General features: G+C 35.8%; 6 protein-coding genes and 1 non-coding gene across 7 annotated transcripts; 6 read left to right on the forward strand and 1 right to left on the reverse strand.

Annotated features, from left to right (window-relative positions):
• Positions 1-21,851: 21,851 nt before the first annotated feature.
• Positions 21,852-27,211, forward strand: LOC137837535 (protein SGT1 homolog A-like). Its single transcript, XM_068646554.1, has 10 exons — positions 21,852-22,213; positions 22,519-22,588; positions 23,539-23,663; positions 23,857-23,983; positions 24,849-24,945; positions 25,075-25,140; positions 25,421-25,559; positions 26,525-26,607; positions 26,676-26,780; positions 26,893-27,211. The coding sequence occupies exons 1-10, from the start codon at positions 22,054-22,056 to the stop codon at positions 26,998-27,000; spliced, it is 1,080 nt and encodes a 359-aa protein (XP_068502655.1). The 5' UTR covers positions 21,852-22,053; the 3' UTR covers positions 27,001-27,211.
• A 699-nt stretch (positions 27,212-27,910) lies between these two features.
• LOC137836478 (uncharacterized) lies at positions 27,911-33,442 on the forward strand. Its single transcript, XM_068645171.1, has 12 exons — positions 27,911-28,202; positions 30,502-30,567; positions 30,659-31,288; positions 31,381-31,506; positions 31,592-31,968; positions 32,065-32,146; positions 32,223-32,312; positions 32,387-32,500; positions 32,589-32,717; positions 32,813-32,916; positions 33,001-33,091; positions 33,174-33,442. The coding sequence occupies exons 2-12, from the start codon at positions 30,520-30,522 to the stop codon at positions 33,282-33,284; spliced, it is 1,902 nt and encodes a 633-aa protein (XP_068501272.1). The 5' UTR covers positions 27,911-28,202; positions 30,502-30,519; the 3' UTR covers positions 33,285-33,442.
• A 2,714-nt stretch (positions 33,443-36,156) lies between these two features.
• LOC137838669 (uncharacterized) lies at positions 36,157-37,233 on the reverse strand. The gene is made up of 6 exons (XM_068647901.1): positions 36,990-37,233; positions 36,778-36,914; positions 36,615-36,698; positions 36,458-36,523; positions 36,307-36,388; positions 36,157-36,212 (listed from the first exon to the last, which is right to left on the reverse strand). The coding sequence occupies exons 1-6, from the start codon at positions 37,231-37,233 to the stop codon at positions 36,157-36,159; spliced, it is 669 nt and encodes a 222-aa protein (XP_068504002.1).
• A 1,163-nt stretch (positions 37,234-38,396) lies between these two features.
• On the forward strand, positions 38,397-39,686 carry LOC137838670 (protein FAR-RED IMPAIRED RESPONSE 1-like). The gene has a single exon (XM_068647903.1). It carries the CDS (start codon positions 38,397-38,399, stop codon positions 39,684-39,686), a length of 1,290 nt encoding a protein of 429 aa, XP_068504004.1.
• On the forward strand, positions 39,221-41,130 carry LOC137838671 (protein FAR1-RELATED SEQUENCE 2-like). The gene is made up of 4 exons (XM_068647904.1): positions 39,221-40,596; positions 40,741-40,851; positions 40,931-41,028; positions 41,124-41,130. The coding sequence occupies exons 1-4, from the start codon at positions 39,769-39,771 to the stop codon at positions 41,128-41,130; spliced, it is 1,044 nt and encodes a 347-aa protein (XP_068504005.1). The 5' UTR covers positions 39,221-39,768.
• Positions 41,131-50,837: 9,707 nt separating this feature from the next.
• LOC137838672 (cation/H(+) antiporter 3-like) lies at positions 50,838-53,836 on the forward strand. The gene is made up of 3 exons (XM_068647905.1): positions 50,838-51,059; positions 51,429-52,454; positions 52,709-53,836. The coding sequence occupies exons 1-3, from the start codon at positions 50,838-50,840 to the stop codon at positions 53,834-53,836; spliced, it is 2,376 nt and encodes a 791-aa protein (XP_068504006.1).
• A 2,594-nt stretch (positions 53,837-56,430) lies between these two features.
• On the forward strand, positions 56,431-56,503 carry TRNAR-ACG (transfer RNA arginine (anticodon ACG)). Its single transcript has one exon. It is a non-coding gene; the product is annotated as a tRNA-Arg (tRNA).
• Positions 56,504-69,917: the final 13,414 nt, after the last annotated feature.

Raw genomic sequence — 69,917 nt, forward strand, 5'->3', positions numbered from 1 at the left:
TCATTATAAATTATATATAATGTATCACAGAGAGAGAGAGAGAGTCACATCACATAAATTTTTTAATTCATATAATGCAATTTTCACTCCAAATTTTATTTTCAAGTTTCAATCACAGTGTGATTATAACATTCAGTACTATAGGAGTGATTTACCTTCAAACGTTATGGATATGCCTCTTTCATCATGATGGTTTTATGGCAATATAGATATTTATTGGTTGGTCATTATATTTCACTAACTATTATTTTTGCGAATTCATTCCTGATCTGTTTGAGTATATTGAGAATCTTTTATTATTTTCCATTCCTTTAGCTTTGAAAGACTTTCTTTACATTTTATAATCTAGTGTTTATGTTGATTTTGGCTTAATCCCAAGTTCCACATCGGTGGGTTCATTGTTTGGGAAGGAGGTTTGAGGGTTATAAATTAAACTCTCCTCCTTCACTGTTATATATCCCAATTTGTAATATCTTCTCCCATAAGAATAAAAGGAGTTGTTTTTACTGTGTTCGGAGATTAGACTAATTTGACCGAACTCTGTTAACAATTTTCTGGTGTGTTTTTTTCTCTTTATCTCTTTTATTATTCCGCTTTATTTATTCAATATTATTTGTCGGGTAGCTCTGTTAGGGTTTTGTTTTAGGGGGAAAATTACCCGTTTTTCCCAACAAGTGGTATCAAGAGCCGAAGGTTCGTCCTTGGGTTGTTTGAAATTATTTGTAATATTGAATATTATATTGTGAGTCTGTAATGGCAAATAAAGATCAAGAAGGGAAGGCTCTGCAAGATGCAAATGTTGCAGAAAGCAAAAGTGATGTGTTGATTGTCTCGCTTTCAGCATCATTGCATCCAGATGAGTAGATATTGGATTCAGGTTGTACCTATCATATGTGTCCCATTCGGGAATGGTTCTTTGATTTTCAAGAACTCGATGGCGGGGTTGTTTACATGGGTAATGATAATCCATGTAAGACAGTCGGGATAGGTTCAATCAAGCTGCGGAATCATGATGGATCCACCATAATTTTGCGGGATGTACGGTACGTGCCAAAGTTGAAGAAGAATCTCATCTCATTGGGGGCTTTAGAATCTAAAGGCCTAGTTGTGACGATGCGAGATGGAATTCTTAAAGCAACTTCAGGAGCACTGGTGATGATGAAAGGTGTGAGGAAGAACAATTTGTATTACTACCAAGGTAGTACAGTGGTGGGGACAGTAGTGGCAACAACTTCTAGCACTAAGAAGGATGCTGAGGCAACGAAGCTGTGGCATATGAGGTTGGGACATGCTGGAGAGAAATCCTTGCAAATTCTTGCCAAGCATGGACTGTTGAAAGGTACGAAGACTTGCAAACTTGAATTTTGTGAGCATTGTGTTTTGGGAAAACTACGAAGAGTGAAGTTTGGCACTGCAATTCACAATACCAAGGGTATTTTGGATTATGTGCATTCAGATGTGTGGGGACCTGCCAAGACTCCGTCAATTGGAGGTAGGCATTATTTTGTCACTTTTGTTGATGATTTTTCCAGGAGAGTTTGGGTGTTTACCATGGAGAAGAAAGATGAGGTGTTTGGAATTTTTCTTAAGTGGAAAACTCAAGTTGAAAACCAGACAGGAAGGAAGATCAAGGTTCTCATAACAGACAATGGTGGAGAATACAAGAGTGATCCGTTCATGAAGGTATGCCAAGATTGTGGCATAGTTCGGCACTTCACTGTCAGGAAAACACCACAGCAGAATGGGGTGTCAGAGCGTATGAACAAGACACTTGTAGAGAAAGTTCGTTGTATGTTGTCTAATGCTGAGTTAGGCAGAAAGTTTTGGGCTGAGGCTGTGACATACGCTCAACATCTCGTTAATCGTTTGCCATCATCTGCTATAGATGGCAAAACCCCGTTAGAGGTATGGTCTAGAAAACCTGCAACTGATTATGATTCTTTGCATGTTTTTGGTTCTATTGCATATTATCATGTGATTGAATCAAAGTTGGATCCACGGGCAAAGAAGGCTCTTTTCATGGGCTTTAGTCCTGGAGTGAAGGGATACCGTTTGTGGTGTCTAGAGGCAAAGAAGACGATTATCAGCAGGGATGTTACCTTTGATGAATCTTCCATGTTAAAGAAGGTAAATCCAGAAGGAGCTGATAGTACTCTGCAACAGGTGGAGTGTGTTCGGAAGCAGGTGGAGTTTGAGCAGACAGTGGTGATCCCAACACGAGATACTACAAGTGACTCTTTTATGGCAGAAGAAGAGTCAGATGATGAAGAGGTTCCTACCCAAGAATCTCAACAGCAATCAGCGCCAATTACAGTTAGAAGACAGAGACGGGATATTCAGAAGCCTGCTCGTTTCATGGATATGGTTGCCTATGCACTTCCAGTTGTTGATGACATTCCATCCACTTACCCAGAAGCCATTCTGAGTTCAGAGAGTGGTAATTGGGCAGGTGCGATGGAAGAGGAGATGCAGTCTTTGAAGAAGAACAAGACGTGGAAGCTGGCACAATTACCAAAAGGTAATAAGGCAATTGGGTGCAAATGGGTATTTGCAAAGAAAGAAGGATTTCCTAATAAAGAAGATGTTCGCTACAAGGCAAGGTTGGTTGCTAAAGGCTTTGCTCAGAGGGAGGGAATTGATTATAATGAGGTATTTTCTCCAGTTGTTAAACATTCCTCCATTCGAATTTTGTTGGCCTTGGTAGCACAGTTGAATTTGGAGCTTGCTCAACTTGATGTAAAGACCGCGTTCCTACTCGGTGATTTGAAGGAGGAAATCTATATGACTCAACCAGAAGGATACAAGGTTGATGGTAGCACAGTTGAATTTGGAGCTTGCTCAACTTGATGTAAAGACCGCGTTCCTACTCGGTGATTTGAAGGAGGAAATCTATATGACTCAACCAGAAGGATACAAGGTTGATGGTAAAGAAGATTGGGTTTGTAAACTTAGCAAATCGTTGTACGGACTGAAACAATCTCCGAGACAGTGGTACAAACGATTTGATAAGTTCATGAAGGATCAGAAGTACAAGAGAAGCAAATATGATCACTGTGTGTATTTGCGCAGACTTGAAGATGGTTCCTACATTTACTTACTCTTATATGTTGATGATATACTGATTGCAGCAAAGAGCCAAGTTGAGATTGATAGGCTAAAGGCTCAGTTGAGTAAAGAGTTCGAGATGAAGGATTTGGGGGAAGCCAAGAAGATTCTCGGCATGGAGATAAACAGGGACAGAGAGAGGGGAAAACTTTGGCTGTCACAGAAGCAGTATTTGCAGAAGGTACTACAACGTTTTGGTATACACAAAGATACAAAACCTGTAAGTACCCCACTTGCTCCTCATTTGAAATTGAGTAGCCGTTTATCTCCAACGACTGATGAAGAACGAGAATACATGGCGAAAGTCCCATATGCAAATGCAGTTGGAAGCTTGATGTATGCAATGGTGTGTACAAGACTAGATATTTCACAAGTTGTGAGTGTTGTTAGCAGGTACATGCATAATCCGGGCAAGGGACATTGGCAAGCTGTGAGATGGATTCTACGGTACCTCCAAAATACCTTAGATGTTGGATTGACATTTGAGCAAGATGAATCACTTGGTCAATGCATAGTTGGATATTGTGATTCTGATTATGCAGGTGATTTGGATAAGCGACGGTCTACAACTGGCTATTTGTTCACTTTAGCAAAAGCGCCAGTTAGTTGGAAGTCTACCTTGCAGTCTACGGTGGCTTTGTCTACGACAGAGGCAGAGTATATGGCGATTACAGAGGCTGTGAAGGAAGTAATTTGGCTTCATGGGTTGCTTAAAGACTTGGGAGTTGGTCAGAAACAACTTGAGTTATATTCTGACAGTCAGAGTGTTATTCATTTAGCAAAGAATCAAGTCTTTCATGCACGAACGAAGCACATTGATGTTCGTTATCACTTTGTGCGTGAGATTCTCGAAGAAGAGGAGATTGTTCTCCAGAAGATTCACACTACGGAGAATCCTGCAGATATGCTCACCAAGGTGGTTACAAGGACCAAGTTTGAACACTGTTTAGACTTAGTTAATATCTTGCACATTTGAAGTTGGCGCCCGGAGGCGCAAATTTGAAGCACTGTAAAGTTTGTTTTTGTTATGTTTTGAGAAGATTTGTTTTAGGTGGGACTTGAAATTAAGCCAAGGTGGAGATTTGTTGATTTTGGCTTAATCCCAAGTCCCACATCGGTGAGTTCATTGTTTGGGAAGGAGGTTTGAGGGTTATAAATTAAACTCTCCTCCTTCACTGTTATATATCCCAATTTGTAATATCTTCTCCCATAATAATAAAAGGAGTTGTTTTTGCTGCGCTCGGAGATTAGGCTAATTTGGCCGAACTCCGTTAACAATTTTCTGGTGTGTTTTTTTCTCTTTATCTCTTTTATTATTCCGCTTTATTTATTCAATATTATTTGTCGGGTAGCTCTGTTAGGGTTTTGTTTTAGTGGGAAAATTACCCGTTTTTCCCAACAATATATACATATCACCAAAACAAAATATTGAAAGAAACAAAAGAAAAAATTCATTATTTTTACTTTAGAGTCTCATAACTTGCAACATCATATGTTCACGTGCAACACACGATCATTGCAAAACGAGATTCATAAATCAATAGACAATGTCATTATTTAAATAATAAGAAAGTTAATATGGACATTTTCCTAACACTATGGTTCATTTGTCGTGTTGAAGAGGCTTGCATAGTTTAATCTGTGCAATCTCTAGTGTGCGTCTAGTGCTTGTAAACATGTGCATCTGCATTGTGTTTCTCTATAGTGTATCCAAAGCTTCGTCTAATATGAACTTTTCTCATATGTTCTTCTTGTATATGCACAATATTCTTTTTTCCAATGTTCTCTTTGAATATATTATCCGCTTAGAGAATAGACATGAAGGTTTGATCGTGTGCCATTGTTTAGTCTAACAACTTTTGTTGTATCATCTAGTGAGTCTTGTTCGTCTAGTCTTCTTGTTTCATCTTAACTTTTATTGCACATTACTAAGCTTTATCATATCACAATACACCTTATAATATTTGTTATCATTAAAACATATAGACGCTAATATCATGAGATTGTCCGATGGGTATTGAATTGTTTGCTGACTTAACAAAGTAAGTTATCCATGTTAAGACTATAGACGATTCAGTCAATCTTAGATGATCTCGTGAAAAAGATTCCAAGCATGTTTTGATGACAACAAAAATCTATAGAAGATAATCTATAATGATAAGTTGCACAAGTTGCCAAAATACTTCAAATGATGCAATGAATACAGATACAAGATGATTAACTCAACAAAGTGAAAGATGATGTTACACAATTCATAAGACGATGTCAAACATTGTGTAACAGACGATGAAAAGAGAAAATACAGTACTAGCTAGAAATGTTAGACGATGTCTCAAGGATCTTGCTAGATGATGGTCAATCTATAAAGGAGTTATACAAAGGTCTCATAAAGACGGTAGACGATGTCTACAAAAGAACTCAATGGACCAAGCTCAATATACAGTGTTAGAGAAAGCTAACACTATGGACAGAGGACGAAAGCTTCAGTAACGCGTTAGACGAAGATCAAGTCATAGTGAGATAAATGATGGTGCACATTGGACACTAATTGGACAAGGAGGTTTCCAAACTTAATATTTCCATTCTACATATGTTATATGTTATCTATACTCGTTTAGAAATAAAAAAAATTCATTAAGAACATTTTAAATCAAAAATCAATAGTTAAAACTGAGAATATAAGTGTTTACTAAAATGATACATGGCACGATTGTTTTATGAAAATACTAAGTGTTTATAAATTAATTTCTAATATAATTGTCTTTTATTGATCTTATTGAAAGATTGTATAAGAAAGATTTTTAAAAATAGAGCCTATAACTAATTATGTGTTAAAGATTTTTTCGAAATATATTCACAAAGATATAAGACCAAATTAAATGTAATGGCGCTCACATGTTTTAATTTAAGTTAATCCAAATTAATATACGAAAATAAAACGACTTGGAATATATTAGAATATATTATTCTAGTGATACCCATGTTTTAATATAAAGAATATATTGATTACTGAGATTCACAAAAGGTTTCTAAATATGTACTAGAAACATCAAGATGCATCCAAGTCAATGTCCAGAGTTTCCATACTAGCGTCTTGTTAGAATGTGTGGCCAAAACAAGAGCGGGGTGAATTGTTTTCACAAGATTTTCGCAAAGATTAGAAGTAGAGTGAAAAATTCTGAAAAATCAACCAATTGATTTTCTGTTCAACTGGATAAAATTTCAATTTTATAGTTCTTTATAAAAAAATCAACCAGTTGTTTTCTAGAAACAACAAGTTGTTTATACCCATTAAACAAATGAAAAGATTGCAACGCAGTGTATAAGAGAAGGGATAGAGAGAATCACACAAATAGGTTTATACTAGTTCACTTTTAACCAAGAGCTACATCTAATCCTCAGCTAACCATTGAGAATTCACTATGCAATCAAAACTAGATTATAAAACACACTGAGGATGTTGATCTTGAACCCCTCAACAACACACAACACTTCTTAGCCAAAACCACACCAAGAATGTTGATCTTAAACCCCTCAGGAACACACAACATCACAGTTCCCAAAAACCCTTTCTGAAACTGACTTACACATAATTACAGTATTTAAAGAAGAAAATATAATACACATAGGCTTTTCAAAGCAGTAATACAAATGGGTAGAAAACCTAGTTCCTATTTCAAACACAAGTTATGATCCAAAGGCTCTTGATTCTTTTGAAAACATTTTTAATAAGCTCTCCTTCTTAGGTACTTGAAAAGATCATAAAACAGACTTTGTATAGACTCAGAGAAGTGGTTAAAATTGTTAGATCATTAATCAAAAGCAGTTAGAAATATTTAAAATCAGTTTAGAATTCATAAAAGAATTCTATTAAAAAAACAACTAATTGATTTGAAAAACAACTAATTGATTTATTTTTCTGTTAAGGATTTCACATTAAACAACCAGTTGTTTTATCAAAATAATCGATTGTTTCAGTTTGGCAAAAAAGACAAAGTAAAGCAAAGCTTTTTCAAAACCTTTTGAAAATCACTAAATGTCAAACAATCAGTTGTTTCGACAAATCAACTAGATAAAAAACTTGTTGTAGTCATAAGACCTTGAGCAACAGCTTTTTCAACAAATTGATTTGAAAAACAACTAACTAAATTTTCACAGTTTTTTAGAAAACACTTCTTTTAAAAGAGATACATAATTAAGTGAGATTGGATCAATCCGAGATGTGAATTGACAGTTCAAAAGCTACTAAACAACATACACATAGCAACAGGTTTTTCAAGTCTTCAAATCAAATTTGGAAGCATCAAAGTACCTTGTTCAACACGTCTGACTGAAGAAGTCAAGAAGACTGATGAACAAGAATTGGGCATATCAAGCATTAAAGTGTCATCCAAACAGTGCTTAGAGGAAGCACTTGCAACAAATTATTTCCAAGAGTAAACATGTGGCAAAGAAGTATTCAAAGCTTGTATCAAGACATTCCTAATCTAGTGTCTGCTACAATGAAGATACAATTTCAAACATATCAAGGACAATGTTCTTATTCAGTTAGTTAACCAAAGTATTTTAAAAGAAGCAGTACAAGATGAAGAAATGGAGAACATGATTCAAGTCTTCACAAATATATCTTCAATGTTCACACAACCACAAGTATAAAAAGAAACTCAATGTGCAAAGATGTGCATATATCAATAAAGTTAAAGTTTCTTTATCAAGCGTCTATTGCATTTATGAAGACACAACGTGACAGAGATGATTGAAGAATTAGTCATAAAGTATTAAAAGGTTAATTTTCACATCAAAGATCTAAAAGGAAATAATTCAAATTGTTTCACATGCTCAAAGATGTGCAGAATCAAATTAAAGCAAAAGTTGCTATATTCAACATTTGATAAGAAGAAGATGACGAAAAGTAAACACCAATGAAGCATACATTCAAGATACTCAAATCACAATATTGAAGTATCAACTTTCACATTTGGAATTGTTCTCGTTGGTTGACCTCAATTGGATTGAACGGAGAGCTCCCCTTTTGGTTTGTCTCCTCTTGGTGCACTAGAACAACGCTTCGATGGGACAGAATGGGTTTTATCTGTTGATCACACTTCAACGATTAAGTCAGTGAGAGCATACAAAATAATAATCAGTTTCAGTCTCATGTATTCAGAAACAGCGTACATTTTCTGAGGGTCTCAAGCCCCTTTTATAGTTATCCCTTTAATAGCTTTCACTCACGAGAATATAATCTCAAATGAGCATATATAACAGAAAGATATTCTATCTACGGGCACCTTTACTCACGGTGCTAACAACATAAGAGAATCTCGTGCACCTTTATTCACGTGTGCTTGTAACTTAATTAACAGCTTTATTAACATATATATTCAATTAACAACTTATATATTCATTAATATATATTCAACTAACAACTTTATATTCACATATATATATATATATTTAACTAACGTATGCAGTATAATAACATATGACCAAACTTAATATTTTATGTTCTTTAATTATTCTTTACCGAGCTTACCATTAAAACTAGGTCGAGCCCATGACCCGCCTTTTGGGTCCAAAGCCGATCTGACCATAGCCAAATGCTTGGACCGAGGTCCCGATCATTCCTTCCCAATACACAAGCCCCCACAGTCTCGAGTTGAGCTTGACTAGGTGAAGAGGCTTACAAGCATTTGGCGGCTGACATTACTTTTCCCCCAGCAGATAGGTGAGGCGTGGTTGCCGAAGCGTTTCTGATGAGACGTCTCACCATACTTGACGATCCTTGGTATGATTACTATATTGATGTCACGATGCCCTACCTCGTCGAGTGCCTACCCATGTAGTTGCCTTTGTCTCAAGCTCGGCCATCATCTTTATGCTTATCAAGTAATTTTATCTGTACAAGGTATCCATACTCAAACGACCTTATTCATCATATGCAAAGTTACTTTAGCGTATGCCAAACTACATAACTTAACAAATAATTTGTCTCCCATGGCGCCTATGCTCGGGTAGTCGTATTTACACCGAGCTAGGTCGACTTACCATATACCAAAACTAACAAACTTACCATCACAGGGCGCCTACACTCGAGTGACTCTACTCACTCCGGGCTAGGACGTCTTACCTTGTAAGAATGACTCTATTCATAACAAACCAATTCGCATAGCGCCTATACTCGATAGACGTTCTTACGCCGAATTAGGTCGTCACACTTTTACATCGAATCAAACATTTTACTCACAACAAATCAATTTCCAAAGTGCCTATACTCAGATTTTCGTTCTTACACAGAGTTAGGGCGTCTTACCTTGCAAAATACTTCCTATACATCAATTTTACGCACAAGGCGTCTATACTTGGGTAGTCGTACTAACACTGAGCTAGGTTGTCTTACCTGACACTAGATAACCATTTCACACACAAAGCGTCTATACTCGGGTAGTCGTACTAACACCGAGCTAGGGTGTCTTACCTGTCACTAGATAACCAATTTACGCACAAGGCGCCTATACTCGGGTAGTCGTACTGATACCGAGCTAGATCGTCTTATCTGTCACTAGATAACCAATTTATGCGCAAGGCTCCTATACTCAGGTAGTCATACTGACACCGAGCTAACCCAACTTACCATATGTGTAATCGAATGATTTCACAATACATCATTTAATCATTTCACAGAGTGCCTGGACTCGAGTGATTGTTCATGCACCGAGTTAACCCAACTTACCATGCACTTAAACAACTTGGTCATAACACATATATGCGAGGCGCCCATACTTGGGTAACCATTTTTACACCGAGTTAGGTCATCTTACCTTGCCTCGAATTGAACAACTTAGTCATAAAAAATCAAATTGCAGAGCGCCTATACTCGGGTAGTCGTTCTTACGCCGAGTTAGGTCGTCTTACCCTGCCATATACTTATCTTCATCAATTTTATACACAGGGCGCCTATCCTCGGATAATCATACTCACACTGATCTAGGTCGTCTTAGCTTGTGTTAACTCAAGTAGATCAACAAACAAAGTAATCTCAGTGTCAGGTAAGACACTCGGGCATACGTACTTATGCTGAGCTAGGTCGACTTACCCTGTGCTAATTCAAGTAAATCAACAAAACTAATGCACCTTCTTACAACAAAAAATTTATCATTAGATGACCTCTTTAAAAAAAACCCTTCTAGGGAAAAAGAGCATAATCTTAATCATCACTTTGTTAAAAAAGAAAGCATTAAAACAAAATGTTTTAACTAAAGTAAAACTTGAGGTTTGCCACGTTCAAGGAATGGCTCCCCTCTCCAGGGTTTCTAGCCTATACGCTCTATTCCCGAGCACCTCGACTACACAAAACAGGCCAGTCCACTTTGAAGATAACTTGTTTTCTAACTGGTAAGGATGGGCCTTTCGCATCCCAAGTCAGCAACCTTGAACTGTCGAGGTCTCGTCTTGGTCCTTTGCCTCGGCTCCACCATTCTTTTTCAAGGCCTTTGAGTTAATACGAGCATGTTCACGGACCTCATCTAGCAAGTCTAGGTTCACCTTCCTTCCTTCGTTGGATTCCTCAACAATGAAGTTTTGGAACCGAGGAGAACTCTCTTGTATTTCCACTAGTATCATGGCATCTAACCCATATACCAAACTAAAGGGAGTTTCTTTGGTCGTTGATTGAGAGGTGGTGTGATAGGCCCACGGGATTCTAGGAACTTCCTCTAACCAAGTTCCCTTTGCCTTCTCCAACCTCCTCTTCAACCCTCTCAATAAGACTCTGTTAGCTTATTCAACTTGACCATTCGTCTGAGGGTGTTCTACTGAGGCAAATATCTACTTTATCCCGAGCTCTGAACATAGCTTACCCAATTGTTGACTAGCAAATTGAGTTCCATTGTCGGAAACTAGGTGCCTCGGGATCTCAAAATGACACACAATGTTCTTCCACACAAAATGTTGCACCTTGTGAGCAGTTATTTGTGCAACTAACTCAGCTTCAACCCACTTGGTGAAGTATTCAATGGTCACAATGAGATATTTCATCTGACGTATCGCTAAAGGGAAAGGACCTAGAATGTTTATTCCCCATATATGGAAGGGCCACGGGCTATAAATGGACATCAGCTCCTCGGCTGGCGTGTGGCACCGATCAACATGTTTTTGACATTGCTCACAACATTGGGCATACTTCACGCAATCCTCCTTTATGGTTGGCCAGTAATACCTAGCTCGGGTGACCTTCAACAAGAGAGTTCGTCCTTCGATATGGCTACCACAAATATTTTCATGGAGCTCGGCCATGATGCAGGTACACTGGTCTCCACTTACGGAAGTGAGGATTGGGTGGGTATAGCCATGACAAAAAAGTTTGCCATCTATCAGGGTATACCTCCCCGCATTCCTCTTAACCATCTTAGCCTCCGTAGGCTCAGCAGGAAGTAACCCATCAGCTAGGTAACGCTGGTAAGGTGTTATCCAAGTCTCTGTGGTGTTGACCTGCAAAACCTCAAGAAATTCATCTCCCAACAACCTGTAGGTAGTTATCCTTGGGACTTTTAGGGTCTCTTGAGTCATCAACCGATGCCTTCTCTCTTTTCCTGAGCTGATCCCCAGGTCCTCCACGTGGCTAACCTCGGTTGGTCCTCCTTCAGTTGTCCTGAACGACTTCAATGTCTCCTGAATCAGTGACCTCTGCTGACCTCCCTTCCCAGAACTAGCCAACTTAGACAACAAGTTTACGAGGTCGAACGTAGAGAAGGCTACTTTCAAGATCGTTACATACCTGAGATATAAGGCTAGTTACGGATCCTTAGCTTGATACTCAGTCGTGACTTTCCCAGTGACAAGGAACGAGTCACTCTTCACCAACAAACTCTGAGCTTCCAACTCCTTGGCTAGCAACAACCCTGCTATCAAGGCCTATACTCATCTTGATTGTTACTCGCCTTGAATGCGAACCTAAGGGTTTGCTCGATCAACAACCCGTTTGGTCCCTCTAAAATGACCCTAACCCCACTCCCCTACTAATTGGAGGATCCATCTACCGAAAGAACACACTGGAAATCATTGGGATCGAGTTGGGTGTCATCAGATGAAAGTTCTACCATGAAGTTAGTGTATACCTGACCCTTAATTTGCCCTCTAGGTTCATATTGTACGTCAAACTCAGATAACTTGATTGCTCAATGGACCATCCTACCTACTATATCAGGCTTTTGAAGGATCTTGCGAATGGGCAGATCGATCATCACAATCACGGTGAAGCTCTGAAAGTAGTGGTGAAGTCACCAAGCTGTAAACACCACGGCTAAGGCAGCTTTCTCGATACTGAGTTTCCGGTCCCTGCAATACCTTACTCACAAAGTAGATTGGTTGTTGGACCTTATCTTGATCTTGCAAAATGACCGAGTTAATTGTGAGATCTGTAATCGCAAACTAAAGACGAATAAGGGTACCTAGGATTGTCTTACCAAGAACAGGGGGACTGGCCAACTACTCTTTCAACTTGGTGAAGGCTTCCTTGCATTCTTTGGTCCATACAAAATGGTTCTTCTTCTTGAGGCATTGGAAATAAGAACACCCCTTATCGCCACTGGCTAACAGAAAGCGAGACAGGCCGACCATGGGCCCAATTAATTGCTAGACCTCTTTCACATTGGTTGGGCTCCTCATTCCTATGATTGCAACACATTTGTTGGGGTTCGCCTCTATGCCCCTTTCAATTAGCAAGAAACCAAGGAACTTCCCAGCTTCCACCCTAAATACGCATTTATCTAGATTAAGCTTCAAAATGTACTTTGTTATTGTTCTAAATAACTCTTCCAGGTCGGCAATATGCTAGTCCTTCTCTTCTGACGTGACGACCATGTCGTCTACATACGCCTGTACATTTCACTCGAGTATTGAGGTAAGAATCTGATTCGTCAGCCTTTGATAGGTAGCACCATCGTTTTTAAGGCCAAAGGACAAGACCTTGTAGCATAAAAGTTGTCTTACTCTCGTCCTTCGGGTGCATACAAATCTGATTGTATCTCAAGAACGCATCCAGGGACCTTAACAAGGAGTTTATGCTCAGTAGGTGGTACGAATCCTTGGGACAGGCCTAGTTCAAGTCAATGAAGTCGACACACATCCTCTACTTCCCGTTGGTCTTCTTTATCAACACAACGTTTGCCAACCACTTTCGGTATTGGATCTCCCTTACGTGGCTAGCAACCAACAACTTCCTAGTCTCCTTTTGGATGACGAGGCGCTTATCCTCATTGAACTTCCTTCTCCTCTGGACCACGAGCTTGACTCTCTCATCCATGGTAAGCCGATGACATAGGAAGTCTGGGTCTATCCCGTGCATGTCTACGGATGACCATGCGAAAACATCCATATTCTCTGATATCACGTCGACTATCTTATCCTCTAACTTCTTGCACACCGAGGTGTCAAGCTTGAACTTCTTCCCTTTTATCTCCCTTTCCTGAACCCCTCCAACAGGTAAGGCGCCTGTCATTGATGACTTATGCTTCACAATTGGAAAATATTATCAATTTTTATGTACAATTTAGAAAGACTTGATTGGAAGATAACCAATACATACCTAAGATTACATATAGGCAAACTAAATCTACAAGAAATTTCCTATTTTTTATAAACAAAGTACAATCTAAACAGACTTTATTGGTAGTTACATATTTACTTGTAGGAGTTGAAACAACCAATCTAGCATTTATCAAAGAGATTGGTAATTTAAGGTGTTGGACACAATCATTAGAAAGGAATGAATGAGTTGTGCTTGAGCCATACAATGCATTTAAAGTTTTACCTTCTATGAAACAAAAACCTTGAATCAAATCATGGTTTTGAGTGATTTCAACTCCAATCATAGTGTAGACTTTCCTTATTGTCGTAGGTCTTGCCTTCAATGCAAAAAGATTGGGATATGGTTTATGTTTCTCACATTTGAAAAATACATGACCAAGTTTTCCACACTTGAGTCAAACAGATCTTTTAAGATGACAATCTTTAGCATAATATTTTTTTCCACACTTAAGGAACCTAATCTAATTATTCATAAGTCTGTTGGAATTTCCTGAAGAAAACTGGTTGGGATGAGATTTCCATTGGGGGAGTTGTACGGTTTTCCCTTATTATGTCTTCGTTTATTTGGCTGAGGTCCAAAATAATTTGGTTTATTATTTTGTCAAATTTCAAAATCTTCCCAAAATCTACACTTGTGAATAAGCATAGGAAAATTAGAAATTTCTAATATTTCCACTACTTTTCTCAATTCAATCCTAAGTCTATTCTCAAATTGTATGCACTTCATTCTCTCATCTAGGTGATAAAAGAATGTATAACACTTTCCTAATTCTTCAAACTTAGAGTCATATTCTCCTCCTATCATACTCCCTGTTTTAATTGCATAAATTCTATTTCTCTTGGTCTCCTAATATCATTGGGAAAATATTTTTCTAAAATTTTGTTTTGATTATTCTTCCTCCTTCCAGTAATCTCCTAATACTATTTGACCAATATTGAACCTCTCATATCAACATATAGACAACATAATTTACCTCTTGATTGTGATAACAATTCATAAATCAAAATATTTTCTCCAATTTCTTAATCCACAATTCAACTTTTTATGGGTTATAACCTCAAACAGTGTTGGAGGTTTGTTTCTCCTAAATTCAAGTAAATCTTGTGATTCAATTGTTCCTTCAGGTCCTTGGTTCCTTAATAGTATAATGACCATGTTTATGATAATTTGTACTACTTCTTTCAATTCATTATTTCTCTTATTTTTTTCCATCTAGAATTATACAAGTTAGTATTAATAAAAATCTTATGATGGACCTGTTTCACAAGTCTTACATGAAACTTTGCTTTTATACCATCTATTGTAACGTCCCTTTTATTTACAATTTTCACGTTATACTTTCTTGTTCTATTCGACATGCATATTTGTTTATTGCTTAGAGAGAGAGTAGGGTTTTACCTATTTACATTTTTTTCCTTTCTTCATGCTAGGAATTTCTTTATGTTAGTCAATGGAAACATATTGATAAAGGGATTAAAATGGATGGTATGGGGCATATAAAAAGTTATCACTATTAGTTCTTCTAGATGACCGGGGCTTCCATATTAGAAATGGATGAGAGGTTGATAGGCTTGTCCCATGAAAGGTGACGAAATTAGCAATAATATGTGTTCCAACTTGGTATGAGGGAAATTGTTATAATAACTACATATAAGGAATTAAGGAAGTTTGGCGCCACTATCTATTTAGGTTTATATGTTTTTTATATTATATAAAATAAGTAAAATAGGAAAGTATGAACAAATATAATGTAAAATAATATCACACCAAAACAATATAAAAATCATGTTTTTCAATTTCATCAATATAATCTATTTGATTTCATATTATAAATATTTGGATTAATTTTGTAATGACTAGTTGAGATAAATGAGTTTTACCATTATTAATAAAATTACATAACTTGAACTCAAGTAATATTTACTCAATTAAATTTATAAGACAAACATTCAACTACAATATCATCAAATCTTTATTTATTATTGAGATTATTATACTTACACAATTTTTAGATTTTTTTTATCGGGAAGTTGGAGAAAATTCGATTTTAAAAAATGTTCAAATCTTTGATATTTGTGTATTTGTTAAGGATGCTTTTGTTCATAAAGTTAATAAAGATTTATTTATTGTTGATAACCCTATTGATGATATAGAGACTGAGTCCAGATCTCAAGATGATATTTTTGCTGATATGCCTTCGTTGGAGAGTGTTCATGAATTAGAAGATTTTCTACAATGAAGGGACTCCTTGCCGATTGATAATTTTTTACCTATTGAAGGATCCACTCAACTTAAGTCTGCAACTAATAATTTTGTTGCTGACAAACAAGTTGTTCCTTTTAAAAACTGTTTCTAATGATTTGGTATTGCAAAATTGTTTTGAATCCCTTTCAAATTTGGAGAATGTTGTGAAAGTGACTATTTACAATACCCATGCTAAGCTAACTTTGGATAAAAATGTTGCATCCCATGGTCTAAATGATGTTACTTTGGGTGTTGCTACTAGTTCGAGAACACAAGTGTTTTATGATTTTGTTATTCTTATTGTGTCTGATGTAATGGTGCTAAGAAGTATACTCCTCTTTTGACTACTGCACCTTATGCGAATGTTTCTCTGGAGCCTGATGCTACCCCCTCTTCAGCTGCTGCTTTGGTGAAGGATGTTGTTGATCCTTTGGAAAACAACATCCTGAAAGAATGTGAAATTGTTGTTAAGTATTTGAATGGTAAAGTCGATGTAGAAGACTCTCTTTAGTGACAACGGAGACAATGTTGTTCAAACTACTAGGAAGTTTGAGTGTCCTAGAAAGAGGCCTGCTAAGAAGGCATGAGTTTTGAGTATGTTTTCTCTTAGATCTTCATCTATAGGTGTTGGTTTGGTTCTTTTTCTTGTTTTGTAGTTTCTCTTTGAGGTTTTTTCTAAAAAGATGTGTGTACTAGACAGAGTGCTCAGTGCTCGAAGCTCGGTGCACGGGTGTGGGCAGGTCAGCTCGATTGGGTCATCAATTTGGCCTAGTAATTATATTAGTAAGCCTATTGGAGAATAATTAAAATAATACTTTTATACGCTAATATAAGGTTATTAGTAAAATATATTTCTTAACCTAATGGTGCGTGTTAGTGCACGTAGTGGTTAAAGTCACGTAAATATATTTTAACCTAAGTGTGTGTTTTACGTAGTGGTTAAGTTGCATGCATAGTGAAAGATAATGTTGCACCATGAGTAGGGGTGTCCATGTAAATAGAGTATCTTCCTGCTATTAGCGCCTAAGGTGGTGCCCTATTGGCAGGTGGTTTTTCTGTTGTTATTTTATGCTTTCAGTAGAGGTAAAATTCTTTTTTTGTTGTAGCACCGTGAATGAAGGTGCTCATAATCAGAATGTTTTTCTGTTACGTATGCTTTCGGTTGAGATTAGATTCTCATAAGAGAAAGTTGTTACAAGAGATAAGCTATAAAAGGGGCTTGAGACCCCAGGTAAAGGTACGTTGTTTTTTAGACTGAAACTGAATACTTCTTTAATTTTAGTAAGCTCTTATTGACTTGATCGTCGAAGTGTGATCAACAGGTAGAACCCTCTCTTTTTCAACGAAGTCACGTTCTAGTGCAACAGATGTAGAAAAAATTTCAGAGGAGACAGACCGGAGCTAGAGCTTGTCACCAGAGTCAACCGGCGAGAACATTTGGTGCCCACCGTGGGGCCAGATAAAACTTGATCCCATCCACAATTGTGTTTGAGTTTTCCAGCGATATGAAGAACACTAGGCAAGGACCGTTGGGATCTGAATGGAACGACTCCCCCACCCTACAACAACTCATGGACACCGTGAGAGTTCTCCAAGAAGCCAACGAGCAGTATAAGCGAGAGCAGGAATGGATCCAACAAGAGGCCAAAGCCGAGCAGGAAAGGCTAATGGCAGAGGCTAAAGTCTAATAGGAAAAGCTTCTTGTCGAAGCTCGAGCTAAACAAGTGCTTAGGCAAGATCAACTGATGTCAAAGATGGATGCTTCGCGAGCAAACAGTGATGAATTGCAAAAGGCCGACGAGGAATTGCGAAGAGTCTACAACAACTTGATCAACGCTCTACAAGGGAGCAAGGTTTGAATGCGCCCCTGAGAGTTCTTCCCAAGCCATTCTCGCAAGTGATCATGGATGCATTTGTCCCGCCACACTACATCATTCCTAAGATCGTTTTCACAGGAGTAGAAGACCCTGAAAGCTATCTTACGGCGTTCAATGCCTAAATGATTTTTTTTGGAGAAATAGATGTTATTCGTTGCAAAATGTTCATGGGTACATTCCTAGGTACAATCCTACAATGGTTTAGTGGGTTTCTTGATGGCCACATCACCTCCTTCGACCATTTTTTCGAGCTGTTCAGAAAACAGTTCTCTGTCAACCAGGTCAAACCTCCGATTTTATATGACCTCTTTAGAGTGAAACTAAAACAAGGGGAGTCTCTAAAAAAACTATTTAAACAGGTTATGGGCGTTTACAGTGAAGCTCCATACCTATGACAAGGCCCTGATGGTCAACACCTTCGAACAGGGAATCATGGCAGAACCATTTAGCGACTCATTGATCAGGAATCCAACAAAGACATTCGCCGAAATACGATGGCGGGATGTTGCCCATATCAACGTAGAGGAAGTAGTGTATGTGAAGAACAACACCTCGTATCCAGGGTAGACCAAGCCCAAAGAGGGTAGCCGATCCCGACCTCTGAGGGTCAACAAAACCACGACCAAAAAAAGGACAAGCTCGAGGCACACACCATACCCAACCAGGAAGAACGTGCCTCAGGCGAAGGCTTGAGAGAACTTGGAGTTTCGACCCAAGTTCCTGATATCTTACAAGGAATTATTGAGCGTACTAGGGTCGTGGAAAAGCTGAAGTTCCCTCAGAAGTCTGACAGGAATCTAGGGCCACGAAAGGAGGTCTGGTGCGAATTCCACAAGGGATTTGGGGATGATGTTGAAAGATGTATAGCTTTGGGTTACCAATTGGTAGGTTTGGTGAAGGACGAATTCTTGAAGGAATACCTTGAGACGGACCATGAAGAGCCGAAGGGAGAGGTTGCTCCCAGGGACCAAGCACATGAGATATCGGTCCATGGGAGTTGAACACCATCTCGGGAGGATTTTCTAAAGGAGAGAGCTCTGCTTCTGAGCGTAAGTGATACGCGAGAGCAGTGATGACTATGGAGGCAAGGAGGCCTAACCGTCCATCAGAGCTCGCCCTTTGTTCTACGAGCTTTGACTTGGAGGACATGGTTCCTCATGAGGATGATCCAATGGTGATATATGTTGTCACTGTGGGAAGGAAGGTACACCGAGTTCTCATTGACCAGGGGAGCTCAGCTGATGTGATGTTTCTGGTCAACATTCAACAATTTGTAGCTATCCCCCGACCAGCTAAATTCGTATGATGGTTGCTTGTTTGGCTTTGTAGGAGATCAAGTGGAAGTGCGAGGATACAAAGGACGACTTTTACTAATGGCACCTCAGCTCAGACGATTAACGTCAGGTACATTGTAGTTAATGCCTCTTCAGCTTATAATTTGCTTTTGGGGATACCTTCTTTGAACAGGTCGGGTGCGGTGTCCTCGACGAGGCACATGAAGATGAAGTTGCCTTCCATTGATGGAGGGGTGATCACCATCAAGTCTGATAAGAAGAAGACAAGGAAGTGCTACGAGACTAGTTTGAAAAGTAAAAGGGGAACGTACTCAATCATTGTTCAGGCGGGAGAGTCAGAGGAGATTATACAAGTTGGAGTCGCTAGTGAGAGGCGACCTGAACCTACTAGTGAGGTTCATGAAAAGAAATAGGAGGGAAGAAGTTCAAGCTTGGCACATCGATATGTCAAGAGTTGCAGGACAAGATAACCAAGGTGATATCGAAGCACATGAATGCTTTCGCTTGGTCATCCGCGGACATGCCCGAGATAGACCCAAATTTTCTATGCCATAGACTTACTATGGATGAGAAAGTGAAGTCGGTAGTCCAGAGGAGGAGAAAGTTCAATGAATGCTGGCCTCATATGAGAAATCCAATACCCCGAGTGGTTGGCAAATGTGGTGTTGGTGAAGAAGGCCAATGGGAAGTGGAGGATGTGCGTCAACTTTACGGACCTGAACAAGGCCTAACCCAAGGATTCTTGCCCACTCCCAGAGACGAGAGTAAGACTGCCTTAAGAATGCTGATGCTACTTAACCTAAGTGTGTGTTTTAGGGCACGTAGTGGTTAAGTTGCATCCATAGTGGAAGATAACATTGCACCGTGAGTAGGGGTGCCCATGTAAACAAAGTATCTTCTTGTTGTTAGCGCCTAAGGCGGTGCCCTGTTGGCAAGTGTTTTTTTTTTGTTGTTATTTTATGCTTTTAGTAGAGGTAAGATTCTTTTTCTTTTGTAGCACCGTGAGTGAAGGTGCCAATAAACAAAATGTTTTTCTGTTACATATGTTTTCGGTTGAGATTAGATTCTCATGAAAGAAAGCTCTTACAAGAGATAAGTTATAAAAGGGACTTGAGACTCCAGGTAAAGGTACATTGTTTGAGAGTGAAACTAAATACATCTCTAATTTTTAGTAAGCTCTTACTCACTTGATCATCAGAGTGTGATCAATAGGTAGAACCCCTTTGTTTCAACGGAGCTACGTTCCAGTGCAACAAGGCGTAGAATTCCATATGAAATACTTTTTCAAATTTGAAATCAAAATACTACAAAAGAAATAAAAATAAACTTATATAGATAAATAAATTATTATAATATATAAAAAGATAAATAAATTATTTTTTTATATACTAAAATACTATATTGTTAAAAAAAACATCAACAAGCACACAACATGGTAGTGTTAAATTATAAAGATATCTTTTTACCTTAATATAAAAAATTATAAATTTAATAAATTTCAATTAAAATTTGTTTTTTTATAACTTACATTGTTCTTCCCCAATATTCCTATTTGTGTAGGTAAAGCGTTATCTCTTAAATAAATTTGATCCATAAAACTTATTTATAATAATATATAAATTTGATATCATTTTTATTTATATCATTTTAAAGTATTTATTCCTTTATTTATTTCATAATTACAGAAGTCTTGTTAAGATGAAGTAATTGTAATATTTTTAGTTTTAACTTTTATAAATAATTTTTTATATATTAATTAAAACAATTAACAATAAAACAATGCAAACTATTATAATTCTTAAATTCATTATATTCACTTTTAAATACTATTATATTATTTTTCCCCTTTATATACTTTTTAAGAAGTAATGTATATTAATTTAATAAAAAAACTATTATAAAATATATCAAATTAAATTTAATAAATTAAAAAATCAAACTTAATATACATGCACACAAATGCATTTTGTTCATCTAATTTCCATAGTGGCTGAAATAAGTTTTAAGAATCTCAAAACTTAGACTATTTTTTATTAATTTTTTCTTAAAAAAATTATTCTATTAAATGTTTAAAATATTTTTTAATTTTTTTTAAGTATTTTATTATTTGTGTTAATGAGATAAATTTATTGTTATTTTTTAATTAATTTATCAACTTATTTCTTCCTTTTTTATATATCTTTTTAATTTGTTAATTATTGATTAAATCCATGGATAAATTGAAGATAAAAAATAGAAGTGAAAACTATATCATTAATATTTTATTGACAGTCAAATTAAACCAAGAAGTATTTAAATAAAAATAAAAAATATTTTGAAATTTTACTAGAATCTTTTTAATAAAAATATAACTAAAATACCTAAATTTTATTTTGTATATTTAAATCTTAAATATATTATAATTAATGAAAAATATCTCAACTCTTAAATCTAAACTTATTCAAATGCCCAATAAAAATACATATTCATAATTAACTATAAATAGGGTTCTCATTATGTTTTTATAGGTTAAGACATGTAATCTTAATAATAATAATAAGTATAATTTTGTATATTTTAATTTTACTAATTCAAATATAAAACAAATGAAGAAAGTAATGTTTTATAGTTATTTTATGTTTCAAAGAAAAAAATAATGATCAAGTGCTAACTACTAATAGTAATAATTACTAATATAATGATTATTATTTTTTATTATAATTATAATAATATAGTGGTTTTTTTTAGGAAGACTTGTGAAAGTCTACTCCTTTGGTCTCTCTTGCAGTTTGCCTGTTCCATTTCTCCTGTATACATATTAACCATCCCACATCTCTCTCTCAGGTCAATCCATCATTCCTATTCCTTCTTCTGTCTCTTCCAATTCCAAACCACTCACATCCTCTCTAGAATCTTCTTTCTCTTCTTTCTTCAAACCTTCTTTTTTCCTCTCTTCCTTGCTCCCATGGCTTCCGATCTTGAAGCAAAAGCCAAAGAGGCCTTTGTCGAAGATCACTTCGAACTCGCAGTGGACCTTCTTTCTCAGGCAATTCACCTCGAACCAAACAAAGCCGAACTCTACGCGGACCGCGCTCAAGGCAACATCAAATTAAACAACTTGACTGGTACACTCTCACTTCCTCCCTTAAAGAATTTGTGTTTCTTGAATACCCTTTTGTCTGTTCTGTGTGAATCATTGGGCTTTTGTTACAAATAAATCTGTGTTCAATTGGGTAATCTTGGAGGAGTTGGGAGTTTGACCAAGATTAAATTGTTTTTATCGACTGATGTCTGTCTTTGATGTGGTTGTTTTTTCATAAAAAAATAAATAAATTTGAGAATTGTGTTCATGGTTGCCTGCACACTGCAGATATGTGGTTGTAATGTTTTACTAAATTATGATTTTTTGATTTTTTTTTCTTTTGTACAGAGGCCGTTGCTGATGCTAACAAAGCAATTGAATTGAATCCTTCTCTGCCAAAAGCATATTTGCGGAAAGGGTAAGTACAACGCCACCACGTAGTCTTTACAATTTTTTTTTTCTCTATAGGTTTGATTATCCATTTGGTTCTTATACCTGCATAATCTATGTGTTAGTCCCTACTTAGAAACCATTTGTTTTAGTCCCTACGCAGGTGCACCTTTTAATCAGTTTTAGTCTTTGTTGGCCAAAATTGTAAGTGTATGTGTACGGAATGAGTGAGTTAAAAGTGTAATATGTGAGTACTGAAATAAGTAGTTCTTAAGGTGCAGGACTAAATTTCAAAAGATTGAGCTGAACCAAGTGAGTAATCTAACTTTTCAAATATATAATATCCAGAAATATTGTTGCTTTTGCTAACTGTTGTCAAAAGCAACCTCTTAGATGGACAACGAATATTTAATCCAATTGTGGTGTTCTATTAGAGTAAATGATAGATCCTTATTTATGAGGATAACAATAGGAAACAGATGGGATACTCATTTTGTATAAATTAATGCTAAGCTGAAAAGTGTGAAAGGTGGAGATTCAGTTGAGGAGAAACAGTGATTGAAGGTGGCACTATATGTGTATGCACAGCCACCTCAAAATTGACAATGTATGCATGGTGTACATATATCTGATACTAGTATGCATATTATATAATTGCTTTCTTATCAAAGCATTTCTGCCTTATATTTAAACCATTAATTGCATTTTTTTCTTGAATAATGAAGGGATTATTATACTTGAATATAAAATTTATTTAAATTTAAATATGACAATGTTTTATGTGATGGTTGATTATTAATAAGGATATCTGGGGTTAAAGATTATTGAAATTGCTTTCTGTACATCACCAGATCATATTTTATTTTATATTGACATAAGATGTTCTCAATTCTTTATCTTTGTTCAACCGTGATGTACTTGTCTTTTTATCAGCATGCTGTACTTGATTTAATTTTGATTTGTTGGTTTCAATTGCAGTACTGCATGCATGAAGCTTGAGGAATATCAGACTGCCAAGGCTGCTCTGGAGACTGGTGCTTCGTTGTCTCCAGACAACTCAAGATTTGTTAATTTAATCAAAGAGTGTGATAAGCTCATTGAAGGTGAACTTTGTTCTTTTTGATGTTAAAACCCTTCATATTTAATTAAACTTTTTTTGTCTTTGGGGGTGTAATTTTCATGTTTTAGATTTTGTTTTATGTATGACTGAGGACTGTGTCTTGACTGTTGGAAGTAAATATGTCATTTTTAGCCAGGAAACTGACTTGATCTTGATGGACATGTTGTGTTGAACAGAAGAATCTTATACCACCATACCTATACAGGAAAAAACCATAGCACAAGATGTTAATCCAAAAGATGTTCAGCAACAGGATGATCTTCCAGAGCAGCCACCAGTTGCAGTGAATAAACCTAAATATAGGTCAAACATGCTTATACTTTATGGTTGTGCATATTCATTTCTAGGATTGTTTTTATATATATTAACAGTGCTTCTGCTGCTGTAGTTATCCTGCTTATGTTTTGGTATTTGTTATTTTTATGTCTTAAAAATTAACACTTCCAAATGCTTAATCTATTAGATGAAGTTTATGTATAGTTTTCTGTCTAACATTTTCCAGGGCTTTAGCATGAACAATGCATAACCCAGAGTTTTTTCTGCTGAAATTTATCTTTTCCTTAAAAGAATGAGGGGAGGAAAGATCTAATTTTTGACCACTTGATTATAGACTTTGATGCTGTGTTTTTGAACTAATCATCCAAAATTTAAAGATTTGGATAAAGTCAAATGAATGATTTTTTTTTTTATATATTTAATGTCCTTGCACATATCTTCATTCAAGAGACCTTTGGGCTTGAAGTATGGACGCTACACTGGCCACAGTTCCATCCTCCTTATGCAAAAATTAAGCTTTATATTAGAATAGTCAAGTGATAAGGATCAATGTCTAAAGTGCTTGGTCATGGTGGGTTCTCATACAAAGCCATTAACCAACAATCCGAAAAGTTTCCACTGTTCAATTAAATATCCTGAATTATTTGATATCTATCAATTAGCTTATAGAGAAGATATTCCTGCAGTTTTTATTTATTTTTTAACAATTTCTTAATTTAGTATCTGACAGGGAGAACTTGCAAACAAGGCTATTTTGAGTCTGTAATGCTCAACGTCGCATTATTTGCTTATGATAATATTGTACTATGTGAACTGAAAAATTTCTATTGAAGGAAGAAACTAAATTACTAATTGCTCAGGCTTTCACCTTTTGAAAATAAAATTTATGCAGGCATGAATTCTACCAGAAACATGATCAGGTGGTTGTAACCATATTTGCAAAGAAAATCCCCAAAGAAAGCATTACTGTTGAGTTCGGCGAACAAATAGTATGGTTCACATCATAATAGTATTTAGTCAATTCTGTCTTTGCTGGCTTTTAATACTCCTCGATTCATTTTGGTGAATCACATTCTAATCCTACTTCCTCCTCCTTGTTTTTTTTTTCTCTTTTGTAGCTAAGTGTTAGTATTAATGTCCCAGGGGAAGATGCATATGTTTTTCAACCTCGCTTATTTGGAAAGGTATGAACAAGAGCGGTTTGTCAGCATAGAAGATTGGATCACTGGGAAATGTATCTTATAGCCTTATTCGTGCATAGTATAATTTTGGTTGTGTTCTAATGTGGTGGATACTGAAGATAGTTTAAGCCTTGGTTATCTTGTCCTATTGTTTTTATTTTTTTGCTTGTCTCAAGCCCCTGTATTTCCAAAGTTGCATTTAAACTCCTTTGCATGGTTTATATTAGTGTTTTCTGTTATTCTGTTCTGTATACAGTGTTGATCTTTGGTTTCCCTCTATCAGATTCTACCCTCCAATTGCCGGTATGAAGTTTTGTCAACCAAAATTGAAATTCGCCTTGAGAAAGCAGAACCTATTCATTGGACATCTCTTGAATTCACCAGAAACGTTATAGTTCCACTGAGGGTTAATGCTTCTTCGGGTAACTTGAGACTTATTTGGATTCTAGAGTTTCCCTCTGTTTCCTCCTCTATGACTTGTTTGGTGTCTTTGGTATAATGGTTTCCTGTTTCTTTATGTGGTGTTTGTTTACAGTGAAATCCCCCTCCCCACCCTATTGATATGTATCAGAGTAGTTAATTCTAGATAGTGGTTTAAAGTGAGTGACCCAAATCTGCTAGTTGCAAGCAGATTGCAGAGCAGCTGCTATAACAGTGACATGCAAAATAATAGCTAACAATAACAAGAACCACAAAAAAAAACAGGTGGGATTGATCAGCGAACACTGAAACAGCGCAAGGAACTAGCCAAATAAGGTGAGACATCATGACATATTTATCCATGGGCTACTGGGACCTGGCAGAAACAATAGTAGTGGGATGAAAATGAGATAGGAAATGGGATTTGCATTAGAGGACTGAACTTGTATTTCTGAGTGTAGAAGGTAAAAATCCCTCTGCATGCCATGGGTTTCTATTACGAAGGTGGGAATGTGATGGATGTATTGAGAGCAGAAACATGGGACTACAATTTGTACAAGTGAAGGGTGGGAGGGTGTACTGTGTTTAAGGAAGATGGATTAGAAATTGCTAAAGTTAAGGAGAGGAATTGGGAATTTGGTGAATTAAAGAACGAAAATGTAAAACTAGAAAGTCATTGAAAAAGGCTGGAGACTTCATCTCTGCTGGAATATAAACCGTTTTACCAAAGGCTACACATTCTAGCTACAATACTGGTGAACCTTTGTATGGCTAGGACTAGTAAAAACATTCATTTATAGTACATCCAATGGTTTGTTGAACATGGAGTTGTTTCATTTCAAGTAATAGGGTTTCTCCTGAATCTGATGGACCTTATTATTGGCATATCGATCTAATTATGCCCCTCCATAAACTTTATCATTATTTTCATGCTAAAATGCTTTATCCCTTTTTGTGAATTTTGCAGTTACTGCAAGTCAAAGACCTTCTTATCCATCCTCAAAACAAACCAGAGATTGGGACAAGATCGAAGCTCAAGTCAAGAAAGAGGTTTGTAAATGTGTTAATTGTTTGTGTTTTAGTTGTGCAAATCTTGCTCCTAACATTCTTTATTTCAGGAGAAAGATGAAAAACTTGATGGTGATGCTGCATTGAACAAGTTTTTCCGGGAAATATACCAAGATGCAGATGAGGATACAAGAAGGGCAATGAAAAAGTCATTTGTAAGTTTTGCATTTTTCATCTATCATTCACAACTATTATTTAGAAAATGGCAGCAAATTGTCTTCAGTGCATGCTCACTGCTCCTCACCTCTCTTCAATTATATTGTATAGGTGGAGTCTAATGGAACTGTGCTGTCTACAAACTGGAAAGAAGTGGGGTCAAAGAAGGTGGAGGGAAGTCCTCCTGATGGCATGGAGTTGAAGAAATGGGAATATTAAGATATTTTCTGAATCTATGTTTTCATATAATTTGGTGTGAGATTATACTTTGAATGCTTTCTGTTGCTTAGCTGACTGTGAACTAGAGATTATTTTCTTCAATTTTTATTTTATTTTCACGAGGTTTGTCTGTCTTCGCTGGGACCTGAATTCATGGTTGTTTGTTGAGGACAAGGTCTATTTGGTTAATATAATGCAACTCTCTGTTTTATTCTCCTTCCCTTAAATGCTTCTTTAAATGGCATTGGCACCACCTCCATACCTTTAATTCACCTCCATATTAATTGTCAGTTTTAATCTTTTTTAAGAAATTTAAATTACCCTAAATGAAACATACTCTCACATTTTTAAATTTTTAAATAACCTAAACTGGAATCCCGATACCTTCATACCATCTTTCAGTCATATTGTTTCTATTATTTCTCAAACATAACATTTGAAGTTTCTATTCTTTCTCAAACATAACATTTGAGTGAGCATTTCTATCATTCAAGAAGTTGATAAGAAGATTTGTTATATTCTATATTTTTTATTGTAAAGTGAAAACACTTTTTGAGTTTTGTACTTTATCTTTGTTAATTTTTTTTCCTTAAAAATAAATAATATCATAATTAAAATATGCGTATTATTTGATTCAAAATTTAATTCATAAAATTAAAAAAAAATAATAATGGGAGTGTAAGTTTTTGTCTTATTCCTAATAGAATGGAATAGGAAGGTGAGATCTTGTCATATCACACACAACTTGGGAACACAATAACTCAAATGAGTAGTGATACGTGAACAACTCTGCGCCTGGATACAACTTGCTTAGGTGGCAAATAGGTGGCAAATTTAATGACATGGCAGGGGCAATTTTGTCCTTTTAAAAAAAATTAAAAAATTCTTATACGCGTTTTTTGGAAAGCTTGGTGGTCCTGGGTATTTTCGTTTTGGAAAGCTTGGTGCTCCTGGGTATTTTCGTTTTGGACAGCTTGGTGGTCCTGGGTATTTTCGTTTTGGAAAGCTTGGTGCTCCTTGGTATTTTCGTTTTGGACAGCTTGGTGCTCCTGGGTATTTTCGTTTTGGAAAGCTTGGTGCTCCTCATTTATCGGCGGTGCTTCTGGCGCAAGAAAAAGTGGGTGCCTTCAATTCAGTGCAAGATTACGCCTTCAATCTGGGTTGGCAATTGGTGTGCGTGCGATTTGAGGGCTTCTTTGGAGGTTAGTTTTTGTTTAGGGTTTAAGATTTTATTGCATTATAGTAGCTATGTAGGATTTCTATTTGAGTTTGAATTTTATGGGTTATTTAGGGTTCCGTTTTGGGTTTTGATTTTAGGGTTCCGTTTTGGGTTTTGATTTTAGGGTATTGTTTTGGGTTTTGATTTTAGGGTTTTGTTTTGGGTTATCCTATTCAATGCATATAAAGTATGGTAAAAATAGTGATGTGAATGGCAATAGTGATGGTGGTAAAACTGGAGTGTCTAAAAATGATTTTCCCTTACATAACGTGCATCAGAACCATTAGAGAAATTCAATTTTTCATGTAATTGACTGGGACCCAGACTTTTGGCCACCACTTGAAGTTGATAGAATGGTTTATTTCTTTTAAGTAATTCATGGTGTAAGCAATAAGCAACTGAAGTAGGCATGTCACATGAGAAAACTCTCTTTCAATGTTTTCTAGTTTGATTCCTAAAAGAATAATGGTTCTCTACTTTTGTAAACTATTTATTTTCTTTGTTTAAAATAAAAAACTGTGGCAGAAAGTGAGATTGCAATTCATATATGCTTCATCCCACTATCCGTCTCCCAATTCATGAGGCAATTTTAGTGAATTCTGATTTGCATTCGTTGCACCTTCACTGTCCATATTCTTCCCATTTTTCTATGTTCATAATGATTTTGTTCCTAACTACTATACAATCCTTAAGTTCTTAAATTGTAAAAGTTCTTGTATGAAGATATCCAAGTTTAATACATATTCTGTATACTGTGTAAGAAATCTTCAAATTTAGGAGGGTATTGTAAGATGAATTTTTTTCATGGTTCCTATTTTCATTAGTTTTTTTTTATACATATAAATCAAATATTTTTTTATTTACAATAAATAAATAAAATAAAATGAAAGATTTCAGGGATGTCCCCACCCTTATGTTTCATGTTTAACTTTTTATATCAGAATACCATTAAGATTAACGCCTTTACAATGGTAAAATTGAACATGCATTGGGCACATGCAAGTGAATGGATTTCCTAAATATCATCCAAAAATGAAGGCTTGCTATATTACCTTGAACTCGTGAACGTCGATAACACCATTTGCATCAACATGTACTTGATTCCATAGATATTGTAATTGTTGAATACATAGTCCATAAGGCACACCAATCAACTTAAAAAATGTTGAAGAAAAAAGAAAAACGAAATTGGATATTACGAGAGTGTATAGAAGAACATATATGTTGTTTAAATTGATCTGGAGCTTTTGAGTTTTTTGGAAAACTAAGTATGATATTTGAAGTACTATATAAATCTCTGCATTAGTAGAAAACTTTGAGATGTTATACACATGAAAGAAAGAGATAAGCTCTTTAGTGAAGAGTTTTATCCTGAAGTTTGGAAAGGTATGCTGGTGGAGATCAACTCTTTATTTGAAAGCATTTTTTTGTTATATAAAGTTGTTTACTATATAAAACGAATTTTCTTTTTTTAGGAATGTGTTTGAAAATGTTATCGTCATGATTGTTGAAATCAGTTTTATGAAGTAAGCCAAATATACTATTCTGCTGAGTTGGGTATTAAAAGGTTGTATTTTGTAAGATTACTATACTATGAAAAATAAAAGATGAACATGATTAAATTAAGATGTCTTTCTTCATTTACTTTTGGTTATTCATGTTCCATAGGAAACTCATTTTTTAATATTTTGAGTTCATAAAACCCAAAAGTGACTAGTAAATGACATGAAAGAAAATGTTAGGAAATATATCAGCTAGACAAACTGAGATGACATGAACAAAATGTACTAGTGTTATCAAAGTTTTCATTCCTGCAGAACAAGAAATACATTGCCAAAAACTGGATTGCAGCTCTACATTGTATAATGATGGTACATAGAGTCAACTTACTAAGATAAAGGCATTCCAAATACTAATCTTAGCTTGAGCTTCATTTGTTATCTAAAACACAAAGAATTAGTAGTGATTGAAAATCCATAAAAGTAGGCGCACCCAATACACAAAACATTGGGAAGAAAAAATGTAGGTATATCAAGGCTCCAAAAAAAAATTAATGATTCGTATTGTTAGAATATGAAAATAGGAATAAATATATCAACACTTGCTTTTGTTTTTAGCTGAGGCACACTGAATGTATGTTGTGTATGGTTGACCTTATTTAATATATGTGTTTTAGTGTACACGTATAATATAATGTTTGGAGGGTGTAATGTAATACTAAAATAGGTCATTGGAAGTAGTTCAATACTTTAATGTGATGAAATTTTTTGTAAAATTACCAGTTTCCTATTGTCTGCAACATGACTTCAAGTTCAAGACAAAGTGATGGTGAAGAAAAGGACTTCAATGTAAGATTGGTTATATTGTAAGGTTGTTAATAGTTTTTATTTATTTTTGAAATGAATTAAATATTAGTTATAATGTGCTTTGAATTTCTAGGTTAGAGTGAGACACACAGTGCAAATAGAGTACATTGTTGAAGTGAACCGTAGGTTGACTTCTTTTCAACGAGAAAAGATACAACAAACTCCTTTTAAGTGGATTGCTGAAGTAGAAGACATAATGCAAATATCAAGTACCGTTCTAAGAGAACTCCTAAGTAGATGGAATGGGAGTAAGCAAAGTTTTATGTTTAGGGAAAAATTAGTTCCTTTATCACTTATGGATATCTGTGTGGGGCTGGGATTGCGTGTTGGGGGGGAAGTTGTAAATTTAGAGGATGATACAGAAGGGTTGGTGAATCAGTTGTTTGCCGGAGAGGACATTAATGTATGTAATATTATGAAGAAAATGAGTGATGAAAAATTTAGGCTGAGACAAAATGTTGATGATTTTTGTAGGTTATACATTTTGCTTTCATTTGTTGTTTTTTATTTTCCTAGGAGTTATAAGAATTTTTGTAGCTTTCCTTTTAGACTTTTAGACAATTTAGATGCACTCCACATGTACAATTGGGGGGGTGCAGTTCATGAATCAGTTGTTTCCAGTATAACTCGGGCTTCCAAAGTATATTACCAACAAAAGAATCCGTGTGAGATATACTTAGTTGGTTGTGTTGCTGTATTGCAGGTATGTTCAAAATTCAGGACAATGGTCGATATAATGTAATGTTCATCATCTTTAAATGAAAGTTTTTATTTAGTAATGTTTTTGTGCAACAGCTGTGGGCAGTTGAACATGTTGGGCTGGGCAAAGCGGGAAATAATTCTCGTTTCCCTCGATTTTTGCAATGGTCGTGTGTAAACCTTCGGTCAAGAAAGATACATGATGCTTTTTTATTAGCTGAGGTAGATTATATTGTTAACTTTGTGGTTGATAATTTTGGCTTAATTTGTTTATCTGTTTATCATAATAAATAATTTTGTATTTCAGATTTCATGGGAATGGCCCTTGACTGAAGAAGAACGACGACTGGATATTGTTATTGAAGCCGTACGTGTTAGTTCACATGAGAAACATGAATGTACTGGCCCTTCTTTTAGTGAATGGGAAACAATTGTTCAACAACATGAACTTTCCCAAAAGCAAATTATGGCCAATGACAAGAGGCTATGTGATCTGCAGAAGGAAATTAGAATTCTGCAAGAACAAGTGCACCAAGTAAATCATTGGTCATTAGTAATTCCTTGTACTGAAGACCAACCTAGTGCTCGTGCTGAAGACAAAGGCAGTGGTGCTGAAGACATACCCCTTGATGAAATGAAGATATATACAATAATGTGTTCATTGCAGGGACTGTACTTAAACCGGTAAGTGAATATGTAGTGAACTGATGATAATTACCATTACTTAATTAACTTATTTAAGTCAGTTACTTTGAGCTTTTATTTTTTGTCCTGTTGCAGTGTTGTTGTTGACATCAAAAACCTGATATTGACTGGGGCTGACTTGCATTCATTAAGTCCCAGGTCAAGAGTTAATGACATGGTACATTTCTTTCTATAACCTTTGATTTGTATTGAATTATAGTTTGTAAATTGAAATACTTGCAATGTATTTTTAGGTTATGTTATTTGCAACTGGTTTCTTCATGCTTGATGAATATCATAGAACTGGAGGGATTGACCGCTTTTGCTTTAATTCTTTCTTTGCGGTAAGTCAACTGTGTGAATTTATTGTTCTTTTTTTGATGGAGTTAATGTTAACAGTACTTATTGTTTGTTATAGAGTCGCGTGATCAAAGAAATGACCATGAGTCCCACAATTTGGCAGAAGAAGGACTACATGTCGTTTTATAAAAAGGGTTTCTTTGAATTAGAAGGGCTATCACAGTGTGAATTTGTGAGTGGTTTATTTATTTATCCTTAATTACCTGTTAATGAGTTTTTTTTCATGTTACGTTAAATTTAAAATATATTCACACATGTAGGTGTTTGTCCCCACGATTTATAGAGACCATTGGTGGTGCTACGTCCTGAATCGTGATACTATGGAACTGCATGTTTTGGATTCCCTTCCTGGATGTATTGTCGAACGTACAGAAATTGACAAAGCAATGGTATGTACTTGGAGTATGTTTAAGGGTGAATGAATTGATAATTGTGTTTCATTTGTGTTGAATGTGAAGGATTGTCATAATGTTGATATGTGTAGGTCAATCAACTTGAACAGTTGTTTCTTTATGTTGACAATGTTGCTCAAACAACCAGTCCTCCTATTCAAATTGTATATGAACGTCTTCCTTCCCAACCAAACACGTAAATATATAAAACAACCGTACTTGTTATGTTGATTCATATGTATATCGTATTAATTCATGTGTTCCTGTATCATGTATGCAGGTATGATTTTGGGGTTATAGTAATCAAATATATGGAGATATGGAATGGGAGAGATGACTTTGATGGCAAGACGATGCCACATTACACTACGGTACTTATTAATTTTATAGATTTCACAGTTTCATTCTCTACATTTACATTGTGGTATACTGAATTAAACATGTACATTTTAGGAGGATCTCCAAGTTTTGCGACGAGAAATGCTGTGCAAGTGGCTATTTGATCCTCGAAATATATATCGAGATAATATTTTGACGGATTTGAAGTTGAATGGTGAACATTGATGATAAGTTATTCATATGAATTGTTTTACAAACTTTGCAATTCTAAAGTTACATGCACCATGTAACAGAGGTTACAGTTGTAGTTGAAAAAAATTGTGCATCTTTTATTTTAAATTGACTGTGGTAGCGTTGTGTTAAATGCACAAGTACATGATCATTAATGGAGTACTTATTTTATATTATTGAAGTTTTCGTTGGTTTGTTATTGTTTCATTAAGAGTGAACTTTTTTATTTTCTTTTTTAATTTATATTCAATTATTATTATTTTATTAATAATTTTTTATTTTGTTTCTTGAAGTGTATTTCATTCCACATTGTGACCTATCTCAGATGCATTTTTATTTTGATTGCTTTTGTGGTCTCCTTTTCTGTATCTCAGCTTTTGAAATGAGATGTCAATATTTATAGCAATGTTCTTTCATAGCAAGTTTGTCAATCATAATATTTGCACAAAAATGATGTTATATAAGTGTCAGTCTATACAATCTTTGGCATTTAAAACGTCAAGACAGGACCACTGTGACACTACAAAATTGAATCCCAAGACAGTATGTGTTGTGTGCAGAAAGTGTTACACATATCACCAGTTATTCATGCCGTCATCCCCACTTCCTGTGTGAGATAACACAATGACCACCACACCACATCACCCTCATGAACTGGTAATGCAAAAATTACCCTGATAAACCCACCACCAATATGTCCCTCAATCCATCCTCATTCTTACAAAACGACAGTTCAAAAGATGCATTATTCGTCCATTGGGCAGAAAGTTATACCTTAATCACCACTTATTTAGACAGGCATCACCACTTAGCAAGACCACTGTGACACTAGAAAATTCAATCCTTCACCAACCAAGTTAAATCCCAAAACACCATGTGTTGTATGTAGAAAGTATTACACATATCACCACTTATCCATGCCCTCATCCCCACTTCTTGTGTGAGATAACACAATGACATCACCCTCGTCAACTTGGAATGGAAAAATTACCCTGGGAAATCCTATACTAACCAACAATATGTCCATGAATTCATCCTCATTCTTAACAGAACTCAGTTCAAAACATGAATAATTCGTGAACTCGGCCATTAGTTTTGTACATATTAATGAAATAACCTATTAGTATAAATGTAATGATGCATACAATTCCTTTGTCATAGCCAATAAAAGAACATAAACATATGACATGTAAATAAATTTACAATTTTACATTAACATAAAAATAAATATTAATAGACAATAAATTTTGCATCTTTTATTTAAATTTAGCCGTGAAACTATTGTGATAACTGTCATAATGCTCACAATATCTGGTGATCCCTGTGTACATAATTGGTGATCACAGTATACGTTTCTGACCCATGCACGAATTGTGGAATTTCTTAACTAGGTATATTTTTGGAAAACCAGGATGAATTGTTGGACATGTGGGAGGTGGGTGGATGGTCCCAAGGTTATTTTTGCATTCCCAATTGGTCATGGGTGATGTGGTGGTCATTTGGGTTTTCATCCATAAAAAGTGGGGATGAGAGCACCAATAAGTGGTGATTTCAGTAATAGTTTCTGCAAACAGAACCTAGTGTGCCTGAATTTCACTTAAATTGGTTTAGGCTTGACTTTTTTAACTATCACAGTGCTCAGAGTATGTGGTGATTACTGTCTCCATAAGTAGTGATCACAGTATAATTTTCTGCCCCATGCACGAATTGTGGATTTTTTTAAGGGGGTATATTTTTGAAAACCAGGATGAATTGTTGGAGATGTGAGAGGTGGGTGGATGGTCCCAAGGTTATTTTTCCATTCCCAATTGGTCATGGGTTATGTGGTGGTCATTTGGGTTTTCATCCATAAAAAGTGGGGATGAGGGCACCAATAAGTGGTGATTTCAGTAATAGTTTCTGCACACAGGACCTACTGTTCCTGAATTTCACTTAAATTGGTTTAGGCTTGACTTTTTTAACTATCACAGTGCTCAGAGTATGTGGTGATTACTGTCTACATAAGTGGTGATCACAATATAATTTTCTGCCCCATGCACGAATTGTGGATTTTTTTAAGGGGGTATATTTTTGAAAACCAGGATGAATTGTTGGAGATGTGAGAGGTGGGTGGATGGTCCCAAGGTTATTTTTGCATTCCCAATTGGTCATGGGTTATGTGGTGGTCATTTGGGTTTTCATCCATAAAAAGTGGGGATCAGGGCACCAGTAAGTGGTGATTTCAGTAATAGTTTCTGCACACAGGACCTAGTGTTCCTGAATTTCACTTAAATTGGTTCATGCTTGACTTTTTTAACTGTCACAGTGCTCAGAGTATTTGGTGATTACTGTCTACGTAAGTGGTGATCACAGTATAATTTTCTGTCCCATGCACGAATTGTGGATTTTTTTAACTTGGTATATTTTGGAAAACCAGGATGAATTGTTGGACATGTGGGAGGTGGGTGGATGGTCCCAAGGTTATTTTTGCATTCCCAGTTGGTCATGGGTGATGTGGTGGTCATTTGGGTTTTCATCCATAAAAAGTGGGGATGAGGGCACCAATAGCTGGTGATTTCAGTAATAGTTCCTGCAAACAGAACCTAGTGTGCCTGAATTTCACTTAAATTGGTTTAGGCTTGACTTTTTTAACTATCACAGTCCTCACAGTATGTGGTGATCCCTTTGTACATAAGTGGTGATCACAGTATATTTAAGTGGTTATATTTTGGAAAACCAGGATGAATTGTTGGAAAATAACAAACGCGAAAATTCAAACTTTAACTCACATAATTAATAAGCATCATGTTCATACAATGACTTTAAAAGTTACTAATGCATTTTCATGTCATACAATGGAAAGCAACCATGGTCATAAACAACCTCTTCAGCTTCTGTTTTTGCGATTTTCTTCTTCATTGAAAAATCTTAAATACTTTGCATCTGATAATACAGAGACCAAAGAAAATATAAATATCAACTGTGACATTATATACATAATTGCATATATGTAAACTTTCTGATGGTGTACATGTACCTAGAATGGGTGGAACGCGTATGACTGGCTTGGAAGCACGAATTAGTTCTTCAGTTGGTGGACATATGTCAAATTTGAAAACCTAATTATTATCAATATGTTAATGCAACAATGTAAGAAATTGTAAATTTATGTCATTTAAGTGAAATACCTTAACAATGTTATTGACCGTTATTTGAAGATAGAAGACTCTTTGATCCGGAGAAAAAATCTTTACCTAAAAGCATAAATGATAATAAATTCAAATACAGTAAAATTGTGTTAAACAACATATGATTCAGATGACCTACTTTTTTCAAAACTAATACAGATCCTACAACGATGTCAGCTCCAAATTCTGCATCAATTAACACTTTTTGGTGAACACTTGCGCTTGCTATCCCTTTTCGATCCTGTAATGCATATGTTTTGAACACAATTTTAGTCTGAAATGCATTAGTTTTACATGGACAACAATAGTAGATAACATACCTTTAAACTTATAGACATGCCTCCTATTACGTTCCGGTGGCAAGATTTGATGACACAAGTCAACAAGGGCAATACATTTGATTGTTTGATTTCACTCAAGTATGACAGTTGGCCACAATCATGTCCATCAATTACTCCTTCAAGGTAATCACGTAAAAATATAAGTTTAGTTATTAGAGTAACACAACATTTGCAAAGAAGATGAACATTACCATGAAATTGAAGAAATTGTTCTGCCCACCTCCATGGATTGGAGGTAAAATCACGCCGATCACTTTCGTCACCTATGCGATTTATAAATTCTTGTGTGTTCACAGGGCCTTCAGAGTTGCGGTTTAGAATAACAGCTTGCACATTACCTGCAGGTCCAGGTATTACATTTGTGTTGGAATTGCATTTTCGTATAAATGATGCAATATCAGTTGTATCAATATCAAGACCCTCCCATTCTTCCATTAGAAATGTTTTTCTCCAAGAAAGAATGTTGTATGAAGTTGATGTTGAAAGATAGAAAAGTAAGAATTGCTTAAAATCTATGAACCTCGCACATGGTCATTAGTATATATTAAATTTATGAACCTTTTATGAACCTGGCACATGGTCAGTAGGAATTGCTCAATTCATATTAAATTGTTATTATTTTATTACTACGGCAAATGAACTTTTTACGTAAAGTCCTTTAGAATTGATATTACATTATTATTTTATTATTCTTTCATTATCAGTGAAGTTTTTCGTGAATTATTATTATTTTATTAATAATGTATGATTTCTTTTCTTAAACTGTATTTGATTTCATATTATATTATTATTATTTTATTCACAATAATAAATGAAAGTTTTATATGTAAAGTATAATTAGTATTAAATTTTTATTATTTTATTTGTAGCTAAAATAATCTTTTTCACTGAAGATATTAGCATTAGTTATGTGCACTTTTGTACTTATTTTTTGAAAAAGCACGTTTGACGAGGTTGGTAGGTGTTGGCATTAACTCTCATTAATGCATTTCAACTACTATGATTTGATTGACTGAAAAGGCAAAGAGAAGTAAGGAAAAAGTTTATTTGAAATCACTAAGGTACAATAACTACGGTGTTATGACTCCATTAATTCTTTGAAGGTGCTTCCTTTATTACATACCCACAAGGACGGTGGTGGAATGCTCCCATTTACTCCATTAACACTTTCTTTCAGTACACACCTACAAGAAGGTGCTTTTCAACCTTTGCAATCAATGTGAACGTCATTTTCAAATGCTGCATTCAATGGATTTGGATACTTCTTCACCTACACATTCAATACCTCAACCCAAAGTCACGGTTTGTCATATTTTTTTCCATTTATTACAGTTTTCATATCTGAGTAATAGCTCATCCTTGTTTTATTTGACTTTGAATATCATACAATGTGGGATAATGTTGTTTTATTTAGTAAAGAATGTAGTAATAGCTCATCCTTGTTTTAAAAATTATAGACTTTGAACAAAATGGAGAATATTTGTTTGTCTTCTTACTTGTTTTATTTTACTTTGAATAGCATACAAGGTGGAAAATTATTCTTTAATTTATTTTACAATGTAGTATATTAATACTTGCATCCAGTAATGTTTTTAACAATGCAGAACATTAACGAAGTGGAGAATATTTGCCTTGATGACATATCCTTGTTTGAAGAATGTGAGACTTCTGACACAGTTAATTGCAAAGGAATTAATGATGATGATGATTTGGTTCCTATAGTGGGCATGTGTTTTGATAGTGCTGATAGTGTTAAAAATTTTTATCGACAATATGCCATTTCAAAGGGTTTTGGCATCAGAACACGAAGTTCTAAGAAAGGACCGAACAAAGAGCTAAGGTACTTCATGTTGGTGTGTGCAAGAGCCGGAAAATATGTCTCGCCTATTCCGACAGAAGTTAATACCCAACCAACTCAAAGAATTGAATGTCCAGCTCGAATAACTGTTGGGATAAAAAATGGAAAGTGGTATATTATGTCTGTGCACGAAGAACATTCACATGACCTAAGTCCAACAAAGTCACGGTTGTTTCGGGGTAATAGAAGAATCAATTTACACACAAAGAGGATGCTTGATATGAATGACGATGCTGGGGTACGAATTAATAAGAGTTATCAGTCGTTTGTTTCAGCAGCTGGTGGTTATGATAATCTAGAATTTGTTGAACGAGATGTGCGAAACTATGTCGGGAAACAAAGGAGGGCTTTGGGAAAGGAAGGAGATGGGAAAGCACTGTTAACTCATTTCTCTCGTATGAGGGAGCTTAATGAGCACTTCTTCTTTGACATTGATTTCGACATTGATAACAGAATCCGTAACATTTTTTGGGCCGATGCACGAAGTCGGGCTACGTGGGAAAGCTTTAGGGATGTTCTATGTTTTGATACTACATATTTGACTAATAAATATGACATGCCATTTGCACCATTTGTGGGTGTTAATCATCATGGGCAATCAATTTTGTTGGGTTGTGGATTACTATCTTCAGAAGACACAAATGCTTTTGTTTGGCTCTTTCAAACTTGGTTGCGATGTATGTCAAATAGGCCACCTAAAGGCATTGTGACTGACCAATGCAGGGCAATGCAGAATGCAATTGAATTTGTGTTTCCTAATGCAAGTCACAGGTGGTGCTTATGGCACATCATGAAGAAAATACCTGAGAAGCTACAAGGCTATGGCCAATATAAACAAATCAAACATGCAATGAAGATCGTAGTGTATGAGTCCACCAATGTTGATGAATTTTTGTCGTCCTGGGAAAATTTCATTACTGCATATGATTTGAGTAACAATGTTTGGTTGACTACCCTATTCGAAGAACGACAACGCTGGGTGCCATGTTTTCTTAAGAATTTCTTTTGGGCAGGGATGTCAACAACATAAAGGAGTGAGAGCATGAACGCCTTTTTTGATGGCTATATCAATTCGATGACCACACTTCAACAATTTGTACATCAATATAACAATGCACTACAAAAGAAAAGCACAATTAGAATGTGAAGCAGACTTTGCTTCGATGAACACCGTTATTCCTTGCACGTCCCAGTCTAGCATCGAAAGACAATTCCAAATGGAGTACACACATGCCAAATTCAAAGAAGTACAAGTAGAATTTAGATTGAAAATGAATTGTGTTGCTCATAATGTGCTTGCTGAGGGACAAAGTTGTCGGTTCGATGTTGTTGAAGAGTCCTTTTGTAATGAAAGAACTAAGCACATGAAGTTTGAAGTGTCTTTTAACCGGGATAACTTTGATATTTCCTGCACATGCTTGTTATTTGAGTTTAGGGGAATTTTGTGTCGACACTGCTTGGTTGTTCTTGCACAGGAAAAAGTCCCACAAGTACCAATGAAATATGTGTTGAGCAGATGGAGTAAAAATCTTCGTCGAAAACACACCTACATAAGAGCTTCATCAGGGATGAAAGACAATGATCCACAAATTCATAGATATGACGGGTTGTGCAAGAAATTTTATGATATAGCTGAACTTGCAAGTGCCTCAACAAGTGGAACAGAACAATTACATAAGCGTCTTGATGATTTTCTGGCCAAACACATGGATAATCAACAAACTTGTACAATTGTGACCCAACCAGTGTTGTCTGGCATTCCTCCATCACCGATGTCACCTAATCATATCACTTTGAACATGAACAACCAAGTTCGTAGCCCTATTGCTGTTAAAAGAAAGGGACGTCCACGATCTACCCGAAAGAAGTCATGGACTGAGAGAGGTCCTCGAGTCAAAACTTCATCTAGTACACACCAAGTTGCCATTATGCGTAATTCGGTTAGTGCAATGCCAAACTTTGTCCACATTTGAATCTAAATTTCGAGTTCATGTATCACATTTATGAATACAATGGAATATCACATATATGAAACATATTATAGGCCAACTATTTGGAATTAAATTTTTTCATTTCTCTTATAGGAGAGGCATGAACAAAGAAATTTTGTAGATGTTCCTTCTCGGGTGTGTGTTGAAAGTCAAGTGAATATGAAGACATGCATTGGGATAACACATGCAAGTGAAGGGCCTTCTGTAAGTTATTGTTGTTGTTATAAGTGTGAAAGTTTGTTTCATGTTTTCGCTTCCTTCATTCAATTGTTTGCGATTGTAGGTTCCAATCGGAGCTTCAATAGGATTCCTTTCGCTTTTGACATCATTGGATAATAGTGTAAATAATTCACAACATTCACGTGCAGCAGAATTGAAGAGGTTTGTACATTAAAAATTGTTCTTGTGTTATGTTGAACCCAGTACAATTATTTTACACTTAAATTAAACCTCTAAGCATGTTGCTTTCCTTGCAGGCCATAATTTAAAGTGACATCACAACGTTAGAAGTTCAAACTTTTGGAATGATATTAACAAAGAATTTCACATTGTGACCAATCCGTCATGCATTTTTATTTAGTTTGCAATTGTGGTGGGTTATTGTGTATCCCACCTTTTAAAATGGGATGTTAATGCTTACAGCAATGTTGTTTGATATGAACTTTGTCAATGATAATATTTGTAAGAAAATTATGTTCTATTCGTGCATGGGTGAGAAAGTTATACTGTGATCACCACTTATGTAGACAGGAATCACCACATACTCTGAGCACTGTGACAGTTAAAAAAGTCAAGCATGAACCAATTTAAGTAAAATTCAGGCACACTAGGTTCTGTTTGCAGGAACTATTATTGAAATCACCACTTATTGGTGCCCTCATCCCCACTTTTTATGGATGAAAACCCAAATGACCACCACATCACCCATGACCAATTGAGAATGCAAAAATAACCTTGGGACCATCCACCCACCTCCCACATGTCCAACAATTCATCCTGGTTTTCCAAAAAATACCCCCCTTAAAAAAATCCACAATTCGTGCATGGGGCAGAAAAGTATACTGTGATCACCACTTATGTAGACAGTAATCACCACATACTCTGAGCACTGTGATAGTTAAAAAAGTCAAGCCTAAACCAATTTAAGTGAAATTCAGGCACACTAGGTTCTGTTTGCAGAAACTATTACTGAAATCACCACTTATTGCTGCTCTCATCCCCACTTTTTATGGATGAAAACCCAAATGACCACCACATCACCCATGACCAATTGGGAATGCAAAAATAACCTTGGGACCATCCACCCACCTCCCACATGTCCAACAATTCATCCTGGTTTTCCAAAAAATACCCCCCTTAAAAAAATCCACAATTCGTGCATGGGGCAGAAAAGTATACTGTGATCACCACTTATGTAGACAGTAATCACCACATACTCTGAGCACTGTGATAGTTAAAAAAATCAAGCCTAAACCAATTTAAGTGAAATTCAGGAACACTAGGTCCTGTGTGCAGAAACTATTACTGAAATCACCACTTACTGGTGCCCTGATCCCCACTTTTTATGGATGAAAACCCAAATGACCACCACATAACCCATGACCAATTGGGAATGCAAAAATAACCTTGGGACCATCCACCCACCTCTCACATCTCCAACAATTCATCATGGTTTTCAAAAATATACCCCCTTAAAAAAATCCACAATTCGTGCATGGGGCAGAAAATTATACTGTGATCACCACTTATGTAGACAGTAATCACCACATACTCTGAGCACTGTGATAGTTAAAAAAGTCAAGCCTAAACCAATTTAAGTGAAATTCAGGAACACTAGGTCCTGTGTGCAGAAACTATTACTGAAATCACCACTTATTGGTGCCCTCATCCCCACTTTTTATGGATGAAAACCCAAATGACCACCACATCACCCATGACCAACTGGGAATGCAAAAATAACCTTGGGACCATCCACCCACCTCCCACATGTCCAACAATTCATCCTGGTTTTCCAAAATATACCAAGTTAAAAAAATCCACAATTCGTGCATGGGGCAGAAAATTAAACTGTGATCACCACTTATGTAGACAGTAATCACCACATACTCTGAGCACTGTGACAGTTAAAAAAGTCAAGCATGAACCAATTTAAGTGAAATTCAGGAACACTAGGTCCTGTGTGCAGAAACTATTACTGAAATCACCACTTATTGGTGCCCTCATCCCCACTTTTTATGGATGAAAACCCAAATGACCACCATATCACCCATGACCAATTGGGAATGCAAAAATAACCTTGGGACCATCCACCCACCTCCCACATGTCCAACAATTCATCCTGGTTTTCCAAAATATACCCCCTTAAAAAAATCCACAATTCGTGCATGGGGCAGAAAATTATACTGTGATCACCACTTATGTAGACAGTAATCACCACATACTCTGAGCACTGTGACAGTTAAAAAAGTCAAGCCTAAACCAATTTAAGTGAAATTCAGAAACACTTGGTTCGGTGTGCAGAAACTATTACTGAAATCACCACTTATTGGTGCCCTCATCCCCACTTTTTATGGATCAAAACCCAAATGACCACCACATTACCCATGACCAACTGGGAATGCAAAAATAACCTTGGGACCATCCACCCACCTCCCACATGTCCAACAATTCATCCTGGTTTTCCAAAATATACCAAGTTAAAAAAATCCACAATTCGTGCATGGGGCAGAAAATTATACTGTGATCACCACTTATGTAGACAGTAATCACCAAAAACTATGAGCACTGTGACAGTTAAAAATTATGCATACAATATATTTGTCATAGCTTATAAAACAACATAAACATATGACATGTAAATAAATATACAATTTTACATTAACATCAAAATAAATATTAATAGACAATGAATTTGTAATGACTAATACGGTAATGTTGCTAAATTTTGTACTTGTTCAAATTATGAATATCAGTTAAAACATACAATATTTATTGTGTAATAGTCGAATGTCCCAAAAGCATACTAAAATTAACAATAACATAATCAGTCATATACAACTACAAACGCTTCCATCTTTTCCTGGAATACGTCATCCAAGGTGTTTTCAAAATAGGAGCCTTGACCCGAATTCTGGGTTCACGTTTCATGCGTGATATCATGTTACTTTCTTCATTTGGCACATTTTCTTCATCTTTTTTATTTCCCCCATCTTCTTGTTCATGTTGTCCTGCATTAATATCATTCAACTCATTCTTTTCCCTATATGTATAATCCACTGATAGTGGTTCAAGTAGAGGTGAAGGACAATCTTCTGGAACAGACTTGTGCATTTCACTTATGCATTGCTTTAACTGCTTCACAACATTCTCAACATTGGTAATCAAATAATCTTGTTCCTTAGCTCGATGAACCATTGCTGCAGTTTCTTTAAGCATTTTACCAATATCATCTTTTGTTGGTTTCAGGATGTTATATGCACGTCGACCTTCTTCAAAGGCTTCTTTTACAATTACATTCTCAAACTCTTCCTTCGACACAGGCAAATGAATAATAACCTGATTATGTAAATAACAGTGAAAACATAAATCAATGCATTACTACATCATCAACAACAATATTGCCCTACATATTTGAATTAAAATGATGCCTTACCAAATTCTTTTCCAACGCATATGCAATTTCATGGTCCCCCAATTTAAAGTCCATCCAATTCAAAATTCTAGGAAATTTTATTCTTCTGGGATGCACTTTTGTCTTGTATGAGAACAAATGCTCCAATGCCCATATCTATATACCATCAATATTAAAAATTTCAATCATGCTCAATAAAATATGAAATAAATTACACATATGAACTAAATTATATAAACATAAACATTTCAAAGTACCTGTAATAAGTATACACATCCAGCAATGTGGATATGTGATGTACTTGATTCGTTTGTAATAGACATCGAAGCTGAACACAAACTATTTACTAAGTACTCATAAACTACTAAACCCCAATTAAACTTTTTTAGTTGCCCTAAATCATCCAAAACGCTAAACAACCCAGAATGAACAATACCCATTCTATTTGGTAGTAAAAACTCAGAAAGCCCTAACAATATGTACAATCTACAAAAGTCCTCAATGCAACCATCATTGTCAAACTTCATAATTTCTTCAAAAATCATCTTGACATTGACATTATTACTTTGAAATAAAGTCTTAGTATGACTTTCGTTTGCTGCTTTGTGCAAGTCTATTTTTTCTCCCACAACTCTGAACCACAAACCTAAACAAACATCTACTAAGGACAACGGGACAACTTCACACCTTATGAGGAAACTTTGTCTTCTCTCCACCCATCTTGAACACAACTCCCTAAGTAGGGTTCGACTCATTTTTACCTTGTCACCCAACAACATTACCCATGCAAATGGGGTTGATTGAATGAAAGTCTTTTGTTCATCAGTTAACCTCTTATTCACCACACCCAGAAAAGTTGTTCTACAATAATGTCGAAACACCTACATATGAAATCGAAAAAAGAAATCATCAAAAAACAAAAATCAGTGTGCGTTGTGCACAAATTATGATTTTGTTGAATCAGACCTTGTGCTCCATAACCAAATCATCGACTTGACCTGCATCTCCCTCCATTATATCCTGAAAAAAAAACATGTATTTATCCACCTAAAGAAACATTGATTTTTCATATATATAACTTCTGCCTAGGTGGTGTCTGCCCTCACTATTTATCCACCTAAAGAAACCGGGTTTATTTCTTCTCTATTTCTTTTATTTTTACCATACTTAACATGCATTGAATAGGATATGTTATTTTACTTTCCCTTCGTATATATTACGGAACCTAATCATATGGAACAAGTTGAGTTTTATAGTTTTCATATAAATAAATCTAATAAGACAAACTTGTGTCATGTTCCAAAATTAAAGGCAATCATTATTGTCTCTCTCTTATCTTAATACATATATTAGCATTATGACCTCCATTTTTGTCTCTCTTTCTATTATTTGACTTGTTATCTATGTATTACAGCAACAACATTTGGCACTACAAGGTGTGGGAAACTTGCATGGACAATGGATTTGAGAAGATGATAATTAAGGGGAGTGAATTCCCTTTATGCCAGATGCAGCTATACCCTAACACCAAATCTAGAGAAAGAAATGTACATTAATGGCTGCTGCTGATTAATTCTGCTCAAACCCTTCAAAACTTATGTCATTTCCTATTTCGACCTATTTATGATACCTCGGTGTACACTCTGAGACTTGTTATACCACCATCATTGAATTTGGATTATCAAACTATCAATTACTATGTTTTCTGCTTCTTCAGATCTCTCTTAACACATTCAATCAAAATAAGTGTTGAGTTTTTCAATATATCTTTCAAAACTTTTGCCACAATTTTTTATTTTAAACAATGAAAATAAATAGTTTACAAAAGCAGAGAACCATTATTCTTTTATGAATCAAACTAGAATCAAAACAATACCCTAAACAATACCCTAAAATCAAAACCCAAAACAATACCCTAAAATCAAAACACAAAACGGAACCCTAAATAACCCATAAAATTCAAACTCAAATAGAAATCCTAAACCACAAACATATAACCAAACAGTCACACAATATAACCAAAAGGTCAAAACACTGTGCAACGTTGCAGTTTTTCTCTTTCTTTCCCTTGAAATTTGATTTTCAATAAACCACACATACAAACGAACACAGTCAAAGAAACTAACCCACCAAGATTAAGATAAAAGAACACAATTAAAAGACAAGAATGAAATTGAGGTTGGACTTGAATCAGCAGAATAAGCAAATGGAAGTACAATTAAATGTATAAACAACAAAAGACACAGTTCACATCTTCCATTCTCTAACAGATTCAAATTAAAACCCACAACAAGAAATCTATCCACGATTCCTTGCACGAATTCATCAATTGAAACGTAAATTGATCAATTGGAGCAAATCCATTGGCCGTTTATCCACTCCTGGTGAACCCTAATTTCGGAGGCGGGGTATAGGATTTCCTCGTGAGTTGTGGCCGACCTTGCCGGTGATCTCGCCGACCCACCATAGACTCAAACAGTCACACAATATAACCAAAAACTCGAAAACCAAAAACGCCCACAACACCAATGCATTCAAAAAACGACCAAAAAAATTTCACTCACCTTCCCGTCGCTCCTACCACTTCGTCCGCAATCGCTTCGCACTCCGTCAACGACCAAAAAAACTCCTACCACTTCGTCCGCAATCGCTTCGCTCTCCGTCTCCTTCTGTTTGAGCAAACACCCACACTCCACACTAGATACAGCACGTTTTGAAACGCAGGAAGTTCTGAAACAAAATTCAAATTTTCATTGTCATTTTACAAAAACACCCATGCCACGTAAGCAATCCATCCAGGTCATCCAGATGTATTCTGGCGCAAAAAATAATTGGGGTGTCTAAATATCATTTTCCTAACTCAAATAAATTGCATACAATAACTCTAAAACAAATTGCATTCAAAAAGTAAGTAATTTGTTTTGTTCCGTCTAAATAAGAAAATGGAAAAAGTAACTTGAAATGAAAAAGTCATGATATTTTGTACTATACTTAGAAATAAATGTATTGTTGAAAATAAAAATAATTATGAAGATGCAGAAGAAAAATATGGAGGTGCTGAGAGAATTTGTCCTTTATATTAATACAACTGAACCAATTTTACTACATAATCGTGGAAGATAGCCCATAATTATTGAAGGAAAAAATTATACGAGAGAGGTTCAATGTTTGTATGCTAAGACTTTCCAAAAACTTTTCAAATATAGACATAAGGTTTTTTGGCTCACGTCATAATAGAAAAAACAATTCCAATTTCTTTTATAATGGTTTATCATATAATATCAACTTCCAATCCCTTCTACCATAAAAGTGTTTGAGAACAATTTTATACCCAAAATTGCTTATCCAACTATATTGTTCGTTCACTAAGCCTCTCAACTTTTGACAAGAAAAAATGTTTGCAAAATCAATTTAAAAAGAGTGAAAATAAGTTATAGAACAATTATAAGATAACTTATAAATTGTAAATTATGTAAGTAAATAGTTTGTCTCATATAACGTCTAGTCAATTTCTGAAAAGATGAACTTTTATCAGACTTCTATATAACTACTTGATTGAGTGAATATATAAGTTTCTCAAGAATGTTGATGTTTTTCATAGGTTTTGGATATCAGTTCTAGTCAACCTTGAAGGCATGTACAATTCTTCATGCCATCTGATGAAACTAACAATACACTACTTTGATGAAAGACTTGAAGATATTAGAAAATTAACTGATTGGTGATATATTTTCTTTCACAAACATGCTATTGTTAGTTAGGATATTTTCCTCTTTTGTTCTCTTTATTTAAATTTCTCTTGATTAATTGACTACTTTGTTTCAAACGAGTACTTAGACAAATTAAAAAAAAAAAAAGTGATCTTTTAATAAATGTAAATATATTGAACATTATAACATATCAAAGAATTTCTTTAGCATATGTTTGGACATGGCTTAGAACATTTTTGTTATCAAAACATTCATAGAGTTTAGTCTACTTTAGGATTTTACTCCATTCCAAAACTATAATTGTTTTATAAATCTAAGATAAAATTAGTAATTTTTTTCAGTTATATCTTTAATTATATATACTAAAGCAGTAAATTTTTCGAAGATATTAAATTAAATAAGTGTATAAATGTAAAATTTAATATTTTTTAATAAATGTGTACAATCTAACATAACTATAGTTTTGGAATTAAGGAAATACTAAACAATTATACAAGTTAAGTTAGATTTGATTTGTACACTCACAACAAGAAAATCATTAGAGAAAAAAATAATTAGTTTTTATATTTAGATACTATTTTAGGAATTAAAAATATTATTTATATCAAAATTAGTTTCTATTATTAAATAGTTTTTAAATTGGTATCTAATTTATTATCAAGATTTTAGTTACCAATTTTAGAATCTAAATATTACCTAAAAGTTTAATAGCTAAGTAGATACACTAATTTAAAAACTATTTATCCATAGTATAAATTAATTTATATATTAATATTTTTTTTAATTTTTAAAATACTATTTAATTGAATTAATTATTTTTAATTTTTAAAATTAGTTTATAATGAATGATTTTTTTTAGTAAAAAAAAATGTTTTAAGTTGTATGAATGTTTTTTTTAGGTTTAATTACCTTTTTCGTCCCTATATTTATAGCCAATAGTCAATTTGGTACAGTGGTTTTTAAAAAATTCAATTTGGTTTCTATGTTTTTTAAAATGTATTCAAAATGGTCCTTTATGTTAAATATCACCAAACGGCGTTAAGTGATGCTTATGTGGCAGACACGTGTGTTCCCCTCATTCGATTCTGTGGTTGACCACAAATAACAAACAAATTACAAACCAAACCTTCATTTAAATGTTGGACCACACATCACAAAATTATGTCAGAGACCAAATGTTGGACCACACATAAAAAAAATGTTGTACATGGTGGACCTACATCATAAACAACTGTATATGTTCTCTAAAAGTAATAAAAAACAGAACAGAACCACTCTGAAACTAAGTCAAAAATTACTAACCTTATAAAGGAGCAACCACAAAACGACACCACGGTCTAGATCGCAATCGCTGCCCGTTCACCACCTCTGGACCGCACCACATAATCGTTCCTCCAAATCGACCATGGGAACGCAGCTCACCATCGTAACTCACGATCGCACCACATAATCGAATGAGGGGAGCACACCTCCGAATGGAATCGAAGCAAGGAAGCGCACTACATAATCCAACCAGGGGAGCAATCCTCGTATTAGAAACCCTAAATCAGAAATTCGAAATCCCCAATTTGAATAACCTAAACCCTAATTCAGTATTCACCAAAGTAATGTAAGCACAATCCACGTAACTTACACGTGTCTGCCACATAAGCACCACTTAACGCCGTTTGGTGATATTTAACAGAAATGACCATTTTGAATACATTTTAAAAAACTTAGGGACCAAATTAAATTTTTTAATAACCACTGTACCAAATTGACTATTGGCTATAAATATAGGGACGAAAAAAGTAATTAAACTTTTTTTTATATGTAAAATAGTGTTTTGAACTCAGTTTTGCAAAAATATTTATTGTATATAGAACCGGCGCTTTCTATATATAATGTTTTGGGCACGGGTTTTCTTATATTCATGACACACAATTAAGTTTCAAATTTTAATAACTAATTTTATTTATCATCAAACATTTAAAGATTTAAACAATGCACCCTTCTTTGGTTCTAACAATTGTTACCAAATTTCTCTTACGAGGTTCTATTTGAGCATGTTAGACAAAAACCAAGTCATTTTTTTAAGATAAATCTAGCAAAAGTGAAACTTCTCATCTTAACAAATTAAGTGGTAGTGATTAAGGTATATACCTACAATTTCTCCAATAAAATTGTCAACATATTAAGTGGCACTCTAATATCCTTTGTAAAAAGATTACGCTAATTAAGAATGTTAACATGGTTTGATTTCGTTAATTTTATTTTAAAACTTTTCTCTAGAAAATACAATCTCAATTATACGAAAAATATTTTAAAGACTGTTTCATTAAATTAATTAAAATTTATTTATATTTTGAAAAAGTAGAGATAAAATTAATTGATTTGACTTGGAATTTATGTGACAGTATCGTACACCCTGTTATTGTTTTTTTATTAAAAACAGTTGTTTAGTTTACCTCATCTTATCTAAATTTAGAAGATTTGTTTTATTAACGATAATAATTTGACAGTAACAATTACAATGTACAAACAGCAGAATACACATATCAATTTTGTATTATTAGAATGGAAACTGGAAACTGCAAGGACTAATAACCTGTTAGTTTTCAATGATCATACAAAAGGACTTCTACCATTGGCTTCAAATTTATATCTTTGGCCTTTGAAAATTCAGGAAATAAAAACTTAACAAATATCTATTGTGAACTTCTTAATTTCTGCCAATTGAGCCTCCATTGTTGTGCTAGTTTCTCTTCATTGTTTTTCTCTTGAGTTCTATTCTTTCTGAATTCGTATGCTTGCAGGGGGGAAAACCAGAAGAAGATAAGCGTTCCATAGAGCACAGTTATATATAGAGCATGACAACAGAATTGAAAGATAAAGAGTTTTATGCTACATCATGCACGTACTTGCCCCCTCTGGTGAATTCAGAGACACCATGGTGCACCATAGATGGCATGCTTCCAAAAAATGCTTTACCAATGCTGCAGATGCAGATATGTGTTATCTTTCTTGCAACCTTTCTCTTACACGCCATTCTGGGTCGTCTAGGAATGCCCAGATTCACTTCCATGAGCATTGTAAGTCCTTTTCCCTTCAACAGATATATTAATCTTGCCAAGGCTTGTCAATTTCAAACTACTTCTGCATGAGTACGAACCAATGATAAGATTAAGATAATACTAACATGCACTTTCTTGGAGGTATTTATTGTTATTTGGTTTAAATACGTTTTTATGGCAAGAATATCATGGTGTTTTATTTTACTTATTCATTTTTAGTTCATGATTTTTTATACTGTTTATTTAATGCATCTTTAAGAGTTTTAGTTGATCGTGTCTACAAAATCACAGGCATTGTGCTGGTGTAAGAATTGCTCTATGACATAGCATGCTTCATTGTTACTGTTTGAATATTAACTAACATATGGTGGTGGATGTTTTGAGCAGGTTGGCCTAATATTTGCAACCAGCTTCACTGAAGAATGGGCTCAGAAGTGTAGAGAGTTGTTCTTTTTTGACTCTCAGGCAAATCTGGGGTTGCTCTCAGTTTTTGGCTACATGCTTTTCCTGTTCTACACAGGGGTGAAAACAGACATGAGTGTGATCCACAGGACCAAAAGTAGTGCCGCCAACATAGGGTCTATTGCCATAATGGCTCCCTTTATATGCAGCTTGGCTGTTGTGCATTTTTACTCCACAAAATACCTAGACTATGATCAGGCAGAAAAAATTAGAGTTATCTCTGGAGTGTTCTCTGTGACCCCTTTCCCTAATATTTGCATAGTTTTAAGTGATCTCAAGATTCTGAATTCGGAGCTAGGAAGATTAGGCCAGTCCGCAGCTTTGGTTACTGAGCTGTTCAATGTGATCTTGACAACAGTCCTTACTATCTCCAAAATTGTGTCTGTAGATCCATCAAGAGCCTGGGTTTGTCTCATAATTGCAGCTTCGTTTGTGCTATTGGTTGTGTTCATCTATCGCCCTGCCATGTTTTGGATCATAAAACAGACCCCAGAGGGTTCTCCTGTTAGTGATCACTATGTGTATTTCATACTCACAATGGCTTTGTTGGCATCCTATGTCACACATCGCATTGGATTTTTGGCTCTCTTTGGCCCTTTTGTATTGGGCATGGCTACCCCAGAAGGGCCTCCATTAGGCACTGCCATTATTAAAAAAATTGACATTTTTGTTAACTGGATGTTCATGCCTCTTTTTGTGACCACATGTGTAATGAGGGTGGACCTCAGAGACTTCATGAATTGGAGAAACGGAACGGGTGGAGGAATTGACCAGTTCATGGTGCAAGCCCTGATTATTATTGTAGTAACTAGCTTTGTCAAATTTGTTGCGTGCATTATACTTCCTTTGTACAACAACATGCCCTTGAATGATGCAGTGTCTCTCTCCTTGATTATGAATTGCAAGGGCGTTGTCGAATTGGCTGGATTCTCTATAGTCAGAGATCTCATGGTGAGCACTCCATTTCATATCTTCTTAATTACTCCACCTCTCTAGTTACATCCTCATTGTAAACAAGTTTGACAGCAAAAACAAATGAATCATGATTCTAGGATATAAAACAAATAAATCTTCAATAACTTTTTTGCAAACATTGCATTCTCATCATTATATCAAATTACTTTCAATATCTTGTTTTTTACCCTATGAGATAATCATATGAAAATTTTCTTTGCTTGTGTGTGTTCGTTATGTTTGTAATGCAGGGCATGCCAGCCAACGTGTTGGCATTGGTGATAGTGTGCATAATTCTGAATGCCACAGTGATGCCAATGCTTCTGGCATATCTCTACGACCCCATGAAGAAATATGCAGGAAACTACACCAAGCGAAACATCTTCGACCTCAAAAGCAACACTGAGCTTCGAGTCCTCACATGCATTCACAGACCCGACAACATTCCCCCTACCATCAACCTTCTCGAAGCCACCTTCCCTACCAAAGACAACCCTCTCTGCGTCTACGTCCTCCAGCTCATAGAACTCATCGGAAGAGCTGCCCCTCTCTTCATCTCTCACCAACTCCATTCCAAGAAAGAACACGACTCAAACGCCTCCATGGCAGATAAACTCATCGATGCCTTCGAAAACTTCGAGCAAGAGTTCAAGGATGCACTGGTGGTGAACACCTTCACATCAATCTCTCCAACTGAGATGATGTACGATGATATTTGCACTTTGGCGTTGAACAAGTTCACCTCACTCATTGTTCTTCCTTTTCATAAAAAGTGGTCTTCTGATGGGAACTGCATTGAGACAGAAGATGAGTCCTTGAGAGAGTTGAACTTTCGTGTCATGCTGAGAGCTCCATGTTCAGTTGGGATATTGATTGAGAGAATGCAAATGACTCATATTTTCTCCCCCGAGACGCCTTACACTGTTTGCATGCTTTTCATTGGAGGGAAAGATGATAGAGAAGCCCTTTTCTTTGCCAAGAGGATGACCAAGAATCCACATGTTAGACTCACTGTGGTTAGGTTTTTGGCTGCTAACAATGACTCGGAGAAAAGGGATTTCCAGGAATTGCTTGACTCTGAGATTCTGAATGATATAAAGGTGAACAAGAAGGTGGGTGAGGCTTATGTGAATTACATAGAGAAGAGTGTGAAAGACGGACCTGACACGGCTTTGGTGATTCGGAATTTGGTGACTGAGTATGATTTGATCATTGTTGGAAGACAAGCTGGGATTGAAACTCCTCAAACTTCTGGGTTGTTGCAGTGGAGTGAGTATCCAGAACTTGGGGTGCTTGGTGATTTGTTGGCTTCAACTGATGCTGCTGGCAAGGCTTCTGTGTTTGTGATGCAGCAACAAAGAACAGCCAGGGATGCTTAAAGAGAAATTTTGGTTTTGGTTTGGTGTGGATGGAATTTTTTGTTGCTGAAAAAGATTAATCTTTGAAGCTTGGTAGAGTGAAGTGCATGCATGATTATTTTTTTTCAAGTGTAATTTTTTCATACAGTTGAACTGCATAGAAGATCAAATTTCTGATCTTATATTCAAAAGATGAAGTTAGTTGTCAACTATGTCATTCCATTTTGTAAATGAAAAGCTGTGTTCTGAAATTGAACTTTTTTGGTTTTTATTAATTTTTAATTAATTATATAAACTTTTGTATACATAATGGATCCTTTCAAACCAGCTGTTGAATTAAAGAAATTCAATATCAAGAAATTATTTTAAGTGAAATAAGTTAAATAAAATTACATATTGTTGGGATGATGTGGATAGTATATATTTGTTTGTGTGAGGCCTATTAAGTGACAAAAGTGTTTGTAGGAGAAGGTGTAAATTAATAATCTTAACCATATAATTATATATAAATAATTAAGATTAAATAACAAATTTAAGTGAGGGCATTGTATTTTATTTCAATGCTTATGATTAAATAAAGGAATACTATCACAAAATAATAATAATAATAATAATAATAATAATAATAATAATAATGTGACTTTTCTAAGTAGTAATGTGATTATTAAATAACTTTTATTTTTAATAACTTAACTTTAATCACTAAATCACATAATCTTTTACTTTTTCAAGGAATATATGTTATTATTTTTACGAATTTATAAGCTCGCTTGTTTTGAATCAATTAAAAATAGTTATCGTACCTTTTTATGTTAAATACATTGTGTATTGTTTATAAAAAAAATTAACTAAAAGGGTCAAAGAGGTAATAAAATAAGATTTTTATGTCATTTTCTAATTAAATAAAAAGAAAATTTTAAAAATTAAATCAGATGTAATTCAATTTTAAACCGTTTTTAATTAAAATAGCACAGGTTTAATATTATATTTGAATAAATTCAAATCCAAAGCAAACTGAAATCAAATTTTACGATAAGATAAAATAAATAACTTTTTAACAAAAGCAAAAAACAAATAGCCTATTATGTTAGTAGTGACACTATGAATTGCATGAAAGTCTCACGAATCACATTTCTTCTTCCACCTCCATATATATTGTGCCACACTTCCATAATTATAAAAAAAAATTCATTTTATCCTTTTGATTTTTTTACAATCCAAAAATCACTTTTAATTTTAAAATTATATAATTTAAACATTATTTACTTTTTAAAAAACAATTTTATCTTTTGAAGGAAAATCATTTTTCAAATTGTATAATTTAAAAATCAAAAATAAATTTCAAATTATGTAATTTAATAGTTTTTTTGTAAAAATAACTTTTAGATTGTGTGATAAAGAAATCAAAAATAAAATTTAATATTTATAAAGTACATAAAATAGAAAATAGGGAGGTGGAATAGAATTTACATATATATGAGGTGGAGGAGGAAAATAAAAAATAGGGAGGTGGAGGAAGAAATGTCTTGATAAATATGGCAGATTGGGTCACGCTTTTAAGAAGAGGCAATTTCTTCCTACAGCATATAATTTAATATGCACCTAATATAAAATTCAAAATTCAGCATTACCATCATGTTTGTTTATAGATGTAGAAATCCGGAAGTGGTTGTTATATACTCTGGATTTAGATATCCAGAAGGTCATTTTCGTGTTTCATTTAAGTTTCAGGATGACCATATCCGAAAGTGAGTTATGAGTTCCAGATTTTCAGATTTCCATGTCTAGAATAGTGTATTGTAAATGGTGTTGAAGATCAAGATCAAGAACTCATTTATGTTTACTTATGGATCTTGACATCCGAAAAGTCATTTATGTTATTCAAGTAAGCTTCCAGATGGTCAAATCCAGAAGTGACATATTAGTTCCGGACTTGTATATCCCTAACTTTGTGATTTAACTTATTGATATAAATATCCGGAAGACAAAATCTTTTAAATTATTAAAGACAAAACGAATATTTCACACCAATGTGTTGGGTGGTGGGTGCAAATTTGAATTGATATGGTGCACGAGATTCAGCACTAATAAGAATATAAATTTAACAAATGTTAGAACACAGGATTCTGTATAATTTCTCTATGTTTTTATATTTTAAAATAAAATATTTGCTTATTACTGTGATTATATTTTTTTTATAAACTCAGTTCGTCTAATATTAATAAAAAAAGTATGTATTTAAAAATATAAACTAAGTTATTAATATATTTTATGTTATCTAATTAAATTTGTCAATTTAGATTACTTTAGTGAAATTAGAATTTTATTTTATTTTTCATTTTTTGACATGCATAAGTATAATGGATCATGATTTTCTACCAATCATAGTCCGTTTTTGACATGTTTATGATAGTTGGCTAAAAATGGATGGAATTGGCATCTTTTGCTACCTTTAATATAGGAAAATAAATATTTTTTGTAGTGGTTACAAGAAGTTCATTTTATCAGCATTTATTTTTTTTATATTGTTTTTATTATTTGTTGCCATTGCAAAAAATATCCTGGATGAGTTAAGCTATATTTTATTTTATTAATATGTAATAACCCATCACAAGGACTTCATGGCCCAATGGATAAGGCGCTGGTCTACGGAACCAGAGATTCTGGGTTCGATCCCCAGTGAAGTCGTTTTTTAATAATAATATATTTTCACAAGAACTTATAAAACTTAAAAAAGAACTTATATAATAAGAAAATTTACACTTAATAAATAGATATTTCATTAAATTTAATTTAAATTTTAAATTGAAGATATAATTCCCTTTTAAAATAGATATTTTAGCATTATTGCAATCACAATTAATCCTATATATGAGTTTAGTTTATAAAAAATAGGTTATGTACTCACATTACTGAATAATTTTCTATTTTTCATTCAACTATAAATCATGTATAATATGGTTATTAAGTCTTGGAATAATAATTATCTTGTTATAGTAACACTTTACTCATACATCACAAATAAAAGACAAAAAATAAAAAATAAACAAAGACAACTAAGTGTTCTAGACAGTGTGAATTTATAATGCATGTGAGAGAGCAGGTATGGCCCAATCATTTAAAACTAAAAAGATGAATACCAATTATTGGTCCATGCTTTTGAAAGTCACATGGCACAAGAGTTCCCCTTAGGATAAGTGTGCCTCAAAAGCTCACTATATTCATTAATGGTGTTCAAAATATTTATTGCTTCACCATATTATCATTGGTTTCTATTTTCTTTTATTCCATGAGGGTGATATATGTAAGGTTTGTCAATACTTAAATTTTGTTAGGAAAATTGATTAACTATTTTTTTTTGAAAGGTCTCTTCCAATTATATATTTTCATTTATAAAACTAAAACCAAAATCTTACTAAAAATTATAGTTTAGTATTTGGACTAATAAATTTGTTGATAGAGTTTTCTTAACCAAAATTAATAGAAATAAAGGAGTGACATGTGCTTTGTTTTGGATGAAAGGATAGTTTGTAACACCCCATAATTTACATATAACTATTACAATACCGATTCTACATATTTTTATACAAGCTTACAGTTTTTCAAAACATTCCTAATACGTGATTAGGACATATAGAAATACAAATATTTACAATATAAGTTTCAAAATCAACGCCTTAAAACTCTTCTGATCCTCAGACACCTGTAAGATCATCTGCTTGTGTACGTAGTACAATCATCGCAGTTCAAACACAACAAGAAAAGCAAGGGTAAGCTAGTGAAAATAGAATTTTATAATATACGCAATTAAATCAAAAGAGAAAACCAAGTTACATGATCAATTTCTCAAATTATACAATCTTCTTCAAATCCCAACATTAAAACAATCACATAGATCTCACATGGATCTACACATCCAAGATATTCAACAAACAACGTCTTCCGGAAGACCCGTATTAAGTAAGTCCTACCAGAGACTAACACCTTATCCAAAGATTACCAGCGAATCCAACAGAAAGGATCAGGGTAAGTTCAATACAACCCAAGCCGTGCATCTCATATGTCACGATGTGCATGAACTTCCCCATCAGCTTCTCACCACCTGATATCTTAGTCTATGTGACTTAGATCATCAGTGAAGCTCGGAGATCTCTGTTACCACATAGGCATCAATACTTAATACACAGCAAACATCAGTCCATACATTATCCCAAATGTATGAATTCAATTCCATACCATTCCGTCATACAATATCATTCCAAACACGATCCACAACATTAAAAAACGTAATTAAAATAAAGAAAACAACACTTAAATATTAAACCATCAAAATATAATATTTTTACAAATTTAAATAATATATAAACAAACAACCCAATATATATAACACACAACATCCCTGTAAGAAAAATTGAATATTGGGACCACGTCCCTTCCGCATTCAGATCTTCTATCCTAGGGTGTTATTAAAAATTAAATTTAGCTTCCCTTACCTCAATTGCTTGCTTTCCAAGCAACTTTTAGAATTTTATTCCCCACCGTTTGGATAAGCTTCAAGATTTACGGGCCTAATGCAAATTATCCAAATAGAACAAAATTTCAGTATATAATAGAATAAGTTGAGAGGATTAAACTTCTCATTTGACCCCACCAAGATTGATGATTAAATCCTAAGGAAAAACAGAGAACAAAGGATATTTAGAGTAAAAATGAACTTACTTTGTTTGAAAATTTGATCGGGTAGAAATGTTCCTTAACTCCTCTGCTACAGCGTGGTATGATCAGATTCTAAAATAGATGAGGTATGAAGTGAGAAATTAAGAGAGAAGGGAGAGGAGAGAAGTTGGTAGAGAGAGAAAGTGATTTGGAAGAATGAAGAAGAAAGTGATAGTGTGGGCACGCTCTTTCTGCTCTTTTTTTTTTAAAGTGTCGTTACATAGTTTGAGGGAGTGAAAAAGAAAGAAAAAAGAGTGAAAAGTGATGGTTGGAATTAAGGGAAAGAAGGTAGAAAGTGAAATGAAAGTTCGTGAGTGATTTGATAAATATAATAAATTTAAAATAATTATAAAAAATTTAGAAATATAAATTAAAATAAAAATAAATTAAAAATTAAAAATCAATAAATAATTATAAAAATACATATTAATAATTAATTTTAAATTACTTTTTTATTTATTATTTTAATTATTCATTTTATTATAATATAAAAATATATATTAAGCATTATACATATATTTACATTAAAACATAACTTTTATTTATAATTAATTAAAAAAAACACTTTCTTCCAAATCTCTTTAAAACAACAAAGAAAGTTTGAAGGAATAAAAATACATTATTTTTCGTGATTTTAAATCATTTTATGTTTCCATTGTGGTTTTCTTCACCTGAAAACAAACAGGTCAAATAATGATGAGAAGTGGGAGAGATAATGATGTATGCATGTTTGGCATAAAGAAACGGTAGATAATGGGAATTGAAAAAAAATATTACAATTTTTTCTTTTCTAGAATTTCAATATTGAGTAAGACCTATGCAAAGTATTTCTAGAATGGAGGAGAATGTGGGAGATTTCCAAGAATGTTAGAAGGTTAGAAATGGAGTTGAATGTAATAAGAATTAAGAAGACAACTTTGAATAATAATATTCTTATACCAGACACTAAATATATGAGACATAAAATAATTTTATTTTATAAGAAATTAAGAAGACATCGTTTGACCTATGTAACTAACTCAAAACCTAAAATGTAGATGAATATTGAAGATGGAAAAAAAAATGAGGGGAGTATCTCTAGGACATGTGAAAAGGGAGGGACATAATAATCAATGTTGAACTAAAGTTACAATTATCAAACTATTGGGAGTGATAGTTAAATGAACTTATCATATAATAAGAGAATGATTATTGTTGAGTAAAAGGAAGGATGTGAAGTTCGAACACATAGGAAATGATATGATGTTAAGAGATCGGGTGAATAAGGTTTAGGTAGAAGAGATTTTTTGTTCATTCAATGGAAAACTATCATATTTGTTTTAGTTAGTCAAAATATCAAGCCCAAAATCCATCTTACACTGTAAGAAAATCATAAAATAAAAACTAATTTTTAGAGACCAAAATAATTAGTTGCAATAGTAACTAAATTAGAGACAATTTTAGAAACTAAAAAAAAAATTGGTTTCTAAATTAGTTTCTATTATTGTTAAATAGTTTCTAAATTGGTATGTAATTAGCAACCAAAGTTTTTGCTACCAAATTTAGAAACTAAATAATTGGTAGTTAAAACATTGGTTGTTAATTAGATATCAATTTAGAAATTATTTAACAATAATAAGAACTAATTTAGAAACCAATTTTTTTTTTAGTTTCTACAATGTTCTCTAATTTAGTTACTATTACAACTAATTATTTTGGTCTCTAAAAATTGGTTTCTATTTCATGGTTTTCTTGTAGTGTCAGAGAATAAACTTGCATTCACATGAACTAGATTACCTTTTAGTCCTTAGAGCAAAAGCTATTTGAAAAGCTTATGAGTGTGTTTGGCACCTATATATCCCTAAATAAGGATACTAAATACTTTAAGTGTATTGATGTAGCAATGATGCTTGTGAAAGTTTTTGCATTGATTCTATATCTTACCACTCTCGTTAAAGAATTGAAAGAGATATTTATAGCGTAAGAATGGAAAAAGAAGTAACATGGTAGTCTTGTTATTATTGTAAATAGAAGTATGAGTAGCCCTTACTGGAGGAAAGTGAGAATGGTAGTGAAAATGAGGTTGGAAGTAGAAGAATCAGTTAGAAGGAAGAAGTCATTGTCAATTATCAAAAGTATATTATCCTACATTTGACAAGGATCACATCTATAAGACGTCTACTTAGGTTTTTATCACACCAAATGAGGAAGATAATAGGTATGAGAAGAATGAAGAGTGAGAAGTATGCAAATACAATTTTTTATAGGTAAATATTTTTTAGAGGTTGAAGGCATATGGAGGGAAGTGGAAATAAACGTATTCGTTATTAATGGAAATGCTTCACATGACTTGAAGAAGAATGAAAGAATGTGGGAAAAAGTAAAAATGAGAAAGTACATCTCAAACACTAGAGATTGGTACACAACAATTGATTTCAGTCGGATAAGATGACAACATGAGAGATAAGATATAAGTAGAAAGGAGACAATAATAAAAGAATAAGAGGTTTAATGAGTTCACTAATGGAGCTCATGGATATTTCTTTAGTGGATAGAAAAATCTCATTTTATAAGCCGGATGAAAAAAATAGAAGCATAATTTACAAAATCACAGTGATAAAAGAATAGTTGAAGATATGAAATAAAAGCATAAAAAAGTGTTGGAAAAAACCTTCTCAATCATTACCTTTTTAGGTCCTTAATTGTTGGTTGGAACACAAAAGGTTTAAACCATTTCAAGGGAGCTTGATCAAAGCTAGAGGTGTATGGCTGAAGAGCATACGTATTCAAAGAAAAATTGAAGATGTTAAAAAACATGTTTAGAGAATGGAATAAATGTGGATTTTGGAAATGTTGCCCAAAGAGATATGGAAGTGGATGATAGTTTAAACAAGTTGGATAAAAAGAGTTGGACAAATAGACTTACTAATGAGGAATGTAAAAAGAAAAATGAAATGTAAGAACAATTGTGGACTTTAACTATGTATAAGTTATTTTTAAACAAAAGTCCGGAGGGATAACATTTCTAGGTACTTCCATTCAATGGTGAAGTGGAAAAGACATAAGAATAAGTTCATCAGACTAAAGGTACAGTATAAATGGGTGGACGATCCAACTACATTGAGAAGGGAAGTCATACAGTTCTTTATGAATTATGAACAAATTTGTTGAGCTCCTACATAATAGAACTCTATAGAATGGAGTTAAGTTTGTCATAATCCTTAATGGAGATAATGATTTATTGATTAATTTGTTTGAAGAAATAAAAGTTAAAAAGGTGATTTAGGATGGTGGGAGTGATAAAAGTCAATAAAAAATATAGTTAGTTTATTTATTTGGAATTATGTTTAACCGTGAATAAAAAGTTAAACTTGTAAATCATATGTATCGTTCATCCTTTCAACCTCTCAGCTCAAAGTTATATTTGAATATATAACTCGCCTGGCCAAGCATGTCTCAACATCTCTGCTAGGATGGACCTACAAACGACAATCATGTCTCACGGATTACCTGTGCATACACTTAAGATAGAATAATCAAATAAAATACCAATATGGGCCAGTGAGAACACCCATACTGATACAAACCACAACAATCATCAGATGACTAAGGACACATCAAGCACTTCACAAAAAGATCAGTCATTTCAGTATACAAAGCCAAATCCTACCAAACCTCGAGAGAGCATCAATAGAAGAAGAACCAGCTATAAACCAGAATATCAGAAGTTTTTCCTTCTTTTCTTTCCACCAAAGAAAAGTTATGTAAATAATTTGGACTCACTTTAGGGGTCCAAATAGTAGAATAGGCCAGAGTAGGTTCATTTAGCATAATAAGGGGTGTATTTATCATTTTAGCTTGTGCCTAGTCCATTATGGTTAGAATGTAGCCCTAGCTTCTAGAAGCTATGCGTAAGGGATGGTTTTGACCATGATCAACACCCTAAGCAGCCCCTCTCTGTTAGAATGGATGGCTTTAAACTAGAGGGAGGGGGGGTGAATTGTTTAAAGAGGATTTTCGTAAACTTTTAAAACAAGAATGAATTTATCTCAGGAAACTATTGATAAGAAATTCAGTTTACCAAAAACAGCAAACAAAATCAGCACAACCAGAAAAACAATCGGTTGTTTATACTAGCAAACAACAAATAAAACTGAATTTAAAGAGTTAGAGATAGAGAGATTGTACACAGATGTTTATACTGGTTCACTCCAAACCCAGAGCTACATCCAGTTTTCTCAGAACCCTGAGGAAATCCATTAAGCAATCACAACTTGATCACTTACACAACAACCAAGAGAATGACCTTAAACACCTCAAGAAACACACTCTCCTTGGCCAACACACCAACACCAAGATTGCTAATCTTGATCCCCTCAAGAACACACAGCCAATCTTAGCAAACACAGAAACGAAACTTGTTTTTCAGAGTACAAGGATTACACTTGTTAATCAATCACAAACTCTTAGCAATCTCAGCTCTTTGAAAAACTAAAAAACTCTTAGTAAAAACTTGTCAAAGATTGATTCTCAAATCTGTTATTCTGAATTTATTCAAAGATGTAGTTTGTTATCAAATCTTAACAAACTCTTAAATTGCATTAAAAGATTGGTCAAAGCATTTAATGACTGGAGCGTAAGCAGTTAAATCATTTAAAGCTCAGTCAAAGATAAAACAGTTTTTCTGTTATGGTCCCAAAATAAACAATCGGTTGTTTCCTCGAATCAATCGGTTGTTTCCTCGAATCAATCGGTTGTTTCCTCGAATCAATCGGTTGTTTTGGTTCTTAACAGTTCAACCATTTGAAAAACAGTTTTCAATCTTTTTCTCAAAACACCTAAGTATAAACAATCGGTTGTTTCAACAAAACAATCGGTTGTTTTAACTTAGTTTGAAAACATTTTACTTTCACAAAGATTGAGATGCTTATGCTTTAGATTTAATCAAAGGGTGGATTACAAAACTCAAACTACCCCAGAACTATACTAAACCAGCTCAGCAACACCAAGCACAGTCAAGACTTCAACATCCTTCAAAGGGTTTGGATTCTTCAAAGCTTGAACACCACTTGGTTCAACACTCTCCCCTTCCTTTTCTACCCCTCACTCATCTTACCCTCCAAGTCACTCCTTCCTATATAAAGGGTGCCTTCCTCCATGTATTTACACATTGAAATTTTAAGTAAAGAAACTCTGCAGGACTAATTTTGTCAGACTTGTGAGCTCATGTTGGATCTTATCTTAGGTGGGTAATATCCCAAGTGACAGCTCTAGGTCTTATCTTGGGTGGGTAATATCTCAAGTGGCGGCTCTTGCATCACTCATCTTGGAGACCCTCTACTCCAAGGGGCACGATTTCCTTTCTCCCCATAAGTTCTCTTCATCTCTTCCCCTTTTCAATTCCTTTTTGCGCCTTCCATTCCCCTTCCTCTATGTTCCTTCATGTTGTCTTTAAATTGTTGGTTCTCTTTAGTTGTTCCTTATCTCTAATTCCGTTGCATCATTTGTCACCTTATAATTATATTTTCCTTTTGCCCTTCCGAAGTGAACCTTCACACATACTTAATCACTTGGTTAAGTTCGTGTCCAGTGAGAATCTTCTTAGGGTTCTCACCTTAAATTGCTAATTCAAAAATCTTAAACAAAGAGCAACCAATGAAATGTGCATTCCTAAAATCAACTCACATCACATACCCAAGTGAAGGCCCAACATTGTTCATAATCCATTAAGAAGGCCCATCATGATTGGGTATAAATAGAAGTTCAAGCAACAGGTAAAAGGTAGGTGAAATAGCATTTATGAACCATTTAAACACTCATAGACTGACTAAAGCGTTGTAGTATCTTTGCACGTACCCTCCCCTTCATCTGGCCGAGAAGAAAGCAATCAGAAAACCGAGAACATGTTGACTGAAAAAACGAAAGGACATTGACCGGAAGGCCAATAACATATAGATTGAACATCATATAGGAAAAGGTGGACCAACAATAGCAGAGGAATATCAAACATCAAAGATTGAGCCGAACCTGGTCCTTGTAAGAACATCATGCTTTGGGAAAATCATACATATTGCGATAGCATGATAAACCGATATTCATAGTGTCTATTTTATTGCAATTAATATTTAAAAATGTTAATTTTTAAAATTATTAGCTAAAGCTAGCTATTTCAATAAAATAAGATAATCATGTGTTCTTTGTGATTTGTTGTGTTTTCACTAGTTCATCATAGATTACATAATATTGAGAAAACATCTAAATTGATTATAAAAAAAAAAGGAATGTATGAAAAGATACATTTATAACTAAATTTTAATATAGTTAATTGTTTAAAAAATCACCTGTTCCGTCCGGTTGACCGGGACGTCTTCGTGCACGACCTCAATCGTCAGCTGGGGTCTCCTTCCCGCTGGTTACCCGCGGATTCCTGCAAAAAAGAGGACAAAGAGGCGCCCTAGCGGCCGTGTGCACTCCGACGCTCAAGTCAGCCAGCAAGAAACACCAAAAAACTGTCCACCCACGTATCTGAGCACCGCGTGTGGCATTCTGAAGGTGGTAAAAGAACTGTGTATATGTGTGTGTGTTGTCTCCTTCAGGCAAAAATATTCTCCAGTCACTTGTACGTAATCTTAAAGCACGGGCAAGCCACCAGAGAGTTTCTCGTAAATTTGCTAAAGGTTCCAACCCTTTTTCCGACATTCTCAGCGCTATTTAAACTGCCCCAGCATTTAAAGCGCCTTAAAGCGCTTTTACTCACAAACGTAACGCACTCATTAAAGCGCTTAATTACGAAACGTAGCACATTTAAGACGTTGAAACGCTCGGGAGCCATAATAGTACCTGAATGCTCAAAAGGGAAACTGTATTGAATATCTTTAATTACCTGGCACCTGACTAGAGGGTGTTTCTATTCCGGCATGGCTGTCGTACACGTGGAGGGCCTCACGACGCCATGACCCCATCTGGGGGTGCTTCGGCCCACCTGGGGACGTTTCTACGTGTGAGTCCTCCTGCTGGGAGTGCTACTGCGCTAGGGGTGGCTTTTTGGGTGCCAACTCATGCCCCCAAGTATCTAGCCACTTACTCTGAGAGCGTATCTGCCTTCCTCTCGCACCCTGCACCCGGTTATCCTGGGCGTGAGCTTCCTCTTGGGTCGTATCTGTCCCGAAGGCGTCTCTGGGGTGGCAGGGGTACTTCACGAGTCAGGCTGCCCTTCACTGGTACTATCACTATGGCCTCGAAGCCACCTTTTCCTTCTCTTTATCACTTTCCCGAGATATCGGGTCCTGAGGCTTTCCCACGGCGTCGCTCCCTCCATGGTCTTTCCTACCCATGGGTATCGGGGAACCATACTGTGATTGCCTTACTTTTACACTGTTTGATCTGGCTACGCCCTGGTTGGGCGACGCCTCCACCCAGGCGACGCCTTGCCTTGGCGACGCCTTGTCCTATCTTGGCGACGCTTCCTCTTGGCGTCTCTACACCTGGGCGACACCTTGAGTTGACTTTGACTTTCCAGTCGTTGACTTTGACTTAGTCAACGCCCTGATACGGGACGGTACACAAGCCCCCCAGTCTTAAGCCGAAGACTTGTCTTCAGCGCAAAGACTAAAGCCTTGCCCCCACCATCCGCGTGCCTTCCTGATGACGTGTCATTCTCTGCTGACTCAGCAATTTTTCGAATTACTGACGCGACACTTTCTGAACCACAGGGTATTCTTAATGACCGATTGGACATTCCCTGAAATGGGGATGATAACGCCTTTTGGGCTACCCTTGATCGCGCGCCACGTGGCCCATCGCGTGGTCTTCCTTTAGGGACCTTTGCGTTTCCCCTGGGCAATCGACCCTCTGACGCGTGGCCCGATCCTGCGGCCCTTAGTTTGCGCCTCTTGAGTTGCGAAATGTAACGTTTAAGTTACTCCAAACCCCGCGCTTACCCTATTGTTACATTCATTCACTCTGCTACTTCTCACTGTTCATCGCCTCCAAAACCTTTTTTCTCTGCGATTGCGATTCTCCCCTTCCTGCGCTCTCCTACTGCCTCCATTTCAACAGCAAAGGTATGGTTTCGAGCACTCACAACTCTTCACTTCCGTCGCATTATAGGAAACTGCCTGGGACTGTTGTTACTCTCGTATTTCTGTGGATATTGTTTGTATGCTTCGTTGTTCCTCTCGCTTCCCTTCGTTCTCTTGTGGGTAGGGCGCTCCTAGGGTTCTTCCATTTTCCCCTTTTCTTCTCCCCAACCCCTTTTCTCTGAACCCTTTCTTTCTCTTTTGATCTTCAGCATTGGCATTGATGGCGAAAACCAAGACCACCGCGCCTCCACCGCTCCCTAAGTCTTATTATAAGGGCGAATATGACTGGGCCCCCGACGAACTTCTGGACGAATGTTCCCTCCTGAACTCTGTTGAGGACGTGGAGGCTCATAGGGGGGACCCTGCCCTCTATAACTTCAATGCGTTCCACAAAAATCACGACTCCCAAGTCCTGGTAAGCCGGGTGTGACCTGGGATGCCCGTTTGTGCGGACTCACGGGATACTGGGGGATGCCCTTTCTTCTTCCTCTATCAGATGGTGCTCAAGAGGGTGGGCCTGCGTCTATCCCTCACTCCCTTCGAAAAAGAGCTACTGACAGAGATAAACACTGCTCCCGCCCAACTCCATCCCAACAGTTGGGCTTTCGTGAGGGGGTTCCAAATTCTCTGCGGCTATCTAGGCGTTCCTTCCTCTGTGGACGTTTTTCTTCACTTCTTCGAGGTAAAGAAGCAAGGGAAGAGTCTCTGGATGAGCTTTTCTGGCATCGCCGGGCGCATCATCCTTACGCTCTTCCAGAATTCGTTCAAAGGATGGAAGGCTCTTCAAGGTACGTGCGACCAAGCGCGATCCTTCCATCTTAGAGGGCTTTCCCCTGTACTGGACAGACAAACCCATAACCATGAAGCCCTTGGCTCTGGACGAGCTCGCCCCGCCTGACCGAGATGTATGCAAAGCCTTGGCGGGACTGGGAATAGTCTTCGATACCGCCAAACTCATCGCGAACGAATTCAATGCCCATGGGCTTTCTACCTACTTCGGTATCTGCTCTTGGTGATTTATGATGCATTAGTTGTTGTGGTTATCTGCATGTATTTGGTCATAGGATCTTCCTTCTGATTCATCTGAATTAAACTTATGCTACCATTTTTCGCTGTACAATGTTACTTGCATTTTCACGCCTCTTCATGTATTGTGAATTCGCATAACTGTTCTAGTGCTAATCCTTGTTGTTTGACCTGTCTTGATATAGGATCGGTGATGGGCGTTTCCAAAAGAATAATGTTGGCGAAAGCACTGAAGGAGGCTCGTGCCGCCAAGGCAGGCGTCTCCTCCAGCCCTGTTGCCAATCCGGTTCTCCCACCGGCTCCGTCACCGCCGCCTCCAGTCACTGCTGAAGCTGCTTCTAGCCCATCTCCGACGTCTCCACCTGGCTCCGACTTGCTTCCAACTCCCAACTCTCCTTCGCCTATCGCCGCTGTCCCCCTAGCTGCGGCCTCGTCACCGGCTCCAACCCCCCTTGATAAAGGGAAAAGGGTTTTGGAGATTCTGTCAGATGACGAGGATTCGGAAGGGGTGGCACCCTTCAGAAGGAGAAAATCCGCGCAGGTTCCTCTTCTGGTAGAGACGTCGCCGCAGGGAGGGAACCCCTTTATGGACAACCCTCAAAGCGCAACCTCACTCCCTCATAGGATACTCCAAGAGGAAAGGGGCGAAGGCGCCGAATTTGCGCCGCCTCCGCCGCCGCCAGAAACCACTGCTTCCCCGGCTCCCGACGCTGCTGCCCCTGACTTCATCGCCATCCCTCCTCCAATCATGCATCTGATGAGGGGTTTCAGTGGCGGGACTATGCCAGAAGGTACCGACAGGAGGGAAGGCATGCCTTTCTACTTGGGGGCCTTCTTGGCGGTGGCCCTTGAATGGCGCTCCCAGGCCAGAAACGCGGTCCTGCAAGCTCATACCCTCCAAGCCTTGGAAACAAAAGCATCTACTCTGGAAGAGGAAATGAGGACCCTGGGACGCCAGAACGAAGCCTATCAAACTTCTCTGAGACAAATACAAGAGTCTAAAGCGAAAACAGAGAGGCAACTGGCGGAGGCATTGGAGCTCCAGGCAGGCTTCTACACTCGGGAGGTTGCTCTCCAAGTACAGGTGGCGGGTCTTCAGGAAGTGATCAAAGCGGATGCAGAGACTCAAAAGGACCTGAAGGACCGTTGCTGCGAACAGGCTGCCAAGGTGGAGCGGATGGAGGAGGAAATGGCCACCCAGGCCAAAGCTATGGACCTTCTCCGAGTTGACTACGACAAACTGCAGGTCGAGGTTAGCCGGCTTCGCGTGGAGAAAGAGGCTCTGGAGAAGCAGGTGACCTCTGGAGACGCCGCCATTGAGGAACTGGAGAAGGAGAAAAAGTCCCTTATCCAGGAGATGGCGGGTACCTTCGAGGAGGGGTTCCAAGAGGCCCTGACCCAGGCGTCCTGCGAGAATCGTGGCGTCAACCTTTCGAACTGCGACCACACACACCACGTCGTCGACGGGAAGGTCGTGCCCATGGATCTGGATGACTGAACCGCTGCCTCTCGTCCGCCGCCTTCCTCTTCAAGCTCAACTCTTTTATTCTTTACCTTCGTTTTTTGATTTTATCTGTCAAAACTTGTAATTCTTTGAACTATCCGCACTCTTGTTACTGATTTGGGACGTTCGCATGGTTGTCTTTATTTCTTTGTCACATACGATTCTGTCTATGCGATCTCATTCTCATCTTTTCCCTTCACACGCTTCAATTATTTTATCTGGGTTCTGCCCATTTCTTTCACTTCGTTGGGCGGTTTGGTATGATTGGGTAAGGTCGCCCGCCAACCCTCACGCCCATGGAGAGGCTCACTAAGTGGCGTCGTATCGTCCACGGGACGTCTCTGATACCGAAAGGCCCTTTTCTTGATCTTTAACGCTCGGCGCCCACGCCTAAGGAGAGGCCTGCTAAAGCAGCACTGTATCGTCCCCGGGTGTCTAAAACGCTGAGTGCTGTGGGGGTCTGTTCCCTCCATGGTATTTCCTTCCATAGGTATCGGGGAACACCCTGCCAGCGATTCGCTGGCGTTTGGCGATCTCATCTCCCTCCACAGTCTTTCCTACCTGTGGGTATCGGGGAGGTAACGCCTGTGACTAACTTTGCCTTTCTTTGATTTCATCTCCCTCCACAGTCTTTCCTACCTGTGGGTATCGGGGAGGTGACGCCAGTCGGTATTTGGGTTGGCGACGCCCGCGACATCTCGCGCTGTCGTCGCCCTTTACGTCCTTCCTGGCAACGCCTCGGGCGTTACCTTTACTTCGACATTGACCTTAATTCTTGCCTTGGTCAACGCCTGAT

Source organism: Phaseolus vulgaris, chromosome 4 (genome assembly GCF_000499845.2).
Source record: "Phaseolus vulgaris cultivar G19833 chromosome 4, P. vulgaris v2.0, whole genome shotgun sequence".
In the NCBI taxonomy this organism is placed as follows: domain Eukaryota; kingdom Viridiplantae; phylum Streptophyta; class Magnoliopsida; order Fabales; family Fabaceae; genus Phaseolus; species Phaseolus vulgaris.

Excerpts from the sequence above, each read along its gene's own strand:
- LOC137837535 (XM_068646554.1), top strand. The coding sequence starts at position 22,054 with ATGGCTTCCGATCTTGAAGCAAAAGCCAAAGAGGCCTTTGTCGAAGAT. Across the intron at positions 25,141-25,420 it reads AACCTCGCTTATTTGGAAAG|ATTCTACCCTCCAATTGCCG; the intron begins GTATGAACAAGA and ends TCCCTCTATCAG. Across the intron at positions 26,608-26,675 it reads AAGCTCAAGTCAAGAAAGAG|GAGAAAGATGAAAAACTTGA; the intron begins GTTTGTAAATGT and ends TCTTTATTTCAG.
- LOC137836478 (XM_068645171.1), top strand. The coding sequence starts at position 30,520 with ATGACTTCAAGTTCAAGACAAAGTGATGGTGAAGAAAAGGACTTCAAT. Across the intron at positions 30,568-30,658 it reads GTGAAGAAAAGGACTTCAAT|GTTAGAGTGAGACACACAGT; the intron begins GTAAGATTGGTT and ends TTGAATTTCTAG. Across the intron at positions 32,313-32,386 it reads GCTTTAATTCTTTCTTTGCG|AGTCGCGTGATCAAAGAAAT; the intron begins GTAAGTCAACTG and ends TGTTTGTTATAG.
- LOC137838669 (XM_068647901.1), bottom strand. The coding sequence starts at position 37,233 with ATGGAAGAATGGGAGGGTCTTGATATTGATACAACTGATATTGCATCA. Across the intron at positions 36,915-36,989 it reads ACAATTTCTTCAATTTCATG|GAGTAATTGATGGACATGAT; the intron begins GTAATGTTCATC and ends ATTACCTTGAAG. Across the intron at positions 36,699-36,777 it reads GCATGTCTATAAGTTTAAAG|GATCGAAAAGGGATAGCAAG; the intron begins GTATGTTATCTA and ends TATGCATTACAG.
- LOC137838670 (XM_068647903.1), top strand. The coding sequence starts at position 38,397 with ATGCAGAACATTAACGAAGTGGAGAATATTTGCCTTGATGACATATCC.
- LOC137838671 (XM_068647904.1), top strand. The coding sequence starts at position 39,769 with ATGCACTACAAAAGAAAAGCACAATTAGAATGTGAAGCAGACTTTGCT. Across the intron at positions 40,597-40,740 it reads TTGCCATTATGCGTAATTCG|GAGAGGCATGAACAAAGAAA; the intron begins GTTAGTGCAATG and ends TTTCTCTTATAG. Across the intron at positions 40,852-40,930 it reads ATGCAAGTGAAGGGCCTTCT|GTTCCAATCGGAGCTTCAAT; the intron begins GTAAGTTATTGT and ends TTGCGATTGTAG.
- LOC137838672 (XM_068647905.1), top strand. The coding sequence starts at position 50,838 with ATGACAACAGAATTGAAAGATAAAGAGTTTTATGCTACATCATGCACG. Across the intron at positions 51,060-51,428 it reads GATTCACTTCCATGAGCATT|GTTGGCCTAATATTTGCAAC; the intron begins GTAAGTCCTTTT and ends TGTTTTGAGCAG. Across the intron at positions 52,455-52,708 it reads CTATAGTCAGAGATCTCATG|GGCATGCCAGCCAACGTGTT; the intron begins GTGAGCACTCCA and ends TTTGTAATGCAG.